This window comes from Ranitomeya variabilis, chromosome 8 (assembly GCF_051348905.1).
Source record: "Ranitomeya variabilis isolate aRanVar5 chromosome 8, aRanVar5.hap1, whole genome shotgun sequence".
Taxonomy (NCBI): Eukaryota; Metazoa; Chordata; class Amphibia; order Anura; family Dendrobatidae; genus Ranitomeya; species Ranitomeya variabilis.
In genome coordinates, this window is record NC_135239.1 from 71741649 (window position 1) to 71813737 (window position 72089).

The following is a 72089-nucleotide window of genomic DNA, read 5'->3' on the forward strand; positions in this document are numbered from 1 at the left end:
GGTAAATTGACTAGATCAATGGATGTTTGACAGGTTATAGTTTCACACTGCAACTATTTTTCTGGAATAATTTGGTTCAGTTATATGATGACCCCCCTACACTCATTTCAATACAAAAGATGAGGTCAGGGTCTGTTCTTTGTGGCAAATGTACGTGTGCATTTCCTGAAATAACGGGAAGTTAGAATCTTAAACAACCCCAGTGACAAGTGTGAAAATTCCAAACTTTCTAATGTTTATTTTTAATACAAATCAAGAATTGGGGGGAAAAAAAACTGTCAAAAATTTTGGAAAAAAAAAATACTTTCAACACAAGAAACTGGATTTAAACAATAGGTAATTTTCCGGGGACACATTCTCTTTACCGGAATCTGTCAACAGGCTTTTGGATATGTCGTCTAAGGGCAGAATGATGTAGGGGCTGAGATCCTGATTCCAGCGATGTGTCACTTGCTGGTCTGCATGCTGTCATTTTTATACAATCCCTGCAGAACTTGGAATGTTGAGCTGTGTATAACCCCGCCCACACCCCTGATTGGCTGCTTTCTTTGTACACTGCATAATATTGACAGAAAGCTGCCAATCAGTGGTGAGGGCGTAATTGGTCTAGGAGGCATGAGACACCTAGTCCTCTTGTGATAATCTCCTGCTGATAAAACACTAATTTTATTGGAACAGCAACCCACAGACTAGTAAGTGACACATCACAGGAATCAGGCTCTCAGTCCCAACAAAATGTTGCTCTCAGATTACATAGCAAAAAAAATCTGCTGACAGATTCCCTTTAAATGTATAGTCTGAGATCTAATTCCTCTGATATGACTATTTTCTGTTTGATGTTTCCAGGCGGACCCAGCAAAGCTCAAGCATGCAGTCAAGGTTGTCTTCATTAACCAGATTTTACTCTCCTTACCCATGGTCCTCCTCATGTATCCATTTATGAAGTGGGGGGGCAACCCTTGTGGTACAGAGTTGCCGACATTTCACTGGGTTTTAGTGGAGCTCTCCATTTTTGTGCTAGTTGAAGAAATCCTTTTCTATTACTCACACAGGTACGACAGTGAGAACAATCGGGTGAATTTGGTTGTGGTTTTATACAATAATGGTTTCACAGTAGCGCAGTGTCCTTGAATATCCAATTTTGTACGCCACTACGTTTTTAGGAATGCGCTGATTAATTTCTTAATAGTCCTGGATAGACTTAGATTTAGAAGGTAACATTGGGGCACTGCTAGTGGAAGCTTATGTGCTTAGAAGTGTGGATGGACAATCCCTTTAAGGCCTTATGCATATGGTCTTATTATGGATCTGTAGTCTTTTTGGGGGGTGGAAAATGTTCTTCCATTTGCGCACACTGTATGTATGTTCGATGGGGTTTTCTGGAAGACAAAAATATATTTTATGGAGCTGCTTTTTTTGTTGTTCTTGTACAGATTGTTCCATCACCCAAGCATTTACAAACGTGTTCACAAACAGCACCATGAGTGGACTGCCCCTGTAGGAGTGGTGGCTATGTATGCTCATCCATTGGAGCACATTGTAAGTACAGTATTAATCATCTTCAAGTCAAAATTTTAACTTTAAAGAGGAACTGTCACTAGATCAAAAGTGGCCAGTGTTATCGCCTATTTTATTCTCACTGCTCCCCTGATTATAGCACTTTTATTTTTTTTTAAATCTGCCATAAGGTTCCAGAGACATGGGCCTTTTTATTTAGTACTAATTTGTAAGTTTTTTATCAAGGAGGCGTGGCTCACATGATCCTCTGGGGCGTGTCTTTAGGCTGCTCTGCATAATTACCCCATGAGCCACGCCCCCTACTAAAATCCATAAAAAGTAGCATAAAGTAAAAGCATTGATATCTCTAGAACCATATGGCCGATTTAAAAAATGTAAAAAATTGCATACTCAGGGGAGCAGTGAGCATAAAATATAACATGGTGGTCATTCATATCGTAAGGATGATAACGCAGATAAAAAAAATCAGGCAGTAGAAATTTCTATTTCTCTAGATCTTTTTGTTTTCATGGAAGAAAAGCCACTAACAGAAGGGTCTTCCCTGTCCCTATTGAAAACACATGAACGCTGTCTATAATATAGTTATGCCCCCTTTCTGCATCCACATGTAATAATTCCCTCTATGTGCCTTTATGCAATAATAATACCCCCATTTAGTAGTAATGTCTTCTCCTTTATTCCTGTGTATAATAGCTATTCCCCTCCCCATTTGTGACTCTATATATTAGTTATATCCCCCCTATGTGCCTCCTCACAGTAATGGTGCCCTCTTTGTTCCTCTACCCACAATAATATTACCACCTAGAGGATACAGATACCATTGAAAACCGTGCCCACCTGGGGACTCAGGCAGACGCTGGTACCCTCTGGTTTTCTATGCAGAAGTATCCTGCAAAATAAGAGTTATATACTGCTGTGTACTTTGTTTATACCATAGATTACTGTGCGCCCATACAGTGCCATAGATTGGAGGTCTGTGTGAGAGAACACTTGAAAAAAAACTGTTCAGTGTATCTAAAAGGCCCAAAGCCTGAGGCTGCACTATGTCAATACTAATTACTGTGGATAGAGTGCCCTCATATGTATATAAAGTGGCATTCATAAGTTGTCTTGAGCCTGCGGCTGGGATATGCTGTCTATAGGTTCTCATTGTAAAAAAATGACTATACCTATAAGTTCTCACTGGAAAAAACCCTACACCTATAGGCCCCCACTGCAGAAAAATGACTCAGATAGGCTCCAACTGCCAAATAATTACTGTATATACTCGAGTATAAGCCGACCCAAGTATATTTCTACACCTATAGGCACCTACTGCAAAAAACGACTACACCTATAGGATCACACTGCAAAATTTACTACACTTTTAGGCACCTATTGTACAAACTGATTACATCTACATGCTCCCAGTAAAACAAAAATTGACTACATCTATAGGCTCCCACAGCAAAAAAAGAGGCTATATCTATAGGCTCTTACTGGGGAAAAAAGCTACACCTGTAGGCTCCGACTGCAAGAAAAAAAAAAGTACACTTATAGTAACGCAGCAAAAAAATACTGCACTACACCTGTAGGCTCGCACTTAAAAACATGACTACACCTCTAGGATCCCACTGCAAAAATTAAATAATTAGATCTTCCTATACAATGAAATAAGGAATGCCAGCAGCAGCCCAGCGTATGCCACATGGACCCAGAGGTGTATCTAGCCTTTTCTGCACCCGGGGCAAAGGATCAGTGTGGCGCCCCCCCCCCCCCCCCAAACCTCCCCCATTTGAACCTTAACTCTATGGAAACTGTATGACCAAGCCAAGGTACATTCCTGAATCCCCATAATGTTAAAATAGATACCAAGAAAAGTAAAATTAATTGAGACATCAGTAGGTTGTGTTTTTGAATATCCATATTGAATCAGGAGCCCCATATAATTCTCCATACAAAATACGCCCCATATAATCCTGCATAAAGGTTAATAATGGCCCCATAAGATCCTCCATAGACACATTTGCCCAATATAGTGCTGCACAAACCTTGATTATGGCCCCATAAGATGCTCCATAAATATATTTGCGCCATATAGTGCTGCACAAATGTTGATTATGGCCCCATAAGATGCTCCATACAGACATTTGCCCCATTTGCTGTTGCTGTGATACAAAAAAAAAAATCTCATACTCACCTCTCCGTCGCTCAGGCCCCCGGCACTTTCAATATTCACCTGACTTCGTTCCGGCGCCGCTCCATCTACAGCGTCTTCTGCACTGATGTTCAGGCAGAGGGCGCGCACTAACCACGTCACCGCGCCCTCTGACCTGAGCGTCACTGCAGAAGACGCTGAAGACGGAGTGGCGCCGGAACGAGGAGCAGGTGAATATCGCGCATCGCTGCGCTCCCCCTCCTCATTATACTCACCTGCTCCTGGCGCGGTGCAGTCCCTGGTTCCCCGGCAGCTTCTTCCTGTATTAAGCGGTCACCGTTACCGCTCATTACAGTAATGAATATGCGGCTCCACCCCTATGGGAGGTGGAGCCGCATATTCATTACTGTAATGAGCGGTACAATGTGACCGCTCAGTACAGTAAGAAGCTGCCGGGGAACGAGGGACCTGCAGGGACTGCGCAGGGAGTAGGTGAGTATAATTAGACAGCCCCCGCTCCCCTTATACTGAGTATCTCAGTGTGGGGGCGGCAGAATGCCTATGAGGAGCCTCCTTGGACTGCCGCATCATCAGGCGGCCCGCTGGCGCCCCCCTGTCAGCTGCGCTTAGGGGCACATGCCCCGGCTGCCCCCCTGGATACGCCACTGCCCCTTCTCATATACAGCACCATGGCATTAATGGTGCTATATAAATAAATAATAATAATATTGGACACCAGAGTGCTACTTTGTGAGTTATGTATGTTGATGGCTGCTCTTAGTTTGCACCTGTACACACCAGTTTCCTCTTTGCACCTGCCAGTCTTATTTCATCGTCATAGATCATCCTTTTTAATACATTCTTCGATACCATAGTATAGCAGTATATAGTACAAGAAATGACCACAGGCTCAAGGCCCCAAGAGGACTAGAAAAAATCTGAAAATATTTTTCAAAAACAATTTAAGTGAAAAGTGATGAAATTGCAGCATGTAGCCCCCCAAACCGTACTAATAAAACAACAAGCCCCCACACAGCTCCACACGTCATGTAGAAGCAGAAACGTTACGACGCTCAGTGAGAGGCGATACAAACCATTTTTTTTCTTTTCACAAAGGTTTGATTTTTTTTTTAAATTAAAAAAACAAACAAATGATACCAGTTTGGTATGGCCGAAATCGCGGTGATATAGAGGGACTGTCTGCTTAGGATTGGATCGTTTTAAAAATGAATAAATCGCGCTATGTTCCCCTTCTGTCGCCCCTGTGGGCCCAGTGTGGGCAGCTCCAGAGGTATTTACAGGACCTGCAGACATCTGGGTGTCACATGATTGTCGAGGTCTTTGATTGGACGCAACTGTCAGGTGACTAGATGATGTCATCAGAATGTTCATGAGGCTGTGCTGTTCTGATCACCTGATTGCCTCAGCCAATCACAGGATTCAGCAGTCATGTGACGGCCAAACACCGCTGCTGTAACCGCTTTCGGGATGAGGTAGAGGCCTTCGGAGCGGCCTGCGCCGGGTTCACGGGTGTATGGCAGGACAGTGTGTGCAGGAACGCGCCAGCACCGCACACACACCGCAATATAATCGCAGCTCTAACGCCGTGACGTCAGCACGCCCTGTAACGACTCCGCCATCTTTGTGCCTGGCGCCCCGGCCTCCAGTAATGCTCCGTCAGCGCTGCTGTCTGTGATGCTCCCACCAGGAAGTCTGCGCTCCGCTCATTCATGTGATTGGTTGCCAAGTGCCTGTGTGTCAGCCGCCCGCAACTCCCCCGGAAGAAGGAAGCGGCTCCGGGAGCTCGCACGGCCGTACAGCGGAGGCGGATAACGGAGAGTATCCCCTGTGCTTACCGGAGAGGCCGGGACGTTACCGCCGGGGTGAGCCGAGGTGCCGGGAGTGTCGGGTCCGGCTGTCAGGATGCTGCCATTATCTATAAAGGACGATGAGTACAAGCCGCCCAAATACAACCTGCTGCGGAAAGTGTCCGGATGGATCAGGTACGTGTGTGCCCCGGACACCAGGCAATACATATGTATGTGTGCAGCGGAACCGGGCAATAGATATATATATGTGTGTGCCCCGGGCACCGGGCAATAGATATATGTGTGTGCCCCGGACAACGGGCAATAGATATATATGTGTGTGCCCCGGACACCGGGCAATAGATATATATGTGTGTGCCCCGGACAACGGGCAATAGATATATATGTGTGTGTGCCCCGGGCACCAGGCAATAGATATATATGTGTGTGCCCCGGGCACCGGGCAATAGATATATATGTGTGTGCCCCGGGCACCGGGCAATAGATATATATGTGTGTGCCCCGGACACCAGGCAATACATATGTATGTGTGCAGCGGAACCGGGCAATAGATATATATATGTGTGTGCCCCGGGCACCGGGCAATAGATATATGTGTGTGCAGCGGAACCGGGCAATAGATATATATATGTGTGTGCCCCGGACACCAGGCAATACATATGTATGTGTGCAGCGGAACCGGGCAATAGATATATATATGTGTGTGCACCGGGCAATAGATATATGTGTGTGCCCCGGACACCGGGCAATAGATATATATGTGTGTGCCCTGGACACCGGGCAATAGATATATATGTGTGTGCCCTGGACACCGGGCAATAGATATATATGTGTGTGCCCTGGACACCGGGCAATAGATATATATGTGTGTGCCCCGGACACCGGGCAATAGATATATATGTGTGTGCCCCGGACACCGGGCAATAGATATATATGTGTGTGCCCTGGACACCGGGCAATAGATATATATGTGTGTGCCCCGGACACCGGGCAATAGATATATATGTGTGTGCCCCGGACACCGGGCAATAGATGTATATGTGTGTGCCCTGGACACCGGGCAATAGATATATATGTGTGTGCCCCGGACACCGGGCAATAGATATATATGTGTGTGCCCCGGACACCGGTGTGTGTGTGTGTGTGTATCCTATATGTGTGTGCCCCGGACACCGGGCAATATATATATGTGTGTGCCCCGGGCACCGGTGTGTGTGTGTATATATCCTATATGTGTGCGCCCCGGACACCGGGCAATAGATATATGTGTGTGCCCCGGACACCGGGCAATAGATATATGTGTGTGCCCCGGACACCGGTGTGTGTGTGTGTGTGTGTGTGTGTGTGTGTATCCTATATGTGTGTGCACCGGGCAATATATATATGTGTGTGCCCCGGGCACCGGTGTGTGTGTATATATCCTATATGTGTGTGCCCCGGACACCGGGCAATAGATATGTGTGTGCCCCGGACACCGGGCAATAGATATATGTGTGTGCCCCGGACACCGGGCAATAGATATGTGTGTGCCCCGGACACCGGTGTGTGTGTGTGTGTATCCTATATGTGTGTGCCCCGGACACCGGGCAATAGATATATGTGTATGTCCCGGACACCGGGCAATATATATATGTGTGTGCCCCGGGCACCGGTGTGTGTGTGTATATATCCTATATGTGTGTGCCCCGGACACCGGGCAATAGATATATGTGTGCGCCCCGGACACCGGGCAATAGATATATATATGTGTGTGCCCCGAAACCAGTGTGTGTGTATATGTGCATGATACCGGAGTACGGACCTGTCCATCATATGTATATATTGGTGCAGAGCCTGAGCCGGTGTGTGTATGTGCATGATACCGGAGTACGGACCTGTCCATCATATGTGTATATTGTACAGAGCCTGAGCCGGTGTGTGTATGTGCATGATACCGGAGTACGGACCTGTCCATCATATGGATATATTGGTGCAGAGCCTGAGCCGGTGTGTGTATATGTGCATGATACCGGAGTACGGACCTGTCCATCATATGTATATATTGTACAGAGCCTGAGCCGGTGTGTGTATGTGCATGATACCGGAGTACGGACCTGTCCATCATATGGATATATTGGTGCAGAGCCTGAGCCGGTGTGTATATGTGCATGATACCGGAGTACGGACCTGTCCATCATATGGATATATTGGTGCAGAGCCTGAGCCGGTGTGTGTATGTGCATGATACCGGAGTACGGACCTGTCCATCATATGGATATATTGGTGCAGAGCCTGAGCCGGTGTGTATATGTGCATGATACCGGAGTACGGACCTGTCCATCATATGGATATATTGGTGCAGAGCCTGAGCCGGTGTGTATATGTGCATGATACCGGAGTACGGACCTGTCCATCATATGGATATATTGCTGCAGAGCCTGAGCCGGTGTGTATATGTGCATGATACCGGAGTACGGACCTGTCCATCATATGGATATATTGCTGCAGAGCCTGAGCCGGTGTGTGTATATGTGCATGATACCGGAGTACGGACCTGTCCATCATATGGATATATTGGTGCAGAGCCTGAGCCGGTGTGTATATGTGCATGATACCGGAGTACGGACCTGTCCATCATATGGATATATTGGTGCAGAGCCTGAGCCGGTGTGTATATGTGCATGATACCGGAGTACGGACCTGTCCATCATATGGATATATTGGTGCAGAGCCTGAGCCGGTGTGTATATGTGCATGATACCGGAGTACGGACCTGTCCATCATATGGATATATTGGTGCAGAGCCTGAGCCGGTGTGTGTATATGTGCATGATACCGGAGTACGGACCTGTCCATCATATGTATATATTGCTGCAGAGCCTGAGCCGGTGTGTGTATATGTGCATGATACCGGAGTACGGACCTGTCCATCATATGGATATATTGCTGCAGAGCCTGAGCCGGTGTGTATATGTGCATGATACCGGAGTACGGTGGACCTGTCCATCATATGTATATATTGTACAGAGCCTGAGCCGGTGTGTATATGTGCATGATACTGGAGTACGGACCTGTCCATCATATGTATATATTGTACAGAGCCTGAGCCGGTGTGTATATGTGCATGATACCGGAGTACGGACCTGTCCATCATATGTATATATTGCTGCAGAGCCTGAGCCGGTGTGTGTATATGTGCATGATACCGGAGTACGGACCTGTCCATCATATGTGTATATTGCTGCAGAGCCTGAGCCGGTGTGTGTATGTGCATGATACCGGAGTACGGACCTGTCCATCATATGTGTATATTGCTGCAGAGCCTGAGCTGGTGTGTGTATATGTGCATGATACCGGAGTACGGACCTGTCCATCATATGGATATATTGTACAGAGCCTGAGCCGGTGTGTGTATATGTGCATGATACCGGAGTACGGACCTGTCCATCATATGTATATATTGCTGCAGAGCCTGAGCCGGTGTGTATATGTGCATGATACCGGAGTACGGACCTGTCCATCATATGGATATATTGGTGCAGAGCCTGAGCCGGTGTGTATATGTGCATGATACCGGAGTACGGACCTGTCCATCATATGGATATATTGGTGCAGAGCCTGAGCCGGTGTGTATATGTGCATGATACCGGAGTACGGACCTGTCCATCATATGTATATATTGTACAGAGCCTTAGCCGGTGTGCATGTATATGTGCGTGATACCGGAGTACGGACCTGTCCATCATATGTATATATTGCTGCAGAGCCTGAGCCGGTGTGTATATGTGCATGATACCGGAGTACGGACCTGTCCATCATATGGATATATTGCTGCAGAGCCTGAGCCGGTGTGTGTATATGTGCATGATACCGGAGTACGGACCTGTCCATCATATGTATATATTGCTGCAGAGCCTGAGCCGGTGTGTGTATATGTGCATGATACCGGAGTACGGACATGACAGGATGTGAGTGTAGGATGGAGCAGCATATGACTGGATGGGGGCGCAGGATGGGAGCACATGACAGGATGGGGATGCAGGATGGAGCAGCACATGACAGAATGGGGGTGCCGGATGGGAGCACATGACAGGATGGGGATGCAGGATGGAGCAGCACATGACAGAATGGGGGTGCCGGATGGGAGCACATGACAGGATGGGGATGCAGGATGGAGCAGCACATACAAGGATGGAGGCCATATACCAATATAAATGCTCACCACCAGGGCGTAGAACGGGTTCAATAGCTAGTATATTATGTACACCCCTGCTATGTCACCTTGTTGCATGGATCCTGTGCTGTGATATCATGTCACCGCTCATACATATGTATGTGTCTCACGCTGCCCATTAGTGCCCAGACTATTGCACAACCTATATGTGCAGGCCACATTGTGTGTGATATTGCTGCTGCCCCGTTGTGCAATCCTGGAAACTAATGTTTGTGCTGTTCTTTACAACAAGGCGACCATTGTGCTGTGTACAGTGCGGAGAACGCTGACTCTCAGCTATATGCAGCGCCCCAGAGTCCTGGTCGTTGCAGTACTGTGGCTCCGCCACTATGGGGAGCTATGGTGCGTCTGATGGCACTGAAGGGGTTCATCTGATCAGGTATCACAGACACCAATACATTTCACAGCTGGGCCTCCGGGGGGAGCGAAGGGTGCTATTCATTAGGCCACTCCCCACCATAGTGGGTAAACTGGGGGTCAGGCAGGAAGTTAGATCAGAAAGCTGACTGGGTTGGAACCAGGCAACACCTTGTGGCAGAGGGTGTTGTAGGGGAAGATACAGTAGGGTCTCTGTCAGGGGTGGGATCCTGACAGAGGCTTGGCAACAAGAACGAACGTAACGGGACCGTGCCTGCTCCGGGTAGCGGCGGTGCCCAAGAAAGGATTAGAAGAGAGATAGATTGTGCTGAGTGAGAAACGAGATCACGCAAAGGAGAAATACCAGTAGGAGTCGTGCTGTAAGACCGAAGCAACATCCTACTGAGGCGCACTACCGGTGGCCGGAACGCCGAGGGAGTATCATAACATTCAGCTTCAAGCAATACTCCAAACAGCGGCAGGACAGTCAGTTTAAGGCGGGCTGTCTAACACATATCACCTATGCAGTCTTGGGGGGCAACTTGTGGAGAGGGGCGACTCTAGGGTCCCGGAAGAGCTCCGAGCCTACCCATCAAACGGGTGCCGTCCCAACCAGAACATCAGGGAGGGACGGAGGATTAGCAGAACATCATCTAATCGAGTTGTGAGGGAACTTAAGAAACAGACACAACAGTTGTGGGGGACTTTCCGTAAGCACAGCAGGGAAGGACCACAACACATAGCGCTAGTAGGAAGGCACCGATTTCCACCTGTGAAGAGAACTCTGGAGGTGCCATTGGACCGGCCGGACTTGCGCAGCCTGGTGAACCGTGTTCCGGACTGAGGACCCAGAGACCTTCAGTAAAGAGACTGCAACCTGGTGTCCTCGTTATTTACTGCACCGCACCACCACAGCATAACCACCATCATCCACACCTGCTATTCACTGAGCGCCCCACGGCAGGGTCACGGACCGGGGCCTAGCCGCCGTGACAACCCCAGAGCAGAGACTCAGAGGCCCGGTACCGGGTACCCCTCGGCCCTGCGGCGGTGGGGGGCGCTACAACTTGGCGTCACGAACAGGATCTACTTAAGCCTGAAGAATCAGGTCATGTGTGCCTTGGAACTGTGATTTGTTGTGCTTGGACTGTACTTTATTGCAAAGACTGTGTGCTGCGCCATTTACCGCCAAAATCCGCCGCCATTGCAGCGCTGAGGAGAGCGCAGGAGAAGAGGAGGGGCGTGGAATAGGCGTAGACAAACTAAAGAGCGCGAAGGGCAATGGCCGCCCAGTCTAAATATTGCTGCATCCTAAGGGCGGGCCCGTTGACGGGAGAGATCCGCCTCTTAATCTTCTATGGCGGGCGGAGACCGAAGAAACGAAACTATGACTCAGATGAGGTGGAACTGGAGACCAGGACAGGCCTGCAGAAAAGAATGGCCCCGCATCGACCCCCGTCACCAGTGGATTACTCGGATATGCCCCCGCTGGAAGAGTTGGACCCGTGGGAGCTGCCGAGGGGGCACCTCGGGCCTGAATGGTCTCCGGCTCGTACGCCTTCCGCAGGAGAGGAGAGCGGCGCCGGAGGAGCTACCGTGGGTGAAGGTACCCAATGCCGCGACTCCCGGGGAGGCCACCTCACCTCTGCACACGACCCGGCCCCTGCTGCGACCAGTGGCGCCCCGATGTCCCCGCCGTCTGGCACCAACGCGCCGGGGGGGCATGATCTCGGGCCCTTCCCGTGGGGGGAGTATCGGAACCACCTGATCGCAGAATTCCAGCGAGAAGTGGAGCGGGAGGCGCGAGGAGAACTGCTGGAAGGCTCCCTGCCGAAGTGGGGCGTTGTGGTTGTGTACCTGCCCCAGACGGGAAAGGGCTTCGTGCAGGAGATCGGGACAGCCCTGAGGGTCCACATCACCCGGGAGGAAGTGGAGCCCTGCCTGTGTGGAGACGGCGCCAAATCCTTCATGAAGCCGGGGGATGTGGTTACATACCGCCGGCACCTAAAGGGGAGCAGCTGGTGGGCTCGGGATATGCAGCGCTGCACCGCTGTTCTGGCGGTATCCCGCACCGAGGGGGAGGAGCTCGCCGCTGCTGCCGCCGCTGCTGCTGCCAGCATTATTCATCGGCCCACACAGACCCTCATTGCAGCGCACGACCTGGTCGTGCAGAAGACCCGTACCCACGGGGTGCACCTGGCCGCGGGAGTGAACTTGGAGACCGACCTGCCTGGGCCACAGAGGGCCACCTGCCAGGTGAAGCCTCGGTGGGGGTTACCGAAAGATGAATAAGATACTACTACTTCTGTATATGTAAATAGTTACTGCTCTCCTGTTATGCTGCTGAACCCGTCCAGGGTTAACTCTTAAGGGGATCCTTCTGTGGACCTGGGATCCCTATTGTTTTGCTTTTGTTGATTTTTCCAAGTTTTGGTACAAGTTTATAGTTGAAAAGAACTGCTGAAATCATGAACAGTGCATGATCCGAACTTTTTGTACATAGTTTGCACCTTATTAAAGGCGCTCCCTACTGGTTTTACTTAAAGAGGGACTCTTTGTGAAGATACCACACTGGAACCTTTGCTGAGTATGGACTGGTAGCTTGAGAAGGCGTGCTACCTCATAGAGACTTGGTCCCCTCTTAAAGGGGATGTTCATTTGTTGCGCTTAAACCGTGATATTGCTTTAAGACAGGAAGCAATAATGTCTTGACCAAAGAAAGTGATGATAATGTTTACATGAGAAAGTTATATGTATTTAATTAGTTAATTGTGAAGAAATACTGATGATGTTCTCTGAGAAGAAAAAGGTGAAAGATAGAAGAAGGATGCAGTGGGCCCGTAGGGATAGACGTGGTGTCCAGCATGCATGATAGAAAGAAAGATAATGAGAAGGCTTAATGTTCAATAGAAAATGTTTTTTGATAATGTTGATAGATAGTTAGGATAGAAGGTAAACCCTGAGTCCTCATAGGAGTCATGTAGAGATGACTTAGTGCTCTTAAACTGAAAGTAATGTTATGTTCTATACTGTGTATAGTAGTTGAAAAGGCAGTAGGCCCTGGCTGAACGGGGCGGTCCTGTAACCAAAAGGAGAGGCAGAAGGTCTGGTGCCGATAGGACAGGCGGTCCTGCAGATTTAAAGAAGGAGAATGAAAAAGTTAAATTACCTTATAATGTGATTATAGGAAGGTCTTTAGTGGATTCAGAGTGTACGTCCTTAAAGGCAATGTTAAATTATTGTTCAACAATTTTGCACTTAGTAGAATACCCGGTTGGGTAAGAAAAGTTATTTATAGCCTGTTGCTATGATATTTAACCATGTTTGTAACGTTCAAGTGTCCTTACCTCCCATAAAGGGAAGCCTGTTCAAGTATACTTCTTGTTATTGCACTCAACAAAACTGTATGTCTTTTTGCTAACTTGTATTGTTGTTTTCTTCCCAGTCCCGGAGTACTGTGTTTAACCAGGGGGGAGTGCAGCGCCCCAGAGTCCTGGTCGTTGCAGTACTGTGGCTCCGCCACTATGGGGAGCTATGGTGCGTCTGATGGCACTGAAGGAGTTCATCTGATCAGGTATCACAGACACCAATACATTTCACAGCTGGGCCTCCGGGGGGAGCTAAGGGTGCTATTCATTAGGCCACTCCCCACCATAGTGGGTAAACTGGGGGTCAGGCAGGAAGTTAGATCAGAAAGCTGACTGGGTTGGAACCAGGCAACACCTTGTGGCAGAGGGTGTTGTAGGGGAAGATACAGTAGGGTCTCTGTCAGGGGTGGGATCCTGACAGAGGCTTGGCAACAAGAACGAACGCAACGGGACCGTGCCTGCTCCGGGTAGCGGCGGTGCCCAAGAAAGGATTAGAAGAGAGATAGATTGTGCTGAGTGAGAAACGAGATCACGCAAAGGAGAAATACCAGTAGGAGTCGTGCTGTAAGACCGAAGCAACATCCTACTGAGGCGCACTACCGGTGGCCGGAACGCCGAGGGAGTATCATAACATTCAGCTTCAAGCAATACTCCAAACAGCGGCAGGACAGTCAGTCTAAGGCGGGCTGTCTAACACATATCACCTATGCAGTCTTGGGGGGGCAACTTGTGGAGAGGGGCGACTCTAGGGTCCCGGAAGAGCTCCGAGCCTACCCGTCAAACGGGTGCCGTCCCAGCCAGAACATCAGGGAGGGACGGAGGATTAGCAGAACATCATCTAATCGAGTTGTGAGGGAACTTAAGAAACAGACACAACAGTTGTGGGGGACTTTCCGTAAGCACAGCAGGGAAGGACCACAACACATAGCGCTAGTAGGAAGGCACCGATTTCCACCTGTGAAGAGAACTCTGGAGGTGCCATTGGACCGGCCGGACTTGCGCAGCCTGGTGAACCGTGTTCCGGACTGAGGACCCAGAGACCTTCAGTAAAGAGACTGCAACCTGGTGTCCTCGTTATTTACTGCACCGCACCACCACAGCATAACCACCATCATCCACACCTGCTATTCACTGAGCGCCCCACGGCAGGGTCACGGCCGCCGTGACAACCCCAGAGCAGAGACTCAGAGGCCCGGTACCGGGTACCCCTCGGCCCTGCGGCGGTGGGGGGCGCTACAACTACATAATAGATAAACGGGGTCTTTTAAATGCTGAGGCTTAAGGTGGTGTTTTCCCCTCATTTCACACTTAGACCGTCTGCTGTAAGCGCTGCAGTCAGGCAGGACGAGCACGGACCGAGCGCAGCTTCCCAGTGCACTGACTGCAGCACTTACAGCAGACGGGTTCCTACATTTTTGCACACAGTTATATCTCGTATACAATAGAGATGAGCAGATCTGCCAGATTTTACCCAGAAATTTGTTTCTCTGCAAATTGAATGTCCTTTATTATGCTCAGGGGTCCATAGAGACCCCAGAGCGTATAACGAATACTCTCTCCTCCTCTGTACTGTTTTCGGCGCCTCGTTTTGCCTCAGTGGTCTGAATCTGAGGGCATCGCCACGACTAGTCCCAGAATGTCCCTGCACAAGCCTAATCGTGGCGGATGTCAGAGCGCCCCCCATAAGGTCGTCGTACATGTTCTGACATCACTGCGACCCTATGACACGCCTGCACATAGTCATCCCAGGCCTGATCCTGCAGGAGCTCCCAGCACAGCGTGGCGAGGACCTGGGTTTCAGCACGCGGTGGCGGTGAGAACCGTACAGGGGAGAACATGTGGTGGAGATGGCCAGAACGAGATCGGCGAGGTGATTATTGTTTTTTTTTTTTTTTATTATTATTTAACTTTCTAACCCTGTTGCTGAATTTTCATGGAGCGAATTACAAAAATAAATCCCTTTTGTGGAGAATACAAATTTTTGTAGAATTCATTTCCTCTTGAATACATTAGTACAGCTCCCGTGTGCAGACGTGGACGCGTTTCCTTGCAGACCCCCTCGCTCTGGCATGCCGTCAGCCTCTGGTGGGTTTCGCTTTTTTTTTCTCATTTAAGAGCAGATGTTCAATCATTTTCTCATCTTTGTGAGAATATCAGGAATTGTGTAAATCATTTTTACCTGGAAAGAAAGGCCGTCTTAGTGATGTGCCGTGTCTGCTACATGGAGAGGCCACAATTGCCCCAATACGGAGGTCACATTAAATATTTGTGATATTAATGACAGTTACAGTGTCTTACTGCCAATGATATCACTAGTGATCCCACGGTGCATGCTGCGTCGCCAGCTGGAAACCTTCATTTTTATAGAACCCGTGATCCCATCGTTACAATGACTGTGGACCCTGGGCCATGTACAGCGCCTGTATCTAATGTCTGGGAGGTGGTGGCTGGTCTATCATGGTCATTTATATGTTCTCTTCTGCTTTCTCCATCAGGTCAATCTTCTCAGACTCCACATCTAGGAATCTGTTCTGCTTTCTCTGCTTGAACCTCTCTTTTGCATTTGTGGAGCTTTTTTATGGGATATGGAGCAACAGGTAATACAGGACATCTTGGATACTAATTCTACTTTTTATTACGGTTTTGTTTCCGGTATTTAATGTAATGTGTCATGTCTATAATTATATAGATTTGCATGATGGAGATGTAATGGTTCCAGGATGCGCAAATGACCATGAAGAGCGGGATCCCTCCCGGCCCTTTTCCATGACACGCTTCAGAATGTCATAGGGAAAGATTTTACTGTGACCCAGCTTACCTATAATGAAAGTCACCAAGTCATTAGGAAAGACAGCAGGTCCCCTCACTTTGGGTGCATGGTGCCCCCATATCCCAGAATCCGTGGTCTTCACCAGAGTCGGCACAATGCCCAGGAGATGATTTTTTTTTTTTTTCTTTTATTTGTATGAAGCTTCAATAACTCTACAGTTATTTTTGTATAGATCGTTTGATAATGTGGCAGGTGATTTATTTAGTGCAATCCTACAGTATTGTCTGTACTTTTTATATATATATATTTTTTTTTTGTGGGGCAGTGTAAGGGGCTTTTATTGTATTCTGCGAGTCACACTTTTTATACTTTCCGATCCTGAGAATGAGTGGCGCAGTGTAGCTCTGCATTTCCTTTAAATTCTTTTAAGAGTGCTGCTGCCAGCCCCATTCACTCCAGTAGGACCACTGCACAGATCCCTGATTAGGTGGGTGGTCAGGGGCTGCTGTACAGGGGAAAAAAAGCAGGGATGTGCGACGGCCCCTTCATTCTTAGGATCACATCCTAGGGGTATGACATCAATGTTTAAAGGGAACCTGTCACTCACAGAAACGGATTAACATGGACTGCAGATGCCTGCTTCCATTCATCGGAACGGTGCAAGGGGTTGTTTGTCAATATTCACTACACAATGTGCTGTTTTCAGTCCCCTACATGGTTGTCGACCTCTGCGGCGTCTGTGTATTCAGTCCAGGAAGGTAATCAATGTGCAGAGCGTACACTCACTGTATAATGAGGAGTGACCACTACACCTATTTGCACCTCCCCATGACTGAAAGTGAGTGGCTGCAGGGAGGACATAACATCATTTTCTCCCTGTAGCCTCTGGTCCAATAAGGCAGCCAGACATGCTTTAACAGAGAGAAATTCAAGATTCTACTTGTGGGCAAGAAAGCGAAAATTACATCCACAAAATGGGAAGAATAAAACTAAGCAACAGCACATGTGAAAAAGACCTGGGTATACTAATGGATCACAGACTGCACTAGTCAACAGTGTGATGCAGCAGAAAAAAGGCAAACACAGCTCTAGGATGTATTAAGAAAAACATCGAGTCTAGATCACGTGAAGTAATTCCCCTCTACTCCTCCTTGGTCAGACCTCATCTGGAATACTGAGTCCAGTTCTGGGCACCACATTCAAAAAATACATTGCAAAACTGGAGCAAATTCAGAGAAGAGCTACCAGGATGGTGAGCGGACTGCAAAGTATGTCCTACGGGGAACGTTAAAAGTATCTGGGAATGTTTAGCTTTCAAAAGAAAAGGCTAAGAGGAGACTTAACAGCTGCCTACAAGTATCTGAAGGGATGTCGCAGTCTGTAGAGGGATCATCACTATTCTCATCTGCACTTGGAAACAAGAGAAGCAATGGAATAAAACTGAAAGGGAGAAGATACAGATTAGATATTAGAAACAACTTTTTGACTATGGCTGCCACGAGATGGTGAGTTCTCCTTCAATGGAAGTCTTCAAACAGAGGCTGGACAGAGATATACTTGAGATGGTTTAATGCAGTGTTCTCCAACTCCGGTCCCCAAGAGCCACCAACAGGTCATGTTTTCAGGATTTGCTTAGCATTGCACAGGTGATGGAATTATTGCCTGTGCAGGTGATGCAATTATCACCTGGGCAATACTAAGGAAATACTGAAAACAAGACCTGTTGGTGGCTCTTGAGGACCAGAGTTGGGGAACACTGGTTTAGTGAATCCTGCATTGAGCAGGGGGTTGGACACGATGACCCTGGAGCTCCCTTCCAATTCTAACATTCTATGATTGTAAATGCTACTTGCCTGCAGATTACCATTGTGTCTGCAGGTAGAATATGTTTTTTACATATGACAAGTGTCCTTTAAGGTCATACAACCCTTTTGATTATGTTAAAATTATATGGTAGCAAAATATCTCCCCACTCCCCAGGATTTGGGCTCCTGCTTTGACTGTTTCCTTCTTCTGAGGCTGCCAGGAAGATTATCGCTGATTAGTGACCTTTCATATAACATCTTTTATTCAGCCTCCAAATTTGACATTTAGGTTTTATTTAACCACAAAGCCAAAACCATAATAATAATAATTTTAGAAATACCAAGAAACTCTCACAATCCAGCCATGCGTCCAGGCAGCCACTTCCAGGATGTGTGGCTTTCTATCCGCATGTAATTATGCAGCCAGATCTGATTGGGGTGTCGGCTGCAGTAAAAGTGTTTTGGTTTTTAAAGAGTTCATTTTTCATGACGCTTCATTAGAATAAAAAAGATTTCTCTCTTTTCTTACAGCTTGGGCTTGATCTCCGATTCCTTCCACATGTTTTTCGATTGCACAGCGTTGTTAGCCGGCCTGGCAGCTTCTGTGATTTCCCGGTGGAAAACGAATGAAGCATTCTCATACGGGTAAGGTGTGTGCATGTGGCGGTATATTGCTACCTAGATACTATCCTACAGTGTAATATTTCTGTAATACATAGGGGTCTAGTAGTTGCAACAGGCGCCCAGGGTGCCAGCAATCAAGTGCCAGCCTAGGAGGTTCACGTTGCCCTGGTCCGGCTGCTACAGAGTACTGAAGTGGACGCTGGACCAGGGTAGTGTGACCTTGCTCCTCTCCAGCACTAACTGTGCCTCCGATACAGATGTGAGCAGAGCCGCGGTCACCACATGAATCCCACAGCTGTTGGCACTGTAAATTCTGTACCTGTTGCAGCTTTTCCGTCTTTACATAGTACAGTATTAGTTCCCATTTGCACAGTTGTATAAATGTTTGCTCACAATTCGTCATTTACTTTCATTTGTAAATTAGAGTTTAATCGTCAGAGCGGTCTGTTTGCAGAACAAACACAGGATAGTGTAACTCATATTAGCCACACATGTATACTTATTCTCTGTGCAGACCTGGTTGTTCAGCTACAGTGTATAGATACATTGAATGCCCAGCTCATATAACATATGGTGTTGTATTCTACATATCATATTGGCTGTATATGCTGAAATGACCCCATAAACCGTATGTGAACAGTCCTAAAGCAGCTGCCTGTCTACTCCGGTACTTCTGATCTGCCAAAGTACAGCGTTTAAATCCCACATGGCCACTTCCTTTCCCCTGACCACGTTCTTCATGGGAGTCATCAGACTGGACAATTGACATGAGATTGCAGCGGAGATCACTGGGAGTTGACAAAAATCTCTGCGGGTGGGCAATAAAAGGGAATCTGTCACCTACAAATTGCTATGTACTGCAGCTATAGTGGTAATATGCAGGTAAATGGCGAGTAAGTCATGCCTGGCTGCATGGAAGAGCATCTACAGGGAGAAAATGAAGTTCTGTTCTCCCTGCAGCTGCTGGCTTCCAGTCATTGGGGCGGTGCAGGGGCCTGTGAGTCCTCACTATGCAATGTATATGCTGTAATGACTCCCTTGCACATGTGTGTGTGCAGTGATGGTGAGCGCTGACTGCTGCTGCCCTGATGACTGTAAGCCAGCGGCTGCAGTGAGAATGTCACTTTTTTCCTAGAGCTGTGCTTCCCATAAGCCGGCTAAACAAGATTTAACAGGACTCTGTCAGCACAAAGTGACTGCTGAAACCAAGTCCAGGCGCTCGGTGCATCACGGCGGGGCCAATCATTTATACCCACCTTCCCACCTGCTTGTTCTCCCTCTATCTCCAGCCTTTTTTTTGCTCTACAACAATCGGAGTGGTAGGGTGGAGATGGATGGAAACAGGCAGGTGGGAAGGTGTGTATAAATGACTGGCCCCGCCGTGATGCACCGAGCGCCTGGACTTGGTTTCAGCAGTCATTCTATGCTGACAGACCCTTTATAACGCTAATTAACTGCAGATTAACCCTATATCTGCTCAATGAAATTGTTGGGCAAAAAACCCAGTAAATCTGCTGATTGGATGAGGAATAAATGAAGCCGTTTTGTAAGATGCCTGTACACACACCTTTGGGCACTAGCACAGTGGATGGGTACATGTCGCTCTTCATCCTTACATATGCTTGCTGGGAGATGTGGACATGTATACACTTTATGGTTAGGCTCTGTTAGCCCCTCAAGTCTTGATGTATGAAAAACCTCTCCACTTTTGTGTTCTGGTTTGTAATGTGATGATATGGGAAGGATGGAACTCATGTAAAGGTGTCACATGAGGGTAGGACCGTACATAAGGTGATAGGCCAGTGGGGCTGATAACCTGGGGGTGCCAGAGACAAGCTGACAAAGTAGGACTGGCAGTAAATGTGCCTGGGCTGTAGTGTGTTCCTGTGTTCATTGATTTCCTTGTTCTGTCCTTCCCCAGGTTTGTACGGGCAGAAGTCCTGGCAGGTTTTGTGAACGGTCTCTTCCTGATCTTCACAGCATTTTTCATCTTCTCAGAGGGAGTGGAGGTAAGGATTTTGGAAGATGTAGGAGATGCCCCATCCCCGCTCACTTTCATATGGGCAGATGAGTGGCACTGATGATGTCCCAGCACTCGTGTATGGCCTGCAGGTATTGGGGCCTGTCCTATCCATTAGGAAACCTCCTGGTAGGAACCTGTCCAAGGGACGTAATCAGCGCCACTCATCTCCCTAGGTCTGTGCATAGATGTAAGGCTATGGTCACACGTTCAGTATTTGGTCAGTATTTTACCTCAGTATTTGTAAGCCAAAACCAGGAGTGGTGATAAATACAGAAGTGGTGACGTGTTTCTATTATACTTTTCCTCTAATTGTTCCAATCCTGGTTTTGGCTTACAAATACTGAGGTAAAATACTGACCACATACTGAACGTGTGACCATAGCCTAAAGATGTAAATGCAGAGTTTACTAATACATTTCTACATCCATTTCATACGTAGCAGAACTGTGTTGGTTATTGGGGCTGCAATATTAGAATAACTTTGACTTCAGAGAATTTAAAGATAATCTGTCAGTAGGATCAGCCCTCCTAAGCCGTGTATACGGGCATGTAGGTCATAGGAAGCTGAATAAGATGATAGCTTCATATCTGCAATCTGATGGTTTGTTTTTTTCCAGAGAAATCCATGCTTTTCTTAATATGCAAATGTGCCATTACGATCTATGGGCTGGTGGACATAGATCTCCCCGAGAATCTGCCTCCAGACCTAGTTGTGATTGAATGGGGTTGATACTAGTGGGAGACATGTAATGACTGACAGTCTGCTCTCCTGATCTTTTATATATAATATTAAACCCTGGAGGCAGATTCTCAGGGTGATCCATATCCAGTCTATAGATCTTAACGGGTCATTTACATATTAAGAAAAATGTGGATTTCTGTGGAATAAAAGATCAGATATCAAGGAATCCTGTTATTCAGCTGCTTATGACCTGCATGCCCGCATAGACAGCGTAGGAGGGGTAATCCTACAGACAAATTCCCTTTCAGGTGCGTTACCCCAAGTCCTGTGTGAACTGTTCCCTGTGATACATGAGATCAGCTGTCTCCGTGTTTATATTCCGTTATACACAGCACTGTCTGTGGTGTTTTCTGGGGCCTTGAAGTCTCATTGTCCTCGCTGTCTCAGACGCTTTGATAAAGGAACACAAGCTGTATGATGTATTTCAGCCCATACAGGTTTCAGTGAATGCTGCCGTCACTCTTATCTTGGCGTTTGTTATTGTAGCTGAAGAAATGGAAATATCCTGCTCAAATAGGATGTGCGGGAGCAGACACGGCGGACCTGTTTGTCTAGTGACCTGCCCGCTGCTCTTATATACCCAGACATCAGTCTCCTGAGTGTGTGTGCGTGTAGGCGGTTTATCCATACGCAGCCTTCTGATTGTGTGTGCATGTAGGCGGTTTATCCATACGCAGCCTTCTGATTGTGTGTGCATGTAGGCGGTTTATCCATACGCAGCCTCCTGTATAATCTCATTATAGCACAGTTCACACAATGACTGATGGCTGATCTTCTTACAGTTTAGATGACGATTACCTGGGGAAATTGATTTGTATAGGTAATTGTCCTCCCATTTAGAGGACCTGTCACCAAATCATAATTGTTCAGGTTTTGCTGCTCTTTCATTCTTGCTGTTTCCCCAATTATTTTGTTTTTTTTCTCTTTTATAATCCGCCATATGGTTTGGGAGATACGGCCCTTTACTTTCCAGTGCCAATTTTCACGGCCTTTACTAAGAGGGCGTGGCTCACAAAATAATTATGCAGAGCAGCCTAAGGACACGCCCCCATAGAATACTGAGAAATTAGAGGGAAAAAAACCAAACCACAAGTCTACCACCATAATGCAGACATTAGAAAAACATAAAATCTTAATACTTGGGAAAGGAGAAGGAAGAAAACAAGGGCAAAAATCTGGCCTCTTGTATGTGGTGACAGGTCCGTGTAAGGTGACCAAGTATATTACATGTCTGAATGCACTGATTTCAGCAGGAGCTGCCAGCAATCTAGGAGTGCCCAGATCATTTCCTCCCAGAAGAAGGGAAGGATCAGGCATGTTGATCTCAACATGCCCAATCCTTTGTTCTCTCTATAGAAAAGTTGCTGTTAGTATCGATGACTCCAACCACCGAATTGACTGATTGGCTGCAGTGCTGTCAATGTAAATTCAGCACTGCAGACAATAACAAAGACTGGAAAAAGCAGCAGACACTCTGCACAGGACCTGGGGAAGGGTGGGTTTTAATTTTTATTTTTTTTTCTTTAAAAAAAAAAAAAAAGCTTAGGCCATGGAACAGGTGTTTTCCGAAAGCACAATGGCCATTTAATATCTGATTGGTGAGCGCCCAACGTCCAGCGCACACTGCATCCATCTTCCAGGCTCACGTATGCAGGGGGCTTCAGAGAGCAGCCTATTCCTGAGCTCCCGCCATAACCCATTGTCTGCCACTGACTTCCCCTATTACTGTGCCTAGGTGTTAAGCTGTCAGTCAGCAGCAGGATGAGGAGCCGACAGCTCAGGAATACGCATTGCGACAGATCCTTGTATATTATTTCTAACCACTCTTTTTCGGTGATTACTTTTGTATCTCCGTTCATACTGCACCCACACACACAAAGGATACATCATTTGAAAGGTAAACTTGCCCCCTTCAGCATGAAAATAGCCAAACAAACCACACATCCACGATGTGATCACAAAATACAGTTTAAACATTAATTGTCATAAACCTGCAGTAAGGAAAAATGACCTGCAGGTGGCACCACACTACCCCATGCATACTACCACAAAGCTGCTTACAGACATCACAAACAAATCCTATCATTTGCCTTGGGGGCTTTCCAGCTTGCCGAACTCCTTGCCCAGCCGATTTCAAGCACATTGGAGGATTGCCCACTTCACTGCAGGTGAGTCCCATATGCAAACACATTTGTAAACATGCACTGTCTATTCAATTGCACACTAGCTCCGTTTATACTCCACCGACACACGCAAACAAATTTGTACACATGCACTGCTTTTTCGGTGATTACTTTGCTCCACACACACAAATAATACACCATTTGAAAAGTAAACTTGCCCCCTTCAGCAAGAAAAGACACAAACAAACCACACATTCACGATTTGATCAGTAAATACTAGTGTTGAGCGATACTTTCCGATATCGGAAAGTATCGGTATCGGAAAGTATCGGCCGATACCGTCAAAATATCGGATCCAATCCGATACCGATACCCGATCCCAATGCAAGTCAATGGGACGAAAATATCGGAATTAAAATAAACCCTTTATAAACTTGTAGGTTCATTCTACATGAAGGAAAACAACTAAGAATAATGTAGGATGTATTGGGGGACGTGGCGGAGACATTAAAGGCACAGAGGTTTAGCCCAATGTAATAGAATAGCAGGATTTTGGGGGTTTTTTATGACGTTCGGCGGTAGAAAGATTTTGACTATGTTAATTTTTTTTTTTATTTTGTCAGATATTGATGTTTCACTACTTCCACGCCCTTCACCTTCTTTTTTACTTCTCCCACACTTTCTTCTTCATTATCCTCATCATCAGCTTCTTTGACATCAACTTCTTCACCTTATTCATCTTCTTCTTCATCTTCTACCTATTATTTTTTTGGTTACATTGTTCATATTCTTTTTATTTTACTATTATCTTCATCATATTCTACTTCTTCATCATATTCTTATTTGTGACAGGCATTCCCGTAGTTGTTATCTATAAAACTTTGAAGATTACACCTTCCGTTCTGCCTGTCACAAAAGAGTTACATTTGTCCGCGTTCAGTTTGGCCTGCAGCATCAGGCTTTATCCAGGGGCACCACGAGGAGGAACGGACTCACCCCCATACACTGCTTAGTCTTCTTCTGCTTATAATTTAGATAATATTTTTTGCTCTGATATTTAGTGTTATGCTTAATGTTCTTCTGCTCTTTGTTCTGCAGCCTCTTGTTCTTCTGCTTCTCGGTCTTCCAGGTCGTCGTCGTCTCCAGGGTCGTCGTCTCCGGGGTCGTCGTCATCGGGGTGGTCTTCAGGGTCGTCGTCTCCGGGGTCGTCGTCATCGGGGTGGTCTTCGGGGTCATCGTCTCCAGGGTCGTCGTCATCACGGTGGTTGTCGTCTCTGGTGTCGTCGTCATCTTAGGGGTGGTCTTCCGGGTCATCGTGTTTAGTCTCTTGAACTTGGAAATGTAGCAGAAGGTACAAGAAGGCTGAGAAAATGCCGAGAACCAGCTGATGGAACTGGAACTCGGATGGCTACCCGAAGGTCCAAGAGCCAATGGAACTACCGAGGACCAGCTGACGTTACTGGAACCCAGTTACTAAGCAGGAGGTACCCGTGCCTGAAAGCACTACCAAGGACCACCTGACGTTGGTGGAACTCGGATACCCAGAGGGAGGCACCTAAGCCAAAGGCTCTGCCCGGAACCAGCTGACGGTACTGGAACCAGGATGGGGAGCAGAAGGTACAAGAGCAAAAGACACTGCCGAGAACCAGCTGACGGTGCTGGAACCCGGATGGGTAGCCGAAGGTCCAAGAGCCAATGGAACTACCGAGGACCAGCTGACGTTACTGGAACCCGGTTACTAAGCAGGAGGTACCCGTGCCTGAAAGCACTACCAAGGACCACCTGACGTTGGTGGAACTCGGATACCCAGAGGGAGGCACCTAAGCCAAAGGCTCTGCCCGGAACCAGCTGACGGTACTGGAACCAGGATGGGGAGCAGAAGGTACAAGAGCAAGTGTCTGCGTGGCTTTTGCAGGACACGATGCCGGCTGCACAGCAGGGGAACAGCTGGCGGTGCTGAACCCCACTGACACATTGGCTGGTGTTTTTCTCTGTGCAGCTAGCAGTACCGGGCCCCAACTGGCGGTGTTGGAGCCCGGGGTCAGCAGGAGGAGGAGATGGAGCAGAGTGTAGGCCGAAGCCTGCACTGGCGGCAGCTTTTGGGTCTGTTGTGCCTGCGTGGCAGTTGCAGGACACGTTGCCGGCTGCACAGCAGGGGAACAGCTGGCGGTGCTGAACCCCACTGACACATTGGCTGGTGTTTTTCTCTGTGCAGCTAGCAGTACCGGGCCCCAACTGGCGGTGTTGGAGCCCAGGGCTCTGCAGGGGGAGCAGAGTGTAGGCCGAAGCCTAATCTAACCAATTTCAAAGGTAACCTTTAACCCCCCCTCAGGGGTTACAAAGTAGAAGAGCCACAGCTTATGCAGCAGTAGTGGTGCACAAGTCAAAGGTTGCTCTTTTAATTTGGCTCCTTGCACACGCTGAATGGAACACGTATAACATTTAGCCCTTTATACAGTCAAACTGTGTTGGAGGCGCGAGTTCCCTTTGTAATGAGACGCAGCACAGATGTCAAGAATCCCACCTTGGTGCTGGGTGCAGCCTCCTGAGCGTTGTTATTTGCTGTACAGGAGTCTGCGCTGTCGTGTTATCCCCTGGCCTAGCGCTGTTAGCGCTGCCCATCTTCTGACCTCATTTAATGTTGGCTGGTGCGGTTCGCGATGCCCATGAATCCCAGCCCCGCAGTGTATTGACATAGTTAAAACACTGCGGGGCTGGGATTCATGGCCTGGCGCAGTACATATGTTCGCCTCTCGCTTGGGTTCTTACACCTGCTTCAGACTATGTGGCGTCAGCTGATCCCTTATCGCATGCCACGGCCATGAAGCCGCACAGTCTGAAGAAGGCGGAAGGAGATGAGGGACAGGCGAACTGATGCACTGCTCATGCCCATCAAACACACCCTCGCAGTCCCAAGAAATAAGACACCGAGGGGCGTTGTGTGGGTCAGGGCGGCCGCAGAGGCGCAGGCAGCCAAACAATGATGCCAGAAGACGGGCAGCGCTACCAAGGGGGTTGCAGCGTGTCATTACAAAGGAAAGTCACACCACCGGGACGGTTAAATGGTCACACAGAGGACACATTTTAGACGTGTTTTCCGTTCCACATGTGCGAGGAGAATACGTTTATGAGCCACCTTGCACACATGCAGCATTACCGCTGTACAAGGTGGCCTTAAAAACGTACAAACGCCTGGGGGAGGGGGGACAGGTTCCCTTCAATTTCAGTTCTTGTGTCTGCGTGGCTTTTGCAGGACACGATGCCGGCTGCACAGCAGGGGAACAGCTGGCGGTGCTGAACCCCACTGACACATTGGCTGGTGTTTTTCTCTGTGCAGCTAGCAGTACCGGGCCCCAACTGGCGGTGTTGGAGCCCGGGGTCAGCAGGAGGAGGAGATGGAGCAGAGTGTAGGCCGAAGCCTGCACTGGCGGCAGCTTTGGGTCTGTTGTGCCTGCGTGGCTGTTGCAGGACACGTTGCCGGCTGCACAGCAGGGGAACAGCTGGCGGTGCTGAACCCCACTGACACATTGGCTGGTGTTTTTCTCTGTGCAGCTAGCAGTACCGGGCCCCAACTGGCGGTGTTGGAGCCCAGGGCTCTGCAGGGGGAGCAGAGTGTAGGCCGAAGCCTAATCGAACCAATTTCAAAGGTAACCTTTAACCCCCCTCAGGGGTTACAAAGTAGAAGAGCCACAGCTTATGCAGCAGTAGTGGTGCACAAGTCAAAGGTTGCTCTTTTAATTTGGCTCCTTGCACACGCTGAATGGAACACGTATAACATTTAGCCCTTTATACAGTCAAACTGTGTTGGAGGCGCGAGTTCCCTTTGTAATGAGACGCAGCACAGATGTCAAGAATCCCACCTTGGTGCTGGGTGCAGCCTCCTGAGCGTTGTTGTTTGCTGTACAGGAGTCTGCGCTGTCGTGTTATCCCCTGGCCTAGCGCTGTTAGCGCTGCCCATCTTCTGACCTCATTTAATGTTGGCTGGTGCGGTTCGCGATGCCCATGAATCACAGCCCCGCAGTGTATTGACATAGTTAAAACACTGCGGGGCTGGGATTCATGGCCTGGCGCAGTACATATGTTCGCCTCTCGCTTGGGTTCTTACACCTGCTTCAGACTATGTGGCGTCAGCTGATCCCTTATCGCATGCCACGGCCATGAAGCCGCACAGTCTGAAGAAGGCGGAAGGAGATGAGGGACAGGCGAACTGATGCACTGCTCATGCCCATCAAACACACCCTCGCAGTCCCAAGAAATAAGACACCGAGGGGCGTTGTGTGGGTCAGGGCGGCCGCAGAGGCGCAGGCAGCCAAACAATGATGCCAGAAGACGGGCAGCGCTACCAAGGGGGTTGCAGCGTGTCATTACAAAGGAAAGTCACACCACCGGGACGGTTAAATGGTCACACAGAGGACACATTTTAGACGTGTTTTCCGTTCCACATGTGCGAGGAGAATACGTTTATGAGCCACCTTGCACACATGCAGCATTACCGCTGTACAAGGTGGCCTTAAAAACGTACAAACGCCTGGGGGAGGGGGGACAGGTTCCCTTCAATTTCAGTTCTTGTGTCTGCGTGGCTTTTGCAGGACACGATGCCGGCTGCACAGCAGGGGAACAGCTGGCGGTGCTGAACCCCACTGACACATTGGCTGGTGTTTTTCTCTGTGCAGCTAGCAGTACCGGGCCCCAACTGGCGGTGTTGGAGCCCGGGGTCAGCAGGAGGAGGAGATGGAGCAGAGTGTAGGCCGAAGCCTGCACTGGCGGCAGCTTTGGGTCTGTTGTGCCTGCGTGGCTGTTGCAGGACACGTTGCCGGCTGCACAGCAGGGGAACAGCTGGCGGTGCTGAACCCCACTGACACATTGGCTGGTGTTTTTCTCTGTGCAGCTAGCAGTACCGGGCCCCAACTGGCGGTGTTGGAGCCCAGGGCTCTGCAGGGGGAGCAGAGTGTAGGCCGAAGCCTAATCGAACCAATTTCAAAGGTAACCTTTAACCCCCCCTCAGGGGTTACAAAGTAGAAGAGCCACAGCTTATGCAGCAGTAGTGGTGCACAAGTCAAAGGTTGCTCTTTTAATTTGGCTCCTTGCACACGCTGAATGGAACACGTATAACATTTAGCCCTTTATACAGTCAAACTGTGTTGGAGGCGCGAGTTCCCTTTGTAATGAGACGCAGCACAGATGTCAAGAATCCCACCTTGGTGCTGGGTGCAGCCTCCTGAGCGTTGTTATTTGCTGTACAGGAGTCTGCGCTGTCGTGTTATCCCCTGGCCTAGCGCTGTTAGCGCTGCCCATCTTCTGACCTCATTTAATGTTGGCTGGTGCGGTTCGCGATGCCCATGAATCACAGCCCCGCAGTGTATTGACATAGTTAAAACACTGCGGGGCTGGGATTCATGGCCTGGCGCAGTACATATGTTCGCCTCTCGCTTGGGTTCTTACACCTGCTTCAGACTATGTGGCGTCAGCTGATCCCTTATCGCATGCCACGGCCATGAAGCCGCACAGTCTGAAGAAGGCGGAAGGAGATGAGGGACAGGCGAACTGATGCACTGCTCATGCCCATCAAACACACCCTCGCAGTCCCAAGAAATAAGACACCGAGGGGCGTTGTGTGGGTCAGGGCGGCCGCAGAGGCGCAGGCAGCCAAACAATGATGCCAGAAGACGGGCAGCGCTACCAAGGGGGTTGCAGCGTGTCATTACAAAGGAAAGTCACACCACCGGGACGGTTAAATGGTCACACAGAGGACACATTTTAGACGTGTTTTCCGTTCCACATGTGCGAGGAGAATACGTTTATGAGCCACCTTGCACACATGCAGCATTACCGCTGTACAAGGTGGCCTTAAAAACGTACAAACGCCTGGGGGAGGGGGGACAGGTTCCCTTCAATTTCAGTTCTTGTGTCTGCGTGGCTTTTGCAGGACACGATGCCGGCTGCACAGCAGGGGAACAGCTGGCGGTGCTGAACCCCACTGACACATTGGCTGGTGTTTTTCTCTGTGCAGCTAGCAGTACCGGGCCCCAACTGGCAGTGTTGGAGCCCGGGGTCAGCAGGAGGAGGAGATGGAGCAGAGTGTAGGCCGAAGCCTGCACTGGCGGCAGCTTTTGGGTCTGTTGTGCCTGCGTGGTAGTTGCAGGACACGTTGCCGGCTGCACAGCAGGGGAACAGCTGGCGGTGCTGAACCCCACTGACACATTGGCGAGGTGTTTTTCTCTGTGCAGCTAGCAGTACCGGGCCCCAACTGGCGGTGTTGGAGCCCGGGCTCTGCAGGGGGAGCAGAGTGTAGGCCGAAGCCTGCACTGGAGCAAGTTGAAAGGAAACCTTTAACCCCCCCCCCAGGCGTTTGTAGCTGGAAGAGCCATCGTGTACAGCACTAATGCTGGAAAAGGTAAACTTAGCTCTTTTAATTATGGTCCTTGCAGATGCTGAACCTAACACTTATGAAATGTGTCCCCTCACAGCGTTCAACCGTCCGGTAGGTGGAACTTTCCTTTGTCATGTGACGCAGCACAGCCGTCATTTTTACCCCCTTGTCGCCGTGCGCCGCCTCCTCAGCGTTGTTTGAATCTGTCCCGGAGCCTGCGCTGTTAGGTTACCCCTTGGCCATGCACACATTTTGCGCTGCCCGTCTTCTGACATCATTTGCTGTCAGGCTGGCTGCGCCTGTGCGGGTGCGCTGTCCGAGATTCAGCCTCGCGGTGTCGTCTAATGTAATCCCACCGCGGGTCTGGGATCCGTGTCCATGCGCAGTGCATATCCTCGCCTCTCACACCCCTCCCAACGGCTTCTTAAGACTGTGCGGTGTCACGGCCGTGGCATGCTATTAGGGATCAGCTGACACCGAACAGTCTGAAGAAGCCGTAGGGAGGGGAGTGAGAGGCGAGGATATGCACTGCGCATGGACACGGATCCCAGGCCCGCGGTGGGATTACATTAGACGACACCGCGAGGCTGAATCTCGGACAGCGCACCCGCACAGGCGCAGCCAGCCTGACAGCAAATGATGTCAGAAGACGGGCAGCGCAAAATGTGTGCATGGCCAAGGGGTAACCTAACAGCGCAGGCTCCGGGACAGATTCAAACAACGCTGAGGAGGCGGCGCACGGCGACAAGGGGGTAAAAATGACGGCTGTGCTGCGTCACATGACAAAGGAAAGTTCCACCTACCGGACGGTTGAACGCTGTGAGGGGACACATTTCATAAGTGTTAGGTTCAGCATCTGCAAGGAGCACCACGAAAAGAGGCACTTTTTCCCTTTGCATCATTACTGCTGCACAAGGTGGCTCCTTCAGTAACAAACGCCTGGGGGGGGGGGGGGACAGGTTCCCTTAAATTTAACTTGTTGTGCCTGCGTGGCGGTCGCAGTACACGTTGCCGTATACACAGCAGGGGAACAGCTGACGTTACTGAACCCCAATAACAGAGGAGGGACTGTTGACTGTGCGTACAGCACTTCTGGACGGCAACTGGCGGTGTTGGAGCCCAGGGACAGGTGGAGGAGGAGGTAGGAGGAGGTAGGAGGGATTGCCACACACACAGCTGGGGAACAGCTGACGTTACTGAACCCCAATAACAGAGGAGGGACTGTTGACTGTGCGTACAGCACTTCTGGACGGCAACTGGCGGTGTTGGAGCCCAGGGACAGGTGGAGGAGGAGGAGGTTGGAGGAGGTAGGAGGGATTGCCACACACACAGCAGGGGAACAGCTGACGTTACTGAACCCCAATAACAGAGGAGGGACTGTTGACTGTGCGTACAGCACTTCTGGACGGCAACTGGCGGTGTTGGAGCCCAGGGACAGGTGGAGGAGGAGGTAGGAGGAGGTAGGAGGGATTGCCACACACACAGCTGGGGAACAGCTGACGTTACTGAACCCCAATAACAGAGGAGGGACTGTTGACTGTGCGTACAGCACTTCTGGACGGCAACTGGCGGTGTTGGAGCCCAGGGACAGGTGGAGGAGGAGGAGGTTGGAGGAGGTTGGAGGAGGTAGGAGGGATTGCCACACACACAGCAGGGGAACAGCTGACGTTACTGAACCCCAATAACAGAGGAGGGACTGTTGACTGTGCGTACAGCACTTCTGGACGGCAACTGGCGGTGTTGGAGCCCAGGGACAGGTGGAGGAGGAGGTAGGAGGAGGTAGGAGGGATTGCCACACACACAGCAGGGGAACAGCTGACGTTACTGAACCCCAATAACAGAGGAGGGACTGTTGACTGTGCGTACAGCACTTCTGGACGGCAACTGGCGGTGTTGGAGCCCAGGGACAGGTGGAGGAGGAGGTAGGAGGAGGTAGGAGGGATTGCCACACACACAGCTGGGGAACAGCTGACGTTACTGAACCCCAATAACAGAGGAGGGACTGTTGACTGTGCGTACAGCACTTCTGGACGGCAACTGGCGGTGTTGGAGCCCAGGGACAGGTGGAGGAGGAGGAGGTTGGAGGAGGTAGGAGGGATTGCCACACACACAGCAGGGGAACAGCTGACGTTACTGAACCCCAATAACAGAGGAGGGACTGTTGACTGTGCGTACAGCACTTCTGGACGGCAACTGGCGGTGTTGGAGCCCAGGGACAGGTGGAGGAGGAGGTAGGAGGAGGTAGGAGGGATTGCCACACACACAGCTGGGGAACAGCTGACGTTACTGAACCCCAATAACAGAGGAGGGACTGTTGACTGTGCGTACAGCACTTCTGGACGGCAACTGGCGGTGTTGGAGCCCAGGGACAGGTGGAGGAGGAGGTAGGAGGAGGTAGGAGGGATTGCCACACACACAGCAGGGGAACAGCTGACGTTACTGAACCCCAATAACAGAGGAGGGACTGTTGACTGTGCGTACAGCACTTCTGGACGGCAACTGGCGGTGTTGGAGCCCAGGGACAGGTGGAGGAGGAGGAGGTTGGAGGAGGTTGGAGGAGGTAGGAGGGATTGCCACACACACAGCAGGGGAACAGCTGACGTTACTGAACCCCAATAACAGAGGAGGGACTGTTGACTGTGCGTACAGCACTTCTGGACGGCAACTGGCGGTGTTGGAGCCCAGAGACAGGTGGAGGAGGAGGTAGGAGGAGGTAGGAGGGATTGCCACACACACAGCAGGGGAACAACTGACGTTACTGAACCCCAATAACAGAGGAGGGACTGTTGACTGTGCGTACAGCACTTCTGGACGGCAACTGGCGGTGTTGGAGCCCAGGGACAGGTGGAGGAGGAGGAGGTTGGAGGAGGTAGGAGGGATTGCCACACACACAGCAGGGGAACAGCTGACGTTACTGAACCCCAATAACAGAGGAGGGACTGTTGACTGTGCGTACAGCACTTCTGGACGGCAACTGGCGGTGTTGGAGCCCAGGGACAGGTGGAGGAGGAGGAGGTTGGAGGAGGGATTGCCACACACACAGCAGGGGAACAGCTGACGTTACTGAACCCCAATAACAGAGGAGGGACTGTTGACTGTGCGTACAGCACTTCTGGACGGCAACTGGCGGTGTTGGAGCCCAGGGACAGGTGGAGGAGGAGGTAGGAGGAGGTAGGAGGGATTGCCACACACACAGCTGGGGAACAGCTGACGTTACTGAACCCCAATAACAGAGGAGGGACTGTTGACTGTGCGTACAGCACTTCTGGATGGCAACTGGCGGTGTTGGAGCCCAGGGACAGGTGGAGGAGGAGGTAGGAGGAGGTAGGAGGGATTGCCACACACACAGCAGGGGAACAGCTGACGTTACTGAACCCCAATAACAGAGGAGGGACTGTTGACTGTGCGTACAGCACTTCTGGACGGCAACTGGCGGTGTTGGAGCCCAGGGACAGGTGGAGGAGGAGGAGGTTGGAGGAGGTTGGAGGAGGTAGGAGGGATTGCCACACACACAGCAGGGGAACAGCTGACGTTACTGAACCCCAATAACAGAGGAGGGACTGTTGACTGTGCGTACAGCACTTCTGGACGGCAACTGGCGGTGTTGGAGCCCAGGGACAGGTGGAGGAGGAGGAGGTTGGAGGAGGGATTGCCACACACAGCAGGGGAACAGCTGACGTTACTGAACCCCAATAACAGAGGAGGGACTGTTGACTGTGCGTACAGCACTTCTGGACGGCAACTGGCGGTGTTGGAGCCCAGGGACAGGTGGAGGAGGAGGTAGGAGGAGGTAGGAGGGATTGCCACACACACAGCAGGGGAACAGCTGACGTTACTGAACCCCAATAACAGAGGAGGGACTGTTGACTGTGCGTACAGCACTTCTGGACGGCAACTGGCGGTGTTGGAGCCCAGGGACAGGTGGAGGAGGAGGAGGTTGGAGGAGGTTGGAGGAGGGATTGCCACACACACAGCAGGGGAACAGCTGACGTTACTGAACCCCAATAACAGAGGAGGGACTGTTGACTGTGCATACAGCACTTCTGGACGGCAACTGGCGGTGTTGGAGCCCAGGGACAGGTGGAGGAGGAGGAGGAGGTTGGAGGAGGTAGGAGGGATTGCCACACACACAGCAGGGGAACAGCTGACGTTACTGAACCCCAATAACAGAGAAGGGACTGTTGACTGTGCGTACAGCACTTCTGGACGGCAACTGGCGGTGTTGGAGCCCAGGGACAGGTGGAGGAGGAGGAGGTTGGAGGAGGTTGGAGGAGGTAGGAGGGATTGCCACACACACAGCAGGGGAACAGCTGACGTTACTGAACCCCAATAACAGAGGAGGGACTGTTGACTGTGCGTACAGCACTTCTGGACGGCAACTGGCGGTGTTGGAGCCCAGGGACAGGTGGAAAAGCAGAGGAACACAATGTAGGCCGAAGCCTGAGAAAGTCGAAAGGGAACCTTTAACCCCCCCCCAAGGCGTTTGTAGCTGAAAGAGCCAGCTTGTGCAGCACAAAAGATGCAAAAGGAAAAGGTGGCTCTTTTCATCATGCTCCTTGCAAACACAGAACTAAACACTTATAAAATGTGTCCCCTGCAACCGTAAAACCGTCCCGGAGGTGGGACTTTCCTTCGTAATGTGACGCAGCACAGCCGTCATTCCTACCCCCCCGGCGCCGCGCACCGGCTCCTCAGCGTTGGTTTATTCCGTCCCGGAGCCTGCGCTGTTATGTTATCCCGTGGCCAGGCACACTTAGCGCTGCCCGTCTTCTGGCATCATTTGGTGTCAGGATGGCTGCGCCTGTGCGGCCGCGCTGGCAGAGAGCCCGCCTCGCAGTGTCTTCTGATTTAATCCCACTGGGGGCCTGGGATCCATGGACATGCGCAGTGCATATCCTCGCCTCTCACTCCCCTCCCTACGGCTTCTTAAGACTGTGCGGTGTCACGGCCGTGGCATGCTATTAGGGACCAGCTGACACCGAACAGTCTGAAGAAGCCATAGGGAAATGAGTGAGAGGTGGAGGTTCAGATATGCACTGCGCATGTCCATGGATCCCAGGCCCCCAGTGGGATTAAATCAGAAGACACTGCGAGGCGGGCTCTCTGCCAGCGCGGCCGCACAGGCGCAGCCATCCTGACACCAAATGATGCCAGAAGACGGGCAGCGCTAAGTGTGCCTGGCCACGGGATAACATAACAGCGCAGGCTCCGGGACGGAATAAAACAACGCTGAGGAGCCGGTGCGCGGCGCCGTGGGGGTAGGAATGACGGCTGTGCTGCGTCACATTACGAAGGAAAGTCCCACCTCCGGGACGGTTTTACGGTATCAGTGGACACATTTTATAAGTGTTAAGTTCTGCGTGTGCAAGGAGCTAAACAAAAATAGCTACCTTTTCCTTGTGCAGCATTACTGCTGCACAAGGTGGCTCTTTCAGTAACAAACGCCTTGGGGGGGGGGGGGGGACAGATTCCCTTACATTTCAGTTGTTGTGTCAGCGTGGCGGTCGCATGACACATTGCCGGCTACACAGCTGGGGATCAGCTGACGTTACTGAAACCCAATAACACTGGGTCGTATGTTTTGACTGTGCAGACGGCACTTCTGAGCCTCAACTGGCGGTGTTGGAGCACAGGAATTTAAGTTCAGGTGGTAGAAAGATGAACACAACAGGAGACCTGGATAACGTATACAGTGACCTAATTATTTAATCAGGAGGAGGAGTGGCAAATTCCTGCGAGATCCAGGCCTTGTTCATTTTCAGGAAAGTAAGCCGGTCAACGTTATCGGAGGATAGTCGCATGCGACGGTCAGTTAGTACACCACCTGCAGCACTAAAGACACGTTCCGATAATACACTGGCCGCAGGGCAAGACAGCACCTCCAATGCATACTGGCTTAGCTCTGGCCATGTATCCAGCTTTGAGACCCAAAACTTGAAAGGGGAAGAGCCGTCTGGGAGTACAGCAAGAGGGCAAGACATGTAGTCTGTCACCATCTGACGGAACCGTTGCCTCCTGCTGACTGGAGCCGTCTGTGATGGTGTAGACTTTTGTGGGGGGCACAGAAAACTGTGCCACAGTTGGGCCATACTGGTCTTGCCTTGGGCAGAGGCACTGCTTCTGCTCCCTCTTTGTGCAGAGCCTCCTCCACTGCCTGGACGCACTGAGCTGCTTTGTAATGCACTAGCAGCACTTCTCTCAGTTGGAATGGAGAAGATGATGGAATTGACCAGTGTGTCTTGGTACTCCCGCATTTTTCGCTCCCGGTTCAACGGTGTGATGAGGCTTTCTACGTTGTCCCGGTAGCGAGGATCGAGGAGGGTGAACACCCAATAATCAGACATGTTGAGAATGTGGGCGATGCGGCGGTCGTTTCTCAGGCACTGCAGCATGTAATCCACCATGTGCTGCAGACTGCCAACTGCCCAAGAAACGCTGTCCCCTGCTGGAGGCGTGATCTCTGCCCGCTCGTCATCACCCCACCCTCGCTGTACACACTGAGTACTGGACAATTCGGTAACTCCCTCCTCTGGACGGACGTCTTTCTCCTCCATTGACTCCTCCTCATCCTTCTCACAAACTGTCCCCTGCCTACGCGTTTGTGAGGAACCACGTGGCGCTGACTGTCCAGAAGATGATGGAAATGGTGAATCCTCATCCTCCACCTCTTCCACAACATCATCCCTTAGCGCTTGCAGTGATTTTTCAAGCAGGCAGATAAGGGGGACAGTCATGCTGACTAGTGCATCATCTGCACTCGCCATCCGCGTGGAATAATCAAAGGGACGCAAAACCTGGCAGACGTCATTCATAGTGGCCCACTCTGTTGTTGTGAAGTCTGTACGGCGCTGACTGCGACTTCTTTGCGCCTGAAGCAGCCGGTACTCCATTACAGCTTGCTGCTGCTCACACAACCGCTCCAACATATGTAACGTGGAATTCCACCTGGTAGGTAGGTCACATATGATGCGATGTTCCGGCAGGCGGTGTCGGCGCTGCAGAGCCGCAATGCGCGCTTTTGCCGTGCTGGAACGCCGCAAGTGAGCACACTCTAGGCGGACCTTGTGCAGCAGTGCATCAAGATCCGGATAGTCCCTCAAAAAGCTCTGCACGACCAAATTGAGCACATGTGCCAGACATGGGATGTGAGTGAGGTTGCCGAGGCCCAGAGCTGCCACCAGATTTCGGCCATTATCACACACTACCATGCCTGGCTGGAGATTCGCTGGCACAAACCACACATCGCTCTCCTGCTTGATGGCATTCCAGAGCTCCTGCGCTGTGTGGCTACGATTCCCCAAAAAAATTAATTTCAACACGGCCTGTTGACGTTTGGCCACGGCTGTGCTCATGTCGGTCGTAACAGGTACACGTTCATCACGGGTCCATGTGGAGGTGGACTGTGACGGCTCCTGCAGCGATGATTCTGAGGAACTGGTGTAAGAGGAGGAGTCAATGCGTACAGAATGGATTCCTGCAATCCTTGGAGTGGGCAGGACACGTCCTGCGCCACTCGCACGGTCTGTACCTGGCTCAACGACATTAACCCAATGGGCAGTGAGGGAAAGGTATCGCCCCTGTCCATGTTGACTGGTCCACGCATCGGTGGTGAGGTGGACCTTGCTACTGACGGCGTTCAGAAGCGCGTGTTTTATGTGTCCCTCCACATGCTTGTGCAGGGCAGGGACGGCTTGCCTGCTGAAGTAAAAGCGGCTGGGCACATTGTACTGTGGGACTGCCAATGACATCAAGTCACGGAAGCTGTCAGTCTCCACCAGCCTGAATGACAGCATTTCCAGTGACAGCAGTTTGGCAATGCCTGCAGTCAGAGCCTGTGCTCGTGGGTGGTTTGACGAGAAAGGCCGCCTTTTCTCCCATGCCTGTACTACCGATGGCTGTAGACTGGGCTGGGAGTGTGTGGATGACTGGGAAAGTGGTGCTGCGGGTGGAATTACAGCGGGTCTCTGGACAACAGGGCCAGAGGTTCTTCCACGGCGATCCTGGGAGGAAGCCGAACCAGCTGCGTGTGAGCTAGAGGAAGAGGCAACACGAGCTGAAGAGGTGGTAGCTGCCGCTGTTGGTTGGCCTACCTCTTCAGTGTGTTTTTCTAACTCCGCCGGGTGCCTGTTGCGCACATGTTTCCACATGTTGGAGGTATTGAGGTTGCTGACATTTTTCCCTCTTTTGACTTTTTGATGACACACGTTGCATCTGACATAGCAAATGTCATCTGCAACTGTGTCAAAAAAGGACCAGGCACTGCAAGTCTTGGGAGCGCCCTTTTTGGCTTTTGGAAGAGACATGCTCCTAACGGGTGCCAAAGCGGAGGCTGCAGGATCCGCGGTCTTCCCCCTCCCTCTCCCTCTTTGGGCCGTACGGGGAATCTCTTCCTCAGAGCTGCTCCCACCACCTTCCTGTCCCTCACGCCAAGATGGGTCGAGGACCTCATCATCTACACTACCCTCTGCCCCCAACTGCTCCTCCTGGGTAGTCTCAGCAGCAGAGCACGCACCAGTAAGTGGCACCTGAGTGTCATCATCAGCTGATGCGGCCTGCGATGTGGTGACCGGAGCCACTGGCCCACCCGCCTCTTCAGAGGAAGACAGAAAAAGCTGTTGGGCATCACTGCACCCTGCCTCTTCTTCCATTTCTCCAATGCTGCTTGGCTGGCCCCCTGTTTCCAAGCCAAGAGATTCAGAGAACAGAAGTAGAGACGGCTCCTGTCCTGGGCTCTCTGTCTGCCTGGGCAATTTGGCAGGTGGTGAAGAGACAGATGGCTGCTCTCCAGTGCTCTGTGTCTGAGAGGATGTGGCACTAATGGAAGTTGATGCATTAGCTGCCATCCATCCGACAACAGCTTCAATTTGGTCTTGACGCAGCAGCGGTGTACGACGCTCTGACACAAAGCTGCGCATGAACGACTGTTGCCTGGTGAAAGTGGGTGCTGATGAGTCACCGGTGCCCGCAGCAGGCACAGAATCCCCACGTCCCCTCCCTGCTCCGCGCCCACGCCCACGTGCCTTACTCACTGCCTTCTTCATCTTGGTTGACTGATAAAGATAAGCAGAAAAGTACTAACGGATTTGTGTGCTTATTCCTCAGCAACTCCTCCTAACAGGTATAAGAAACACTAATTTTCTAAAGTGTGGACTAGACTTTAATATGAGCTAATGTGGCCTACAGAAATGTAAAGTGGTGTCACTGGTGTGTTTGGTGAACTTTATTATTTATTTCTTTTTTGGGGGCTGAACTGACAACAGATAGAGCTGCAGTCACACAGAGACCGTGCAGACAGCCGTAAACGGCGCTGCAAGGCCCAAAAACCCTCCTCTACTTTATCCTATGTAGTGTTTTTCCACAAATTAGCTGGAGACGGGTGGAAAGACACTAATAGGATTTTTTTAAATTAATTAGCAGCAGACTACACTACTTGAAAAAAAATTTAAAATTGATTTGGCGGTATGACGCAGTGAACAACCCTGAGCTGGAGACAACCAGGCTACGGCTGCTCACAGACTACAGGGCGAGCTGCAGTCACACGGAGACCGTGCAGACAGCCGTAAACGGCGCTGCAAGGCCCAAAAACCCTCCTCTACTTTATCCTATGTAGTGTTTTTCCACAAATTAGCTGGAGACGGGTGGAAAGACACTAATAGGATTTTTTTGAATAAATTAGCAGCAGACTACACTACTTGAAAAAAAAAAAAAAAAAAAGAACAGTATGAGGCAATGAACCACCCTCCCTGAACTGAATACAACCAGCTATGGATGGCCTATGTGGCTGCACTCAGACTAGAGAGTGGGCTGCACTCACACACACACACACACACACAGACCTTGCAGATCGCTGTGAAAACAGCGCTACAAGGCAAAAGCAAGGTGAATAGTAGGTGAACACAGCGGTTGCTAAATTAGCCTTTGGAAAGCACAAAGAAGCAAATCGCTATCTCTAAACTGTCCCTCAGTCAGCAAACAGCGTCCTGTCACTAACTGAATTCACAGCAGAGTGATCGGAAAATGGCGCCAGCGACTTTTAAACTGCATCATGACATCATTTCAGCAGCCAATCACAGCCTTGCCAGTAGTTTCATGCCCTCCATGCTAAACAGGATGTGCCCACACTTGGAATCATTCTCATTGGCTGAATTTCGGAATTTTGAATCTGGGAACTTCCGATTCCGGTATCCGATACGCGGCAAGTATCGGAATCCCGGTATCGGAATTCCGATACCGCTAGTATCGGCCGATACCCGATACTTGCGGTATCGGAATGCTCAACACTAGTAAATACAGATTAAACATTCATTTTCAGAAACCTGCAGAAAAAAAACAATAACCTACAAGTGGCGCCACAACCTCAAGACGTTTTTTAGCCTCTACTTATCAAACCAATTTATTGTATTACCAAACTACATATATAAATACCTCTCTGTGTTCATCATCTCATTAAATACATTAACATTTGACCAGCTTGATTTTCCTGAAATTGCCTGCACCCCCGACAACCAATGTGCGAAAATTTTGCACGGGCCAACTAGTTTATCAATTGTCCTACGTTTCTTTTACAGTTTGTTATGAAAAAAACAAATGTGTCATAATACACAACTGTTGATGCGTCTTTCCAGTCTAGCAGGTCTAACATGTGTATTTTGGTTTTTTTTTAAGCGAGCGTTGGATACTCCCGAGGTCCATCATGAACGGTTACTACCAGTCTCTGTCCTTGGTTTTCTTGTAAACCTTATTGGAATATTTGTGTTCCAGCATGGCGGGGGTCATGGGCACTCACATGATGGCGGTATGTTATTCCATTTTTAGTTTTTCTAACTTTACCTAAAAAGTGTTGATATTATGTGACTTATAATCCCGTTCTCATAGGCGAGTTCTGTGCCGATACCATTTCTGTAGCAGATAGAGATTTGCTTTTGCTTAGTGAGGCAGCAGCGCAAGTCTAACATCCTGTCCTAATAGTCTGCTATGTAGCGCTACAGCGCTGGGGTCAAATCCCACCAAGGACAACATCTCAAGGAGCTTGTATGTTCTCCCCGTGTTTGATTGTCCTTCTTCCAGGTTCTCCGGTTTCCTCCTACAATCCAAAGACATAATGATAGGGAATCCAGATTGTGAGCCCCATCGGGGACAGTGTTTTATAACTGGGTAAAGTACTATAAATGTCAGCACATGTCAAACTGATGACTCTTCAGTCCAGGCTGTTGAAAGATTCTTAAATGTGTGTAACATTCTTCTTTTTTAGGTCATGGGCACAGTCATTCTTTATTTAATGGTTCCTTGAGTCAAGGGCATAGCCATAGTGGAAGTCATGGGCACAGCCATGCGGGTGGGCATGGCCACAGCCACGGAGGGGATCATGGCCACAGTCATGGAGGGGATCATGGCCACAGTCATGGAGGGGATCATGGCCATAAACATGGACATGGTTATGGGTCCTCTTGTCCAGGTACGATACATTTGTGTTATGTATTGTTTGGTCTTTTATATTTTCCATAAAGTCATGTTCTCCTGGGTCAAAGGGGGTTTTCTACCATAGTAAGTGATGGTATACAGGGGTTAGCAATGAAGAAGCCCCCTCTCTACTAATGCAGAATTATATAATTGCAATAAGCATTGCAAGTTTCGAAATAAAATCGTTCCTACAGTTTTCATATTTTTCCCCATAAATCAGCCATTCAAGTGAATGTGATAAACTTTAACTTTAATAGAGAAAAATGTCTCTTCCCACTTATCAATCACTAATACACCCCCCCCCCCCCAAACGCACACTGGTTAAATCTTTAATCCCTTAACCCCCGGAGCTTTTTTTGGTTTTGCCTTTTCGTCTTTCACTCCCATCCTTCCCAGAGCCATAGCTTTTTTTATTTTTCCGTCAATATGGCCATGTGAGGGCTTGTTTATTTTTTGCGGGACGAGTTGTACTTTTGAACGACACCATTGGTTTTACCATGTCGCGTGCTAGAAAAGGTGAAAAAAATTCCAAGTGCGGTTAAATTGCAAAAAAAGTGCAATCCCACATTTGTTTTTTGTTTTAGCTTTTTTGCTAGGTTCACTAAATGCTAAAACTGACCTGCCATTATGATTCTCCAGGTCATTATGAGTTCATAGACACCTAACATGTCTAGGTTACATTTTATCTAAGTGGTGAAAACAAAATTCCAAAGTTTTCCTAAAAAAAAATAAATAAATAATAAAATTGTGCAATATTCCGATACCCGTAGTGTCTCCATTTTTCGTGATCTGGGGTCGGGTGAGGGCTTATTTTTTGTGTGCCGAGCTGGCGTTTTTAATGATACTATTTTGGTGCAGATAAGCTCTTTTCATCATCTGTTACTGCATTTTAATGCAATGTTGCGGCAACCAAAAAATGTAATTCAGGCGTTTCGATTTTTTTTCTCACTACGTCGTTTAGCAATCAGGTTAATCCTTTTTTTTTATTGATTGGGCGATTCTGAATGCGGCGATACCAAATATGTGCATGTTTGATTTTTTTTTTTTTTTTATATTATTGTTTTATTTTGAGTGGGGCGAAATAGAGGGGATTTAAACTTTTATATATATATTTTTAAAACTATTATTCCTTAAGTTTTGGCATGCTTCAATAGCCTCCATGTGAGGCTAGAAGCTGCCACAACTTGATCGTCTCTGCTACATAGACGTGATGCTCAGATCGCCTCTATGTAGCAGAATTCCTGCATTGCTATGTGCTCTGACCACAGGGTGGCGCTCATAGCAATCTGGTTGTCATGTCGACGCACCGATGACCCCTGATCATGTGATGGGGGTCAGTGGTGCGTATATTTCCGTCCCTATGGCCGGAAGCATGCGTTAAATGCTGCTTTCAGTTTGACAGCAGCATTTAACTAGTTAATAGGCGCAGGCGGATCGCGATTCAGCCCGCGCCTATTGCGGGCACATGTCAGCTGACATGTCCCGGCTTTGATTCGGGCTCACCGCCGGAGCCTACATCAAAGCGGGGTACTGCCATCGGATGTACTATTCCGTCCCATGGCAGAAAGGGGTTAATTCTGTCTTCACTGCCACCTATAGAAGTCTATGGAGATTGGTAGGGAGAGAATCTGAAGAAAGTCAGCACTCCGTTCTCCTCGGTTCAATATCTAACTAAGGAGTTGTATTCTGAAGCGCGTTAGGTTGTGTTATTATTTTACTGTCATTTTTGCACACGGATTTCCAATAAAGTATTGAACCGGGCCAACCGAGCGCCAACTTCTTCTTTTTGGGTACATTCCCTCGCCAGCTCAGACTGCCGTGCACCCAGGGTGTTATTGATGCTGGTGTGGTGACCGGTCACTGCTCATATTTGTACCGGTGACTTGGACCTGCAGTCAGAGATTGTGCCGGACAGGCCAGCCGCTAGCCCAAACTGTCTCAGTCAGCATTTTAGCCTTCCCCAGCAATTAGAAATCCAGGAGGCTGAGCAGCGGTGTGCTCCTGAAAAGCCAAATTGATACAATCCCTTTAAATAATTGGCAACACAGTTTGCTGTATTGTGCCTTAGACATTTTTCTAATATACTGTATGCGATATTTAAAGGGATATTCCCATCTCCAACATCCTATCCCAATATGTAGTAGGTGTAAAAATAATATTTACCAACATGTAGAAATGTAGTATAGTTCTTCTGATTTGCTATGTTGCCAGCTCCATGTGCAGGGCATTACAATGGTTACAACCACTCATAGTCTACAGTTAGTTGTAAGCATGGATGCCTAAGCTACAGCAATGCCCTGCACATGGAGTAAGCGACATAGTAAATCAGAAGAACTATACTTCATGTCAAATTAGATGTATTTGCTAATATTATTACTACACCTTCTACATATTGAGATAGGATCTTGGAGGTGGGAATACCTCTTTTTAATTTTTTGGGTTCTATAAGATTCCGGTTTTGGGGTTTTTTTTTATCTTAAAGCGTCTTATAAAATTGAAAATGACCATCATTACTATCAGTAGATTCTTCATAAACCGTAAAATTGGTGTCATTCATGTTATACAAGTGGACGCTATAATCACCGCTGACCTAAATTCCTGTTAGGACATTATATATAAGACTGACGTGTGTTCTACTTGTAGATGAACCACCGGAGGAGCAGAGAGGGTCCAGCAAGCAGATTTTAGAAGGTAAGAGGGCATAATACACCAGAAGAGATTCCTGACAAGTACTTTATCTTAAGAACTGGAGAAACCGATAAAAATGCCCCTTGGTGCAGTAGAGCGCCCGATGCCCAAAACCAACATGGAGGAAACTGTGCAGGAGGAGGAAATGCAAATGGGGAAAAAGAAGCCGTTGTGTTAAAGGGATATGTACAACCCACAGGAAAGTAAAAGAGAAACTTAGGCACTCAACTTTTGTGGAGCTTTTTTTGCAGTTTATTGTAGTCATCAAATAATATTTGATATTATTTGATCACTACAATAGTCAATAGTGACTGATTTGATCAAAGTAGTTCAAATTTATGAATCATTGTGCACCATTTGAGACATTTGGCTCCAATAACCACAAATTCCTCCTGTAAGGTTACTGGCAGTAAAAAGGCTACTCTAAGATTTTTCGCCAATTTCTGCTGCATAAAGGAAAGTGGTTATGTAAAAGTTGGGATTGAAAAGTCCGTTGTGTAACTGCAGATGTCCAGCAGAGGGCAGCAGAGCACCAGTGTACAAGTTACTTTGGTTTCTTGCTTGAATTTTGCTAAAAAGAAGGGATTCCCAGCCCCGACATGTGAATGCCAGCAGCTTTCTATTTATTTATTTATTTATTGTAAATGGCTATGTAGATGCTCATAAAATGTAGTGTTTACCTTTTTTTATTATTTATCCCAACTTTGTCACATCTCACCCTTTTCCCCCTCCGAACACAATGGATTCAACTCATTGACTATCTCATTCCAGAATTCTGTCGTAAAGCTGTGAAAGGCTCACAAAATGAACTAAACTTTGCGACTTTTGACATCTTCAGAAATCAGGCCATCTGTAGACATTTGATGCTGGAGAGTTTCATGACAATCTTGTTCCATCTTGTAGCTCTCCAAGTTTTACAAATGCGGACCTGATGTGTTCATCCCACATCATCTTCATTAATATGGTCCCTGAAAATGCATCTCTTATACACACATATGTCAGCTCATGGAGTATTCACAGTGTAGTATATTTGTAAGAATACAGGTGAAGACCCTCTGATTTACATTGTGAAGGACCCTAACTCCTTCTTTCCTTACAGGAGTATTTTTGCACATTGTGGCGGACGCGCTGGGGAGTGTCGGTGTGATCATCTCCACTATCCTGATGCAGCGGTATGGATGGATGATTGCAGACCCTATATGCTCCATGCTTATCGCTTTGCTCATCTTTGTCAGGTGAGTGCGGAATAATGTCTCTTATTATTGCCTGATGATCCCAGCATGAGTGTATATAACAGTCTTTATACCGCCCTCCGGTGCAGACATGTTATCTGCGCTATCTCTACCAAATGGGTACATGCGATAATCCAGAAACTCGGGATATCTGTGCTCACCCTTCTAACCTTGCCTACCTGAAAAATCGGGGATCTGGTTTTAAATTCAAGTTCAATAATTGTAATTATTTGATTGTTAGTCATACAATACCTTTTTGCTCTCATTTATGCAATAAATGGATTTTGCAATCTGTAAATAAGTAACCTGACATGTAGTATGTATAATATATTGTATATGTAATATATATGAAATTGGCAGGATTCAATCTTGTGGCTTCTTCAGAAACAGAAAGTGCTGCCTGTCGGCGTGCAGTCACACTTGTGTGGGTCTCAGTTCCTTCTTCTTTGCATGTAATCTGCTTTCTAATGCCCAGTTCTGGTAAATGAATGGGGAGAGTTGTACCAACACCTGCATGTCTTCTCTGTGCTAAAGGAAGGTAGATCCACCTTGAATTATAGCTAAACTTCCATGTATAATGTCTCCTGTGTAGACCCTCTGTACCTGCAGTACCTGATTACACAGGTCATAGGTAGTGATGAGCGAATATACTCGTTACTCGAGATTTCCAGAGCACGCTCAGGGGTCCTCCGAGTATTTGTAAGTGTTCGGAGATTTAGTTTTCATCACTGCAGCTGAATGATTTACAGCTATTAGCCAGGCTGAGTACATGTGGGGGTACCTGGTTGCTAGGGAATCCCCACATGTACTTATGCTGGCTAACAGATGTAAATCATTCAGCTGCTGTAAGGAAAACGAAATCTCTGAGCACTGAGAAATACTCGGATGACCCCCGAGCGTGCTCAGGAAATCTCAAGCAGCGAGTATATTTGCTCATCACTAGTCATAGGGTCTTGGGGCCGAGCATGCCCCTTCACAGTCCCTGCAGCTTTCACCAGTCGATCCACAGGAGAACAGAAACTGGTTCATTTTGGTGAATCTGGCCGGCTGCAGGTCCTGAATGTCCGGGAGCCTCAGCACAGGACAGATGGTGAAGGCACCACAACCCTGAATCAGAATAATCCGACTGATGAGTGTAATTTTCTTCTTCTTCGCCGTCTGATGTCCTCTCGTATTCTTGGGAACGATCCATGCATCCTAGCTCCTGCAACACCTCATTATACACTCCTCAGATACTGCAGACCTTCTTCTTGAAGCTTATAAGGGTACTTCATATCCATCAATGGTGGACAGACATCTCCTTCTTGGTCTTTCCCATCTCTCCAGGTGATGACCATTCCCAAAAATATGGCATCACCTTATCATCCCTGAGGGTCCATGTTCTGCCTGTGATCCCCAGGATGCTGAGGATAAGGTGCAGCATAGGATCCGCACTGGAACCCGCTGCAGAGGGGGAAACACCGGAGGGATCTGCGACACCAGCTGTGCATGGACCCATCGACGGGCGGGTGCACGGGGCATTTGTTATTATACCTGACCTGTACACATACTCGGGGGAGCAGCAAGCAGTTGTCACATCCTTCCCTAGAACAGATGTGCAAGAGAGAAACAATGTATCAAATGTGGAAGTAGAGCTGAAAGGCCCATACCGTCCCCCATCTGCCAAGGTGAAGAGCGCCTCCTTAGGCCTCTTTCACACTTCAGTTGTTTGGCGTCAGTCTAAAACCGCCATTTACCTCAAATAAGGGATCCGTCATTTTTTTTGACGGATCAGCTATTTTCCCATAGACTTGCATTAACGACGGATTGTGGCGGATGGTCGTCCGTTCCATCCGTCATGCGACGGATCCGTCGAAATTTGGCGGACGTTGTCTAGACATAGACGGACATTGAAACGTTTTTTGTCAACGCCAAAATGACGGTTCGCGGCGGATCCATCGCGTCCGTCATACCATAGAATGGCCGCCTATGGGCGACGGATCCGTCGCGACCGTCATTTCGGCGGATCCGTCGCCCCAATCCGCTTTTTCAATAGCGCATGCTCCAAAAAGTAGATACTTTTCCCAGACAACCCCCAAGTAACGGATCCGTCAAAATACGGATCCGTTGGAACCGTTTTCTCAACAATTGTGACGGATCCGTCGATCCGTCACTATATTGGAAGTGACTGACGCCAAACAACTGAAGTGTGAAAGAAGCCTTAGTCTGCAACTCCTTAAGGAATATTAAACCCAGAAATGAACGTTCCATGAAGACTGGAGATATTTGTCCTCGCTGCCTGTTAGTCTTTTAGGCATTTTCTGAATAGTCCTAAAACTTTCTTGTAGAAATTGTGCAGAGACTCCCGCTGATCGGTCCCATACTTGGCCAGTGATCCGCTGATGTCCTGCCCCATTAGCCAAGGGGGTGTGCCTTAGTGATCTTCTGTCCTGCTGTAGACAGGTTGCTGCGGTAAGGTGGTGCTGCAGACGGTAGTCTGACGGCCACACACAAGGCGAGGAGGAGGAGGTGTGCCTCCAATAGCTGAGCTCATCTGACCATATATTTATATATTCCTTACTTTTAATTGGAAAATGAGACAATGAGCAGATAGAAGTGCTGTAATATGTTTTATTCTGCTGGGGTTTTCTGTGTTTAGTGTAGGATAGACATGAGGATCAGATCCGAGCATTTGACTGACTGTAAGATGAAAGCTCAGTGTAGAACTATGGCGTGGGGATAAAGTGAAGTATATATTTTTTTAGTGTTATATTTCCCCTTTTGATAACCACATCATGTGCATTCTGATACCTAACATTACCGTTGTGAGTAAGATGCCCGCAGCATTGGGAAGGGCTGAGCTACACCCCTGCTGTTTGCCCAGGATGTAGCCACAATATCAGATACTGCTGTTCTACACCTTTGTTCCCAAATCGATTTTTCGCTTTGTGATGGAGGTATAGTTCTGCAGTATGTCCAGGTGTAGACCTCTGCAGGGAGACCCACAAATGCCACCGTGCAGGCGTATTGTATAAGTGGGGAAACTCCTGGGGTCGTCTGCCGGTGGCTGCTATAGGATCCATTGCTGCAGACTGTGTTCTTTATGGAGGGTTGGAGGGTGCAGGGAATATGACAAATGTTTGTACACGACTTCAAAATTTTGATTAATCTGAGAAAATGCTTTTTCCTTCCAGTGTTATTCCTTTACTTAAGCAGTCAATTGGGATCCTCATGCAGAGAACTCCCCCAGCCTTGGATAATTTGCTCCCTGAATGTTACCAGCGGGTTCGTATACTCCTCCTTCTCCAGCTAACATGTCTACATTATTGTGTATGTATATAAAGCATTGTGTCGCCATCTTATCATCCTGCTTTATTTGCATTCATCTCTAGATCTGGTTCAGATTTGTGAACAGTGACCTTCACGTTTGCTATACAGGGCTGTGGGCTCCGCAGAGCACCGTCCACCGTCTCCTGGTAGCAGTGTGCAGTCAGATTGTGTTCATTTTGGCCCATTATTACTTCCCCCGACTGTGTGCCGTCTCCGCAGAGCACCGTCCACCATCGCCTGGTCGCAGCTTGCAGTCAGATTGTGTTAATCTTTGGTCCATTGTTACTTCCTCCAACTGTGTCCCGTCTCCGCAGAGCACCGTCTCCTGGTAGCAGCGTGCAGTCAGATTGTGTTCATCTGTGGCCCATTGTTACTTCCCCCGACCGTGTCCTGTCTCCGCAGAGCACCGTCCACCATCGCCTGGTAGCAGCGTGCAGTCAGATTGTGTTAATCTTTGGCACATTGTTACTTCCTCCGACCGTGTCCCGTCTCCGCAGAGCACCGTCCACCATCGCCTGGTAGCAGCGTGCAGTCAGATTGTGTTCATCTTTGGCACATTGTTACTTCCTCCGACCGTGTCCCGTCTCCGCAGAGCACCGTCCACCATCGCCTGGTAGCAGCGTGCAGTCAGATTGTGTTCATCTTTGGCACATTGTTACTTCCTCCGACCGTGTCCCGTCTCCGCAGAGCACCGTCCACCATCGCCTGGTAGCAGCGTGCAGTCAGATTGTGTTCATCTTTGGTCCATTGTTACTTCCTCCAACTGTGTCCCGTCTCCGCAGAGCACCGTCACCTGGTAGCAGCGTGCAGTCAGATTGTGTTAATCTTTGGCACATTGTTACTTCCTCCGACCGTGTCCTGTCTCCGCAGAGCACCGTCCACCATCGCCTGGTAGCAGCGTGCAGTCAGATTGTGTTAATCTTTGGCTCATTGATAGTTCCCCCGACTGTGTCCTGTCTCCGCAGAGCACTACAGCCCATTTCTTACAGTCCATGAAAACTTGTGTTATGTCTGACAAGTCATAAGTAATAATATACTGTAGACGGCATTAGCAGGGGGCATAGTGCATGATTGCTCGCCAACTTGCTGGATATCACCATGTCATTCCTGTAGAATGTAAGCCCGCAAGGGCAGGGTCCTCTTCCCTCTGTACCAGTCTGTCATTGTTAGTTTTGTTTACTGTAAGTGATATTTGTATTTTGATGTAACCCCTTCTCATGTACAGCACCATGGAATTAATGGTGCTATATAAATAAATAATAATAATAATAATGTCTGCCACTCGGGCCTGATGTGCATTTGGACGGTCATGTGTTCATTTTTTTTTTTTTTCTTTTTTCTCCCAGGTGCAGCAGCTCCAGGGCGTTTATCATCTACACGACCCACATTTCTGGACTCTCTGTACGGATGTATACATTGGGACCCTGAAACTGGTGGTGGGACCTGAGGCAGACGCCCGCTGGATTCTCAGCCAGACGCATAATATTTTCACACAGGTGCGGGGGCTTTTGACATGGACCTTTGCATATTAGCACTAATTTCAGTCCATATTTCCCAGCGGGTGTTATACGCTATGATCTCAGGCGCTCAGCGCTATAAGAAAATGTCACAGCCTAATGCAGCTTCTCATTCTACCCTCCAACCAGGCTCTCCAAAGGGGGTGTCTACAACATGAAGTTTACCTTCTAGAAAGTTATTTGGCCTCATTATGAGACAGTGGTGACATTAGCTGGCGATTGCGGAGTTTTCCACAGGGACTGTACCCATATTGTCCTCCTTGAGATGGATTCAGCAGTCGTTAAATGTCAAGACCTGCATTGTGTGTGTCTGTGGCCTGGTGGTCCTAGACTACCTTCCTAAAATAATTGGAGTTTCTATCAACACTACATTTTGGGGCTTTCTAGTTTGTTGGTTCCTATGATATTTACCGTAATTTTGTGATTTTTCCATCAGAGACCCAATCTAAAACATGCTTGTCTTTTTTGTCTTCTTTTTTTTTTTTTTCTTTCTTAGGCTGGCGTCAGGCAGCTGTATGTACAGATAGATACAGCGGCCATGTAAACCTTCGTCTGACCTCATCTCTCGGACCAAAGCACCAACGTTAACACTAGGACCTAAACATAAAAAGCCACTGCGGGGATGCACCCATTGGCGCCAAGCATCTCCTCATGATCATGTTTGGAGACGGGTCTCCCACTTGTGCCACAATTCCTTCAAATTCAAGTCTACCTTTTATACAGATTATGGACGGCATGTCAGACGTTGCCTTCTTTTAGCACCTTGTTGGGTCACTGTCCAGGATACCTGTTGCCTTCTTTGGGCTTCCATTGCATTGTAATACCATCCCATCATTCACCCGCCGTACCATCTAATGTGCGAGCACCTTAGGCATATCAACTCTGGATTTACCTGTACTGTGAAACCACATGTGGACCCCAAGGGCAGCATTAGCATTTATTTAACACCTACTGTCCAGGTACGAATGGTGTTAGTCTGGACATCCTTCTAAAGTCAGAGGCTGCAGTCCATGACTTGGCAGGAGATGCCTTGGAATCACTTGCAGCCCTCCGTTTTGTATTCTTGCAAAATGAGACACAAGATTTTTCTTAGGTTACATGTAGAAATCTGTGAGCAGTGTTAAAATAGCTGTACTAGCACTACTGCCAGCGAGGAAGGAGAACCTGGACGACATAGTTAAAGCTGCCCTCCTCCCAGATGGAAAACTGGATAGAATTATTACCCAAGTGCCTTCCCCCAACTATAAAGTTGGGAAACTAACTTCCCACAGCACAAGGGGGTGAAGACCACTCCACCTGCGCCATTAATGTCACCTTGCCTGTGACTTACTGTTCTGCATATCTCACTTGGAACATGGTTGTGAACAAACCGACATAATGCAAAATGACTGAACGTCCACCCTCCAGCGCTGCTATCGTTCAGTACGTCACGTCCAGCTCTTTATCTTGCACAGACTCTTCTACATGCTTTTTATGGGACATTGTGAAAATCAATGAAGTTCAGAACATGGGATGACTGTATTCTTCTCATTCCAGAGCATCCAGCAACCTCCACGGAGGAATATGTTTTACACAAGGGCTAGAGAACATGTCCTGGACCTTGAATGCATAGGTGCAAATGCATTTTGCTTTCATCCACCACAGTTATTCTTTTTAACCTTTTTCTTACTTTGAAGGATTTTTGAAGATGACGTATGGATATTTCCTAATAAGTCAAGACATAAGCGTTTACCTGTAGTCAATCTACGTTTACACCAGGTTGAAGCTCCATTATCCTTAGTGGTGCTTCAGCACTCTGTGTTAGACTGTGAGCTGGAGAAAAACACCAGTCCACTTATTAAAAAAAAATGGTGGTCTTGAACGTGCCATATTTTCCTTTTTTATTTTAGGACTCGGCAATCCATATGTAGTAGACTGAAAACTTGCCTCGAGAAGCGTTCTGATCTGTCGATACTAAGGGCTTGCTTTACAGGAACATATGTTATTTGCATGTTCCCCTTATTTTTATTTATTTTTTTTCTAAACAAAACATTGTATGTAGAGGACGTAAAACCTTTCCGATTGGAGTTTCTTTCCTTTAGCTAAAAATACTGCAGGAAAGTATAAGGCTATAAGTCTAACCTGATGTGATGGCGATATGGGTGCATAGTGCTAGTGACCAGAACAGGACTTGTGGTTGTAATAAAGGGTGAAGAATAGCAGTCATAGTCAGCTCTTTTAAAACAGGTCTTTACAAAAAAAGCCAAACATACAGTCCTTCTTATTCCCTGCAGGTCATGATTCGAAGGCTCCCATAGAACAGAAATGTATATTTTAGATTATTCCACTGCTAAGGACAAGTGATGAGCGAACGTGCTCAGATAACGTGTTATCGGAACATGCTCTAGTATTATCCGAATATCTTGGGCGTGTGCGGATAGTGTTTAACCCCTTCACACCGCAGCCCTTTTTCGTCTTTGCATTTCTGTTTTTCGCTCCCCTTCCTTCCCAGAGCCATACCTTTTTTTTATTTTTCTGTCAATATGGCCATGTGAAGGCTTGTTTTTTGTACTTTTGAAGGACACAAAAAAAAGTGCAATTCCACAACTGGTTTTTGGATTTTCTTTTACCATGTTCACCAAATGCTAAACCTTGCATGCCATTATGATTCTCCAGGTCATTACGAGTTCTTAGATACCTAACATGTATAAGTAGTTTTTTTTTTTTATTTAAATGGTGAAAAAAATCCAAAATTTGTTAAAAATTACGTCATTCACCGAGACTCGTAGTGTCTCCATTTTTCGTGACCTTGGACTGGTTGACAGCTTATTTTTTGTGAGCCAGGTTGACTGTTTTAATGATACCATTTTGGTGTGGATACAATCTTTAGATTGCCCATTATATTGCATTTTAATGCAATGTTGCGGCGACCAAAAAAACGCAATTCTGGCATTTTGACTTTTTTTTTTTTTTGCTAAGTTGTTTACCCATTGGATTAATCATTTTTAAAGATAGATCGGGCGATACTGAACCCGTCGATACCAAATACGTGTTTTTGGTTTTTTTAATTGTTTTATTTTGAATGGGGCAAATGGGGGTGATTTGAAGTTTTATATTTTTATTTTTTTAATACTTAAAAAAAATTTTTTTTTACTTTTTCACTTGCTTCAACAGTCTCTATGGGAGATTAGAAGCTGCGATAATCCGACCGCCTCTGCTACATTCAGGCAATGATCTAATCGCCTGTGTGTAGCAGAAATGCTCACTTGCTATGAGCGCCGACCGCTGGCCGGCACTCATAGCAATCCGGCAATGACAACCACAGGAGTCTGCTGCAGACCCAGATTGTCATGGCAACCCATCGGCGACCCACGGTCATGTGACATGGGCGCCGATGGATGGGATTAGTGACGCTCTTACAGCAAGATCACATTAAATGCCGCTGTTAAGAGATTAATAGTGGCATTTAATGGGTTAACAGCCGTGTGTGGATCGCGATTCCATCCACGGCTGTTAGAGGCACATGTCAGCTGTTCAAAACTGCTGACGTGTGCCGGGAAAGATGTGGGCTCCACCACTGAGGGACACGACATGCGCAGTACATGTATGTCTTGAAGGGGTTAAGTCCCTTTGGTTGCATGTCTTGCAGCTGTTAGACATCTGCAACAAATGTGGGGATTTCCTAACAGCAGTGAATCATACAGCCGCAGGGACTCTAACATAATTTCCGAGCATGCCCAAGATACCTGAATAACACCCGAGCTTGCTCTGATAGCTCGTTATCCGAGCACGTTCACTCATCACGACTAAGGACGCATCATAACTTAAAGGGGTATTTCCATCTGAACCATGTTTCTAGTATGTCAGAAATATTTGAACTTCCACTTATTTACTCTATTGTGTGCTTTAGAGAAGTAGATGGTTGAACATGGCCTCCTCAACACATCTTCTCTGAAGTACTGAACTGTGAGGAATCGTATGTTTGGGGCTGTCGGCTGCACAGAATGACATCAAGGGCCGCAAGATATGAGCCATTTAGAGAACACCAATGCCAACATCTGGCACCTAGTTTTACAATGCGAAAGAAATCTTGACTTGTTATTGATATTTAAGACTGGAGCTGGGAAACGCTGCTGTAAAACGCTGAATATTCATGAAGACGGACATTGGTGATTTTTGTATCCTTAAAAGGGAGGAGACAACCTTGACATAATTGAACACGAGTGCACCGCTCTCTGGTTTCTTTTTTCTGAGTAGCGGTGCGCTCCTAATTGACCGTGCAGACCAGTGACCTGGCTCTGCCACTGTCCACACCGTCTGCCCTACAATTTTGTTATATGAGGTATCTTGCAGCATTGTAGGAACACAGAGGCATTAGAGCTGGCATCAGCCGGCCGGCTAGCTTTTAATGAGCTGTTAGTGACATGCTGCACTCCTCACCTCAGAGGCAACAAGCATTGCAATATAGAAGTGGAAAATCCTTCCGTTCTCTAGAATGGAGATTTTTAATAACCTAAAGATTGCAACGTTGCTTATTTTAATATCCAAATAACCAACTAATATCTTTATAGACCCTAGTTGTTGTCAGGTTAAATATGTTTCACCTACAAGTGTGCCCAATGACCACCCGAATCACTGGTAACGTACACACACATAGAAAACATAATCATTATTATACAGGAGGAAAGGGAACAGCGGCAGGCGCATTTAATGCATTATTTGGTGGGAGAATATGAATTTGCATCTAAATATCCACATGGCAATCTAATGGTCACCTAAGAGCTGATGCCGGCAGGAATCTGGTAGCTAACCATACACATCTCACCATCAACAGATCAATCTGAAAGTATTAGGTATTTTATCACAAAGCTAAAATCCAAGGCCAATACAGAGCCCTCTACAATACAATAGTTTATGGAGTGAGATTGACTGTATATCTTTGGCTTCATAATGCAATAAAGTGCTGGATCTAACTTTTACATCTGAGCCTGTGGAGTTTTTCCTTTCCAGTTGTGGCACACATGGCTGTGAACGTAGTATCTTCCATTTGCTTATATTGCACACTGGTCACAATAAGTTCTAATGTTTAAATGAAGTCTAATAGTATATGAATGACCATGTCCAGGGCTGTGCGAGTTAAGGGTTGGCCAGGGAAATAAATTCCATTTGCAAAAGCTTTACATACCTTTTTAATTGATCTTACTAATACACTTTCATTATGAATTACGCACCATTATTCCAGTTTCAGATTTCATCTCTTACGAGCAGCTTTATTTCATTTTATATTCTTCCAAGAGGTGTCCTGGCTTCCGTGGCCAGAGATGAGGGCATTGCCCAGAAAGTGACCCAAAACAGTTCCAATGCATTTGGGCAGAAGTCGGGGTCAGGGGAGCCTGTCCAAATGCTCTGGAATGGTTTAGGGACACTCTTAGCCATGTCCCCTCTATTGCCATGGAAGTCAGGCGACAAGTCCATCTCATACCAGTTCAGCTCCTTTCCATATTCAAACCTTATATAGCCCCTGTCAGTACAACTGATGAGGGTCCCTTGCCCCTTCTGTATTCAGCTTTTTAGCCAGTCTATAGTGCTCGCTTACATGATGGATGTGGGAGGAACGTTTGACCAAGAGCATAACACTCTGTGATTGCCAAGTTATCGGTAGCACAAAATGCAAAAGTTCTGCATTGACTTAGAATCCAAATTGGCAATGTAAGTGACTTAGAAAGTGATTTTTTTCCCTTATGCCCATGACCAAACCAGTGAGAGTCTTCCTTGTACAGACGGGAGATTAGAACTGAATTCCTCCAGGATCTCTTTAAAGGGCACCCTTACCAAGTCCGTTCCTGTCCATGTACAAAGGTAGATAAACTTGGTGGTTCTCTCTTGGACCTATAAATTATCTATTCCCCCAAATTTATTATTGGTTGCGGTACCTGCGCTGGCATAAGTCTTCTCTGAGTCACTAGTAGTCTGAATGCATCTTTTCTTTCTCCAGTCACCTTCCACGACAGCAGTATCGGAGGATGTCTCCCCGCGCTAATAGGGGACAGGAAACAAAAAGGTTAAATACCCCTTCCTGCAACCACCAGTGTTTTCCTGTCCCCTATGGGGCATGGAGAGGTTTCTGATAGTGCTGCTGTTGCCAGCGATCGGGAGTGCTGTTACCTTTATGCCGGGCAGTCAAGGTTGGGGGCTCCGCTCTCCTCCTCCTGTGACTGCTCCCATCTCCGCATTTGCCGCATGACTTAGGACCCTCTATCCCGGCCTTCCTGCGCCTCCTCGTCGGGTAAGGCAGGGTGGTGAAGTGCATCGGGGTCCTCCTGTAGCTCCTCGGCTTTCTCCTCCCTCCTCGCTGCTGCCGGAGGCCGCGCGCGCACACCGGAAGTAACACTCCCTTCGAGAATCCTTGATTTCAGTTCTTCAGGTTCTGCTTCAGGCTGGCGTGATTTCCCAGGTAGCATATCAGGAAATGGGAGAGGGGTCACTATTCTCACCTATTTTTGGTAAAAAAAAAAAAGCCCTCTGGGAAACACCGGATCATCATAAACCTGAAATCCCTATATCAGGTGATCAAATATCGAAGATTCAAAAATGGAATAAATCAGATCAGCAATCCTGCTTATTGGTCAGGGTTGGGTAATGTCTACGGTAGATCTGAGGGACGCATATTATCATGTGTCGATACATCCTGACCACAGGAAGTTCCTCAGATATGCAGTTGCCAAGACCATCGGGTCAGCCATTATCAATTCAATGTCCTTCCATTCGGAGTCTCGTCAGCTCCACGGGTTTTTACCAAGATCATGTCAGAAGCAGTGATCTTCATCCGACAACAGGGGATCTGTATCATCCCGTATCTGGACGATTTTCTTATTGTCGCTACATCCATTCCTCGTCTGAATCTGGATGTGACGAAGGTCCTGGATATCCTGAGATCCCTGGGGTGGATTCCGAACTTAGAAAAGTCGGATCTCCATCCATCTTCGAGGAAAAAATTCTTGGGAGTTCTTCTGGACTCAGGGAAAGAATGTCCTTCTTACCCAGGGACTGTCAACTCGACCTCGTCCAGAGGATTTCCAGATTCAGGAATCAGAGGACCCCAACCTTAAGAGACTCGATGTCAATCCTGGGCTCTTTGACGTCATGCATCCAAGCAGTCTCCTGGGCCCAGGCCCACACAAGAATCCTTCAATCCCACATCTTGCTGCATTCGAAAGGATGCCAGAATGCATTAACCAGGAAGATTCCTCTCCCCAGTCACGTGAAATCATCCCTTTCATGGTGGCTGAACTCCCAAAACCTTCAACAGGGAGTCAGCTGGGATCAAATTCCTCTGAAGGTGCTCACAACAGATGCAAGCCAGAGAGGCTGGGGCGCCGTAGTAGAAGGTTCCCATTTTCAGGGGTTGTGGCCCCCATCCTATCCCTGGTCCGGAGGTGGGGAAGTCCCAACGTGGATCTGTTTGCCATGCGGGAACAGAAGCAGTGCCTGCATGATTGCTCGGCTTAAGTGATAGCCAAGCTCCATCTGTCACAGCCAGGAGTGGTACCTGCACTACCTCAGGCCATTTAACCCCATAAACCCCCAGCATTTAGAGGGCTAGGAAAGGTCGGCTGCCTCTCCCATACGATCGGTACCCCAGATGATGATCGTTATGATGACCTCCAGGTCTGCCAGCTACAGTGCCCTGTATTGACCATGCCACGCCATGCCAGGAGCATGGTCTTTGAGGCGGTCAAATGTGTGCACTGTTGCTCCATTTTAATAAAAATAAAATTTCTTCATTCTTCTGATAGCTGTGTGCCAGCAGTCGGACTCCCCTCAATCAATCAGTAAGTTATTAGGACCTATCCAGTGCATAGGTGATAATTTGTTTTCACTGGACAACTCCTTTTAAGTCTGCCTATGTTTTGACATGCGTAGTAAATGTAAAGCATGTAATATGTCCATATATAACTGAATCCATTTTTTTAAATCTATGGTGTGTGTGTATGTATATATATTTTTTCACCAATTTTTTCGCTTTGTAAGACGCTCCGGATTATAAGACGCACCCCAAATTTTGAGGAGAAAAATAGGAAAAAATTTTTTTTAATAAATTGGTGGGGCGTCTTATAATCCATGCGTCTTATTACTTACCAGGGGTTGTGGCTGTGGTGGATCAGGGTCCCAGGGTCGTTGCTGGAGGCAGGAGTGGAGCATTGCTGCAGGCTGGGATGAGGGGGTCTGCAGGGGGCTCCTGTGCTGCAGGGGGGCTCCTGTGCTGCAGGCTGGGATGAGGGGTCTGCAGGGGGGCTCCTGTGCTGCAAGCTGGGATGAGGGGTCTGCAGGGGGCTCCTGTGCTGCAGGGCTGTCTCCGATGCTGCACGGCTGTCTCCGGTGCTGCGGGGGGGGCTCTGGCGACATTTTGTGAAAGGACAGAGCCCCCGGCAGTTTGTCCATGCGTTCCTGTATGACTGACTCCGGGAAAATGGCCACCGGAATCTCGAGAGATGAGATCTCAGCGCTGAAATCTCATCTCCCGAGATTCCGGCGGCCATTTTCCCGGAATTAGTCATACTGGAACGCATGGACGAACTGCCGGGGGGCTCTGGTCTTTCACAAAATGTTGCCAGAGCCCCCCGCAGCACCGGAGCCTCCAGCATCACCCGGGGCAGCAGCGGACAACCCCGGCGGCGGACACCCCCTCATCCCAGCCTGTAAATGGTAAGCGGTATATCCGCTTTGTTAGACGCACCCACATTTCCCCCCCAAAATTTGGGGGAAATAAAGTGCGTCTTACAAAGCGTAAAATACGGTAGTTTGTACCAGCTTAAACAAATAAGTAATTGGACCTTCCACCAAAATAATGGTCCCAGGCATAGCTCAAAGTTCACCAAGGCTTGGCTTCAGAAGAAGTCCTCTTTGGTGGGAGACTGCACAAACCTGAGACTGGCTATATGCACATGGCGTCTTTTAAACTCGGGCAGACCTGACAAGTTTTTTTATGCAGAAGACTCCTCGGGAAACTCTAGAGTTTTTTTTTTTTTTTTTTTTTTTTTTTGAAGCGTTTTTTGTTTTTTCAATCACTTGCTAAGCATTTTTTGGACTTTTTCTTTTCAGCCAGTGTTTCTTTGGAGGGTTTTCTCATGGTTTTTGTGAGTTTTTCTTAAATGTTTTCCGGTAATTTTTTTCACTTCATTGAATAGCGAACAAACTGCTGGCAGCAAAACGCTCCAAAAATGTGCACTCATTTTCCAGGCATCTTTTAGTTTTCCTATAACTTGTATTGTAAAGTACAGAAGAGCGCCTTCTGAGCAGAAAACGGCAGAGTGGACATCACTCCTTTTAACCGCTTGGTGTTTTTAGAAACATGAAGAGGTTAAAAACTAAGAACAGAATGAACATAGACATGCTTATGTTTTATTCTTTTGAGCGTTTTTTTTTATAGCATGTTTGCAGGCAACAAAAACTACCTGAAAAAGATGGTGAGTGAACATTGCCACTATTAATTAACTGGAAGCCATTACCCGTGAGAAATGGGCTAAGGCTACAGTCACACTATCGGTTTTTGTTCAGTATTTCACATCAGTATTTGTAAGTCAAAACCAGGAGTGGGTGATAAATACAGAAGTGGTGACGTGTTTCTATTATATTAAACCAGGAGAGGAACAAATATTGAGGTAAAATACCTTCCAAATACTGATAATGTGACCATAGTCTAAGACTCCTCAAGAACGCTGCCTGAAGCTGGTGTCTGGTTCTGTATCATGTTTGTAGCAGGTCATAACAGCCAGAGGGGCTCTGCTAATATGCTTGTCCTCAAAGGAGGAATTATTCTGAGATTAAAATAATATTACTAGTTGCATATTTTGTGTTAAATTTGAAGAAACCACTTGTCACGAAAATGGTTCCTTTATTATTGGTTTATTTAAAAACAAGCAGAACAGGGCTTTGAGGAGATATGGGGACTTATCTGGATATAAAATCAATTCCAGTAAAACGGAGGCTATGCCGCTGAACATCCCCCCTGAGGTATGGGACCACCTACGCCTGAATTTTAAATTCAGGTGGAAACAGGATGCTGTGAAATATCTGGGGGTGAATATTACGTCCTCATATGAGACCCTCTACAAACTAAATTTCCCCTCCCTCTTTAAAGAATTAAAAGCCCGCCTGAATAAATGGCAATCACTCCCTCTCTCGTGGATGGGTCAGATAGCGGCGGTAAAAATTAGTCTCTTACCCAGATTGATCTACGCCTTTGAGACCCTCCCAGTTGGAGTTCCGGTCTCGGAATTGAAGTCCCTTCAGGCGGCTATTATTAGGTTCATATGGCAACAAAAGCGCCATAGAGTGGCTAAGGAAGTTCTCACAGCTCATAAGACCAGGGGAGGGCTTTCTGTGCCAAATATTCTTAAATACTACTGGGCTACACACCTGAGGAGAATCCCCTGCTGGACATCCCTATGGGCCTACAGCAAGTGGAATGAAATAGAGAAATTATGGCTTGCCCCAATACACCCTAACTCTCTTTTATGGTCGCCAGCACAATGTGAGTCCTTTCCGCCCCTTTTAGGCCCCATGCAGTTCACCCGTGACATTTGGAATACCTGCACACGGAGATTCGCCCTCATGTCACCTTGCTCCCCCCTTGTGTCCTTCATCTATCATCCACAGCTCCCAAGCAGTTTAGAGTCTCCTATGGTTCACCCTTGGCTTAAAGCGGGCCTATTTAGATTTGCGGATATTATAGATGGGGAGACCATGGAAATTCACTCCTTTGATTATCTTAAGCAACATTTCTCGATTTCCAACAGGGAATTCTTTCAATACCTACAAATCAGAGATTTTGCTAACTCCCTATATGGTAAAGCGGGAGCTTCGATCCCTACGGATTTCGAGAAAATTTGCAGGAGGGGCGTTGATACCAGGGGTCTGATCTCAGAAATTTACAACCTTTTATCGGATCCACGGGATGGGTCTGGTGAATCTTTTCTATACATGCGCAAGTGGGAGGCCGCCCTGGAGCGGCGTATTTCTCCCCGAGAGTGGTCTGTCATTTGGAGGAATGCCGCAAAATCATCAGTGTGTAATCTCTATAGAGAAAATATATATAAGATACTAATGCACTGGTATCACGCTCCAGAGTTTCTGCACGGACTGAATCCCTCTGTCCCTCCCTCCTGTTGGAGATGTGGGGGAAGCACTGGGTCCCTCATTCACATATTCTGGTCATGCCCAAAAATTGTGCCCTTTTGGGGTCAAGCTAAGTCCCTCATTGACAAGGTATTGCATACAGATATAGAACTAAACCCGCTGGTGTTTCTCCTGGGTCACGGGGCACCGGGTATGGGCAAACTCTCCACTAGATTATTGCAACATATCCTTACGGCGGCCAGATGCCTGATTGCACGTCTTTGGAGGCAGCCGAGTCCCCCTTCGCTTCAGATCCTCATTAGACGGATCATGGATGTCAGAAGGATGGAACACCTTACAGCCTTATTAAATGACTCGGTGGCGCGCTTCCAGGCAATATGGTCCCCGTGGGATTATTATGCAGCGGGATCCGACCTGTATTGCGGCTGAGTTCAGATTTGATTAGTCGATTTAACTGAGGTTTCCCCCCCCTTTTTTCCTCCCTTCCTTCTACCCCTTATTGTCTTGTTTTGTCTTTGTTATTTACATCTTTGTAGAATTAAGGTCATTTATAGCCTTACATCGTTTATATCGTTTATTGTTCATGCATACTATACAGAAACTAAATACTTGTAAGACCCTGTTTTGTTTTACAATGTTTAATAAAATAAAAATGTTATGGTTAAAAAAAAAAAAAAAAAACAAGTAGAACATTTGCAAGTTTGACAAGAAACCTAATTTGCAATAGAAATGTGTATAATAAAGTTGAAATAAAAAGTACACACACACACACACACACACACACACACACACATACATTGTATACACTGCTCCAAAAGGGAACACTAAAATACCACATCCTAGATATCACTGAGTGAAGTATTCCAGTTGCAAATCTCTATTCATTACATAGCGGAATGCGTTGAGAACAATAAAACATAAAAAAATTATCAATGTTAATCAAAATTGAATCTCCCATTGTGGTCTGGACTTGGAATGATATTCAAAATCAAAGTGGAAAATTAAATTTCAGGCTGATCCAACTTCAGTGGAAATGCCTCAAGTCAAGGAAATGATGCTCAGTAGTGTGTGCGGCCGCCATGTGCCTGTATGACCTCCCTACAGCGCCTGGGCATGCTCCTGATGAGGCGGCAGATGGTCTCCTGAGGGATCTCCTCCCATAACTGGAATAAAGCATCAGTCTACTCCTGGACAGTCTGTGGTGAAACGTAGTGTGGATGGAATGAGAAATGAGGTCCTAAATGTGCTCGATTGTATCCAGGTCTGGGGAATGGGCGGACCACTCCATAGCATTAATGCTTTTATTATGCAGAAACTGCTGACACACTTCAGCCATATGAGGCCTAGCATCCTCATGCATCAGAAGGAACTCAGGGCCCACTGCACCTGCATATGGTCTCACAATGGGTCTGAGGATCTCATCCCGGTACCAAATGGGAGTCTGGCTACCTCTGGCAAGCACATGGAGGGCTTTGCGGCCCTCCAAAGAAATACCTCCCCACACCTTTACTAACCCACTGCCAAACCAGTCATGCTGAAGGATGTTGCAGGCAGCAGAACATTCTCCACAGTGTCTCCAAACTCTCACATGTGCTCAGTGTGAACCTGCTTTCATCTGTGAAGAGCACAGGGTGCCAATGTCAAAACTGCCAATCTTGGTGTTCTAAAATGTACTGAATAGCATTTGTGCAGTCTATGAATTTGTTCTGAGAAATAGTATCGCCTCCATTATATCCTCCTTTATAGGTGACCTCAAATCTGACCTAATTATTTTAAGGCTAGATAACAACCTCTCTACACTAAAGGTACCGTCACATTAAGCGACGCTGCAGCGATAGCGACAACGATGCCGATCGCTGCAGCGTCGCTGTTTGATCGCTGGAGAGCTGTCACACAGACCGCTCTCCAGTGACCAACGATGCCGAGGTCCCCGGGTAACCAGGGTAAACATCGGGTTGCTAAGCGCAGGGCTGCGCTTAGTAACCCGATGTTTACCCTGGTTACCAGCGTAAAAGTAAAAAAAACAAACAGTACATACTCACCCAGCGTCCCCCAGCTTCTGCTTCCTGACACTGACTGAGCTCCGGCCCTAACAGCACAGCGGCTTTCACTTTCACTTTAGGGCCGGCGCTCAGTCAGTGTCAGGAAGCAGACGCTGGGGGAGGTATGACGCTGGGTGAGTATGTACTGTTTGTTTTTTTTACTTTTACGCTGGTAACCAGGGTAAACATCGGGTTACTAAGCGCGGCCCTACGCTTGGTAACCCGATGTTTACCCTGGTTACCAGTGTAAAACATCGCTGGTATCGTTGCTTTTGGTGTCAAACACAACGATACACGGCGATCGGACGACCAAATAAAGTTCTGGACTTTATTCAGCGACCAGCGACATCACAGCAGGATCCTGATCGCTGCTGCGTGTCAAATTAAACGATATCGCTAGCGAGGACGCTGCAACGTCACGGATCGCTAGCGATATCGTTTAGTGTGACGGTACCTTAACTTTGGTTGGTGGCAAAGCAGTAATCACATGGGCAACATCTCTAACAATTTCAGGGTATAAAGGAATTGCGTCATGCACAGACAGTTTTGATGGATGATTGAACTCTTCTACTTCTTTGAGAGTAAGTGAAAAATTTTGCTGAAATATGGTCAATCTGTTTTCTATGGGAGTGGAATCTTTTTTTCCCTGCAGCAACGCAACGCTTTGCCTGCTCCATGTCGTCCAAATACTTGTCAAAATCAAACTCCTCATCTGATGAGGATGAAGAAATGGTAGCAGCAGCACTGGCAGGACCCGAGATCTCTTGCTGTTGGCTGTCCTGTAGCCCACTCATCCTATCTGCTACCTCAATCAAAGCTTCCTTTCCTTTAGTAAGCTGTTGATTATCCAGCAATATATGATGACTCAGGTACACATAAACAGCTGCCAGAAGAATTGTATTTTCTAATAGCAGTGTCTCTCTCTCCATTTCATTGAAACAGCAATGTCATCTGCGGTTAACCCTCTTTGGGACAGGCAAAACAACAGTTCTTCCACTCCTTTATAAAAATGCCAGGAGTTAAATCCTCAGCTTGTAACTTTTTAGTCACTGTATATAGATGATGACGGAATTCCTTCTATTCAGCCACCTGTGTGCATTGACCTTCATGTTTTGTTACTGAGGGTTGGCCATATCTACAAGGAAGGTTTTCAGCTCAAGCAATCGCTCAATCATTAACCCTCCGTCAGGGGCAATATGTTTCATAACGAGTTTAGGGGCATTGCGCCTGTCCGGCACAGGCTAGAAAATTGGCTATATTTTCCTTTTTTTTAAATTTCAATGCTCTAAAAGTGATCAGTTACCTTAATAGGAATGTAATAAATGAGAATACATATAATCAGGTGTAAACAAAATGTTTAATAACCAGAAAAGTAATATGTTTCTATGTCTTGAGCATCCTCCTCACTCTCTCCATCTTGATCTGTATCAGACACATCTGGACATTCTTCCACATCATCTTCTGAATCAATGTCACTTTCTTCCCCTAAATCTTCTAGCTGTAAGGGGTCTGTCTCATCATCAATCAGTATATTTTGCACATGCTCAATATGAAGGGCATTGGACAAGTCAAATATTCTTCTCGCCATTTCAGAAGAAAAGCTGAAGCAAGAGAGAGAATATGTGTGAGGGCGCAATGTGCCTGAGAAGCACAATCTTATTTCTAACAAAATCTATGACAAATCCACAAATTTAGCACTAGCTATTCATAAAACAAGCTAAAAAACAGTTGGGATGAATAAAAACAGCAAATTCTAACCGTCAAAGGTGTGACGCATTCAGGGGCAATGAGCCGGAGAAGCCAAAACACTGATATCTGATCACCTGCAGCTCTGCAGCACAAGAGGCTTCTCAGGTTTCACACAGCCTTTAAAGTTAGGAAGGTACTGGGAGGATGGTGTTTCCCAGACAAACCACTGAAAATAGAGAAATGACACTAAGTGAGCTGCGCCTGTCAGATCAGTTGCCCCTGACGGAGGGTTAAATAGGTGCTGCCCCACCAAGTGGCTTGATCCACAATTGCCCCTTTTCCAGCACATCTCTTCAAGATGGAATCAATTTTAGGGGTTCTGACAGCAATAGCCAATTTCCTCACTTTGCTAATCAGAGTTCCAGTATGTCCCTCTTGCAGACAGTGCATGTGATGAATAGGAAAGAGGTGTGAAACAGCTTCAACAAGATCTAAATGTAAAGAATCATTTTGCTGTTCTTCTGTAGTATAGTAATATCTGTTTGTTCCTCCGTTATGGGAACAGGACTGTGGCCTTCCATCTCCAACATACTGAATGTGAAATGTTCTTCTAGCTGCTGTTCACCTTTATTATTCTCATTCATTAGTTTAATTGTACTTATCATGTTTGAAGCATTATCAGATACAATAGCAAGAACCTGTTCTTTTTTAAGTTCATAATCTTGCAGAACTTTTTCCACTAAGGTCTGGAGAAACTGGCTGCTGTGATGAGCTTTAGTATCTTTTACTGCCAGTGTCTTAGTGACAATTTTTTTGTTGTCACAAACATATCGAACATTGATAGCAAATTAGTTCATTCTGCAACATGTGCAGGCATCCATTTTAAGAAATACAAAGTGTCTCTTGAGTCTTTTTAAGATCTTCCTTTTGGTTAAGGGCTTCTTCAATCACTAATTTTCTAATACTTTCTCTTTCCAGAGAAACACCAAGTTTGCGAGCCATTTCTCCATTAAGAGCTGTAAAAGCTGGTCGTGCAAATAATGATAATGTTACACAGTCCTTCACAACAAGCTCGATGAGCTGTCTTTTATCTGCTGTCATTGTTACAGTAACTTTGTCACTTACAAAATATCTTGTAACTGATGTTTGAGACACTCTTTCCTCCTCCTTTGCCTGACGGTAAGTGCTGGTCTCTGGTTTCTTTGTGCTGCTGTGATCTTTTTCAGTCACAGTTTTGTAAACTTCTGGGTGGCAGCGTTGTAAATGTCTTTTTAGATTGGAAGATCTTGAAGGAGCATTTTTACCACTGACTGAGTATGCACTGATTTTGGCATCACAGCATTTGTTTTCATCTGGGTCACTTATACACTGACACAAAATGTTTATTATCTTGCATCACTGTGAAATGCTCAAATACAGCTGACTTCATAAGATGCTTCTTAGACATTTTGTAATTATGTAAGTTTGCTCTCAAAATTTGTCCTGTAAAAAAAAAATAAAGTATATTGTAATTCTTGCAAGAATAGGGAATCATGCACTGTATAATTTGGGATAGAAATAAAACAATCTTTCCGTAAATCAATAGGACAGATAAGTTTAAAGTTTGTAAAACGTGTTGTTAAATAGCTTTACTCTGAACTTTTAATGTCAAGGCTTGTCTCAGCAGGGTACAGCTCACTAAATGCTTCACATCATATTTCTTCTCAGTCTATGAAGGGGGGGAGGGAGGGAGCATACTTGTGCTGAATCACATTCTAGAACACACACACACACAAATATATTGTCCTCATTGATCCTCTTACTGTATTTCCGAATTTGAGATGTTAAAAAACATTTTTTCCCCTTATATTCTATGTATAGTGTATATAAGTCATCAGAGCAGCTAATTTCTCCAAGCATGAGTTAAGAGGAAAAACAAACTAAAACATCAAGCATACAGAGACAACATGTACTGAACTATTGATTTATGCACAGTTTATTGAAAGTTTAGATATGCTTTAGGAAGTACTTACCTTCTTTAATCCCGCTTTCCAGTTCATTCCAGAAATTCTGAGATGAATGTAGGCTTTCCTTCCCTGTGTTTATCTTTTCCCCTTATCTGTAGAGGAGGAGCTTCACTACTTATCATGAACATAAACTGCAGCACAGATTCATCTCAGCTAAAAGTCTAGATCTTAGATCAGGAATAGGACAGACATTTGTAGGACATTTCATAATTTTCCCAAACTTTTATGAAAAAAATATTCCCCACAAACTGCATTGAACTACTGTACCCAATTTATTATGTTTTAGGAGTCTGAGTCGGTCCATTTTATTCCGACTCCAACTCCACCAAAATGGGCTCTGACTCCATGACTCTGACTCCACAGCCCTGGTGTACTGTAGACACCGCCTCATGCAACTGTACCTCTAGAGGTGAGAGCAATGACAAAATGCAAAAGTGAACAAAACAGTCAAAAAGGATGAGAACAGAGAAATGGTCTGTGGTCACCCCCTGCAGAACCACTCCTTTTTATAGGGCTTTTCTTGCTAATTGCCTATCATTACCTGTTCTCTGTTCCATTTGAACAACAGCCGGAGACATTGATTCACAATCAGTGTTGCTTCATAACTGGACAGGTTGATTGCACAGAAGTGTGATTGACTTGGAGTTACATTGTGTTGTTTAAGTGTTCCTTTTATTTTTTTTGAGCAGTATATATTATATATATATGTGCATATAGCTATCTATATATATATATATACACATATATATTTATTCATATGGACATAGATTTAGACATAAACATGTAAATATATATTTTTAGTGTGACGTTTCTTTCTTCACCTTGCATCGAGAACCTTGAGAGGTTGTGCAATTTATTTTGCAACCTGTGCATTAAGGAAGGAATGTGTGAAAAGCAATGTTACTTCCCTAAATCATATCAGTAGTTTACAGATTTTGGCAGAATTTTATTTTGAAGAACTGTTGGATGTAAGAACTTTTTTACAAAATGTATGAATTAGGCTAGGACTACATGACGACATATGTAGTGCGATACTGAAATCACAGCTTTGCAACATTGGGTGTATTGATTTCTTATGATGTCACGTTGCGACCTGCAACACATTGCAACACTAAGTCTCAACTTTACATTGGTTGCAAATCGCATGCTATACACTTACCTATTGCTACTAGGAACCTTAGCTCTAATCAATCCAGGGACTGGATTTCTATCTGCAATCTCTAGATCGTCCTCAATATAATATAATGCACCAGATAGTCCTCAATATAGTATAATGTACCAGATAGTCCTCAATATAGTATAATGCACTCCCCATAGGCCTACTCTATATTGTATAATGCACCCCCCATAGGCAGACTCTAGCACAAGGCAGCACCCATAGGCAGACTCTGTAGTACTGTATAAGGTAGCACCCCATAGGCAGACTCTGTAGTATAAGATAGCACCCCGCAGGCAGACCCTGTAGTATAAAGCAGCACCCCTATAGGCAGACACTGTAGTATAAGACAGCACCCCTATAGGCAGATGCTGTAGTATAAGGTAGCACCCCTATAGGCAGACCCTGTAGTATAAGACAGCCCCAAAAAGAAAAGAGTGTCCAGCTTCACCGAGTCCGTAAAAAAGTTTTCTTTATTCACAAACTTTAAACATGGAGGATACAGACTTCAGCATGAACCATATGGGTAAGAATCTCAACGCGTGTCTGGAGACTAAGCTCCCTTAATCATGACAATCATGATTAAGGGAGCTTAGTCTCCAGAAACGCGTTGAGATTCTTACCCATATGGTTCGTGCTGAAGTCTGTATCCTCCATGTTTAAAGTTTGTGAATAAAGAAAACTCTCTTTTTTACGGACTCGGTAAAGCTGGATACTTTTCTTTTTTGGACTTTATACGCCTGGACACAGCGGGTCCGTGCTCCCGAGGTTTGGTTTATGCATCACGGGTGAGCTGGTTTATATTCCTTCTTTCTAAGTATAAGACAGCACCCCCATAGGCAGACCCTGTACTATAAGGCAGCACCTCCATAGGCAGACCCTGTACTATAAGGCAGCTGTCATGATGCAGTTCTGAGTTTGTGTTCAGTTGTCTTTCTCTGGACTGGTCATGTGGGAGTTAATCCCCTCTGCCTCACTTTGAAGCTGGCTGGGCTATTTAAGTTCGCTGCAGTCTGTGGGCCAGTGTCAGCTATAGTTCATGCTGCACGGATTGAGCACCTGACCTGGATACTTGTAATAGTGTTCCTTTTGCCTCTGTCTGCCTGCACCCGTTTGACTTGTTCTGACCTTTGGCTAGTACCCCGTCTTACGTCTCACGTTTTGGTTACCACGTTCCCGGTAGGTTCTGAATTCTTGCTTGTCCCCGACTACTCTCTGCTCGCCCCTTCTGTACCGCGTTGCTATCTCCGTGCATGACCTTGGCTTGTCTGATGTCCCTTTCATTACTTGTGACACCTGCGTTGTTGTTCAGTGTTGCTGCGCTGTGTGTACAACTTCTTTTCCTTAACCAGCTCCCCCTGGTGGAGGTTGCTCTATACTGCACTGCAGCAGCACATTACAGCAGCACCTCCATAGGCAGACCCTGTAGTATAAGGCAGTACCCCCATAGGCAGACTGTAGTATTGGGCAGACCCCCACAGGCAGACTCTGTAGTATAAGACAGCACCCCCATAGGCAGACCCTGTAGTATAAGGCAGTACCCCCATAGGCAGACCCTGTAGTATAAGGCAGACCCCCATAGGCAGACTCTGTAGTATTAGGCAAACCCCCATAGGCAGACCCTCTAGTATTAGGCAGACCCCCCATAGGCAGACCCTGTAGTATTAGGCAGACCCCCATAGGTAGACCCTGTAGTATTAGGCAGACCCCCCATAGGCAGATCCTGTAGTATGAGGCAGCACCCCCATAGGCAGATTCTGTAGTATAAGGCAGCACCCCTTAAAAAAAATAAATACCTCTCTTCTTCCTGGTTCCTGTGCTGCTCTGAGCTCCCACTCGTCTCCTGACAGCGGGGCCCGGCCAGTGACTCATCGTGCCCACTGTCAGCGTCGTCGATGTCAGACGATGACAGGGGAATGATGGGGGAAGGAGCACAGCGCTCCTTTCCTCATCATTGCGGTCAGCTTTATCGGCTAAATGCCGATACAGCTGACCCTGCGATGACAGGCGGGGGGCCCACTGCTGGCACCGGACCCCCTGCCTGCTCAGGGGCCCCATAGCAGCTGGCGGCAGAGCAGGGAGATCGATTCTCCCTGCTCTGCCACAGAAGGTAACTATCACTACACTATACAGTTACAGTAGCGTAGCTGCGGGTGGGCCCCCTCTGAGCACCGGGCTTGGGGCGCCCGCACCCTCTGCCCCCCCCATCAATCAATAGTGAGAACTGCGGTTGCCACTCAATTCCTCTTGCATAGTACATGCTCATGTACGTATACACACATCTCAGCTACAATACACATGCACTACCATATTTTGAAGTTCCTTCTGATCACATAACTTGAAAGGTACTTCAGTTAGTCAGGAACTGCAGCATTCATGCAGTTTTAGTCACGTGTAGGTCCTGGTAGCTTTCTCTCATGTCCCGATCAGAACATAGTATCATAGAATGTTAGAGTTGGGTCATCATGTCCAACCATCTGCTCAATGCAGGAGTCACTAAACCATCTCAGACAAATGTCTGTCCAGCCTCTGAAGACTTCCATTGAAGGAGAACTCACCACCTCTCGTGACAGCCTGTTCCACTCATTGATCACCCTGTCAGTTTTTTCTAATATCTAATCTATATCTTCTCCCTTTCAGTTTTATTCCATTGCTTCTCGTATTTCCATGTGCAAATGAGAATAATGATGATTAGTGTTGAGCGATACCGTCCGATACTTGAAAGTATCGGTATCGGAAAGTATCGGCCGATACCGGCAAAGTATCGGATCCAATCCGATACCGATACCCGATACCAATACAAGTCAATGGGACTCATGTATCGGACGGTATTCCTGATGGTTCCCAGGGTCTGAAGGAGAGGAAACTCTCCTTCAGGCCCTGGGAACCATATAAATGTGTAAAAGAAAGAATTAAAATAAAAAATATCGCTATACTCACCTCTCCGACGCAGCCGGGACTTCAGCGAGGGAACCGGCAGCGTTGTTTGTTTAAAATTCGCGCTATTACTTGGTTACGTGAATTCCCGGCTTGTGATTGGTCAGGTCGGCCATGTTGCCGGGACGCGGACCAATCACAGCAAGCCGTGACGAAATTACGTCACGGCTTGCTGTGATTGGTCCGCGTCCCGGCAATATGGCCGCCCTGACCAATCACAAGCCGTGACGTCACGGGAGGCTGGACACGCGCTCATTTTAAAATGGGCGCGTGTCCAGCCTCCCGTGACGTCACGGCTTGTGATTGGTTGCGCCGCGGTCAACCAATCACAAGCCGGGAGGCTGGACGCGCTCATTTTAAAATGGGCGCGTGTCCAGCCTCCCGTGACGTCACGGCTTGTGATTGGTTGCGCCGCGGTCAACCAATCACAAGCCGGGAGGCTGGACGCGCTCATTTTAAAATGGGCGCGTGTCCAGCCTCCCGTGACGTCACGGCTTGTGATTGGTTGCGCCGCGGTCAACCAATCACAAGCCGGGAGGCTGGACGCGCTCATTTTAAAATGGGCGCGTGTCCAGCCTCCCGTGACGTCACGGCTTGTGATTGGTCAGGGCGGCCATATTGCCGGGACGCGGACCAATCACAGCAAGCCGTGACGTAATTTCGTCACGGCTTGCTGTGATTGGTCCGCGTCCCGGCAACGTGGCCGACCTGACCAATCACAAGCCGGGAATTCACGTAACCAAGTAATAGCGCGAATTTTAAACAAACAACGCTGCCGGTTCCCTCGCTGAAGTCCCGGCTGCGTCGGAGAGGTGAGTATAGCGATATTTTTTATTTTAATTCTCTCTTTTACACATTTTAACATTAATGTTGTTGCGATACCCGATACCCGATACCACAAGAGTATCGGAATCCCGGTATCGGAATTCCGATACAGCAAGTATCGGCCGATACCCGATACTTGCAGCATCGGAATGCTCAACACTAATGATGATCCCTCTACACTGTGACGGCCCTCCATATATTTCCAGACATCTATTAAGTCTCCTCTTAGCC

General features: G+C 47.5%; 1 protein-coding gene across 1 annotated transcript; it reads left to right on the top strand.

Annotated features, from left to right (window-relative positions):
* The first annotated feature begins 5075 nt into the window (after nucleotides 1–5075).
* On the top strand, nucleotides 5076–55043 carry SLC30A7 (solute carrier family 30 member 7). Its single transcript, XM_077277245.1, has 11 exons — nucleotides 5076–5658; nucleotides 15918–16019; nucleotides 18529–18642; nucleotides 20543–20630; nucleotides 40545–40674; nucleotides 41131–41334; nucleotides 43983–44030; nucleotides 45127–45262; nucleotides 48433–48523; nucleotides 49915–50064; nucleotides 50582–55043. Exons 1-11 carry the CDS (start codon nucleotides 5579–5581, stop codon nucleotides 50627–50629), a joined length of 1191 nt encoding a protein of 396 aa, XP_077133360.1. The 5' UTR covers nucleotides 5076–5578; the 3' UTR covers nucleotides 50630–55043.
* Nucleotides 55044–72089: the final 17046 nt, after the last annotated feature.

Bases quoted from the DNA above. Each gene is read 5' to 3' on its own strand.
- SLC30A7 (XM_077277245.1), top strand. From the start codon at position 5,579: ATGCTGCCATTATCTATAAAGGACGATGAGTACAAGCCGCCCAAATAC. The intron at 20,631-40,544 runs GTAAGGATTTTG...TTTTTTTTTAAG, and splicing joins TCTTCTCAGAGGGAGTGGAG to CGAGCGTTGGATACTCCCGA. The intron at 44,031-45,126 runs GTAAGAGGGCAT...CTTTCCTTACAG, and splicing joins CAGCAAGCAGATTTTAGAAG to GAGTATTTTTGCACATTGTG.